Consider the following 71,526-nt stretch of genomic DNA (forward strand, 5'->3'; position numbering starts at 1 on the left):
TTTCTGTCCATCTCCTGCCAGGCAGGCGGTGGAGGGAGGCAGCCAGATGCACCCACAGCTTTGTATGAGAAGGTGGAGCCCTGTTTGCACTTGAATTCTCTGCAAAGGCGAAAGACAATCAGAGACCCAGCCTGCCCTGAGCAGCTGCCAACCCTAGCATGCTGGATGGGACCCATCCAGCTGGCCAGGCTTCCCCAGGAGAAACTTCCCTGCAGTTGAAGTGGGGAAGCCCCGCTTCCTCTTCCTATCCCACTGGCTGTGGAGAAGCATTGTAGTGCTGGTTGCCATGGATACCAAACCATAATAAATGCACATAGTCACTGGGCTGGTATTGCCGGGAAACTGCAATGACAGCTTGAGACCCAAACAGGGAAATCCCTTGTCTGAGTGACTCACCCACTGACTGAGGGATGGTGCAGACCCGGGAGATAAGGCCAAGCCCCCGGGAGAGTAGCACAGGCTGCAGTGTCACTAACAGCGTGCAGAGGGGATGCAGAGAGCCCGAAACGACTTGGGAATCCTTTCCACAGAGTAAAGGTAGTCTCGTGGTGGTCAAGACTTCTGGTTCCATTCTCAACTCCCTTTGTGATGTTAGACAAGTCCTGTCCTGTCCCTGCACCTCCCCTGTTGAGTGTCATGGTTGTGCAGGCATTGTGCTGTGCCCCAGCCTCTTGGCAGTCTCCTGGCAGTGATGCTGGTTGGGTGCCAGAGCCTAGGGGTCTTTTTACCAGGGTGAGCGCTGCAGCTTTCCAGCACCAAGATTGAGCCTGGGGACTCTAGTAACTCCATTTCTCATCATGAGCTCCTGCAATGAGTCCACCTTCTTTCAAAGGCTTGTAGAGACTCTGTACTTTTGAGGAGCAATGCAAAGAGTGAATATCTTTAGCGATACAGGGAAGCCTTTTCAAAACGAGGTGCCATTGATTAGTCCTCTGGAATCCAGCATTGGGAAGTCCTTCGTTTAGCATGGAAAAGTCAGGCTCAAGTCAGAGTCCATATTGGTACAAGCAGTGGCCCCCAACAGGCCAAATTTCTCTGAGGTCCATCTTGGCTCCTCATTTCTCTGACTGTTAGAAGCGGTGTGTCTGTGAGCCCAGTTTTTAGCATGGGCCTGCTCTACAATACAAAATTAGGTTGGTACAAGGTGCCTGATGCTGGTCTATCTGTGAATATGTCTATGCTCAGATTTGTCTCTGGCCAATATAAGTGCCCCATTACAGCAACGCAGTAAAGCCATGTCCCCGATTGGCATGGAGTCGTGGTTGACCTACTTAGGGCAATGCAATGTGAGTGTAGACACTGCATGACCTGTCTTCACCCTAACAGTCCTCCAGCAGCTGTCCCACAATGCCCTATTCTCAGTGATGGTGACTGCTCTGGTCACAATTTTAAATTCCATTGCCCAGGGGTCACAGAGACCGGACATCACCTTCCATCACCTCCCCTTTAAGCCCCTACTTGTGTGTTTTTAAAATGCCTTTTGCTGATTGCCCGCCTTGGGAAGCATACCTGGCAGGTCTCCCTAGTTGTGTGCAAATGCCCAACTGCCCATGCCAGCTCCACACACACGGAAAGGTACTAAATGCAGTCTGCCTGGGGCAGACAGGATGAATTGGATCCCCTGGGCCTGTGGAGAGAAGAGGCTGTGCAAGCACAGCTATGGATCAGCAGTAGAAATGTGAACATCTACAAGCAGATTGCATGGGAGATACAGGTGAAGGGGTCTGACAGGGAAGAGCAGCAGTGCTGTGTGAAAATGAGTGAATTTTACCAGGGATACCGCAGGGCCAGGGACCACACAATAGATCTGTCCTGGGTACAATGAACTGCATGGCATATGTGTTGGACACTCCACCAGCACCTTGCAGACCACTTGATAACTTGTAGGAACCTGAGATAGGGAGGCCAAAATTGGACACTTCTTGTTTTGTCTGGTTTGTCTCCTGTCTGGTACGACAAAATCAGATATGCTTTTGTCTGGTATCACATGGGATGCCATTTTGAAGAGCATGCCACTTCACCCCACCAGCCTGATCTTGCAGGCACACTGCATGCAAGCTCAGACTGGTGGGGGGCAGAGTAGGCTGACCAGACAACAAGTGAAAAATCGGGATGGGGTGGAGGGTAATAGGAACCTATATAAGAAAAAGACCCCAAAATCAGGACTGTCCCTATAAAATTGGGTCACCCTAGGGCAGAGTGGAGGTATCTTAAAATGGCTTCCCCCACGTGGCACCATCATGCAGGCAGGAGAGAGCCCATGCTGTTCTCGGAAGTGCCAGAATGTCTGGTATTCCAGGAATGCGTAAGGGGCCACCTAGTCTGAGACAGGGAACCCTGTCATGAACAGTGAGGAGGAAGAGGAGGAAGAAGAGGAGGAGGAGGGCAGATGCAGTGAGGGACTCCAGCCATGCTGTGAGCCAGGACCTGTTTGAGACTTGGTCCCACCACGTGAGCACGGATGAGCCTGATGAAGGAGAAGGGAAGTCAGGTAAGCATGTCCATCCATTTTTCCTTACAATGTTTACATTTAAAGGCGGTACGTGGCTCATCTCCAGGTTAATAAGACAAAAATATTGACTTTTAATTGTTTTACTCGCATGAGAGGAGAGAGAGGTACAACAAACAGAGGCAGAGTTGCAATCTGCTTTTCATTCACCTCTTGAGTTAGGTGTGTGAGGGGGTATGTGGAGCACTTTGTTGATGTACATAGGGGTGTCCCGTTTATCCTCCTGAGAGATCTTGAAACTTTCATGGAGATACTCTGCAGTCCTCTCCCAAGGGTTTCCAGGGATGGCTGCCTTATGTCTTCCTCCGTGGTAGGACACTCCCCCATGCCATTCTGCAAAGACCTCAGCTGGAACCATTGCAGTTAACAGGCTAGCAGCATGCAGACCAGGGCAGCTTGGGGATGCCAGTAGCAGCTGTATTCTCTGTGCCTCTGTGACCCTCAGGAGTGAGATCTCAGCAAAAATCACCACCGTCTGTGGAAACAGTGCCAATATTCACTGCCATTGCCCTACACTCATAGGGACCAACATTGATAGCTTCATGCAACAGATTAGCCTTTTTCCTTTCACCCCTGGCAGGGTATATTCACCATGGCTGCAGCTGGAGAGTGGTGCAGTGCCAAGGTGCAGTGTCAATAAGCATGCCTTAGTCAAAGTGTTCATAGGTCTAAGACAGGGTGACCAGATAGCAAGTATGAAAAATCGGGTCAGAGGGTGGAGAGTAATAGGTGCCTATGTTAGAAAAAGCTCCAAAAATTGGGACTGTCCCTATAAAATCGAGATATCAGGTCACCCTAGTCTAAGAGAAGGGAGTTTTGGAAAGTGTATTTGACTGTAAATCCAGTGGTGCAGCTGACTGTTTTCCTCAGCACATTTCGGCATTGTGGCCTTCAAGAGTGCCCCCTCCACACTCCCAGAGCACACGACCCTGATGAGAAGGAGAAAGAAAACGAGGAAGGACACGTTCAGTGAGATCCTGCAAGCCAGTGCTGGATCAGACTGTAAACAAAGGGACCTGGAGAGCCAATATGACTGACAGCATGGAGAAAGGCAGAGAGGATAGGAAAAAGGCCCAGGAGTCACAGCAGGACAAGGAGTGGGAAATGCACCAGGACTTAGTGAGTCTTCTCGGGCAGCAAATCCAAATGCTTCAGACCCTGGTTGGCCTACAGGTCCAGAATCCTGGACTTTCCACCCTTTGCATCCTTGGAGAACTCCCAGGTCACCACTCCCTACATCCCACAACATACCACTTGGCATCACAATGTGTATGATTACCCTGACACTCATCAAGAAAGAAAACCACAGCTTCGCACACCAACCGTGGGTCTCACAGGTGTATATGTGTAGAGATGACAGACTAAATTTGTGCGCTCAAACAGAAATGTTTACTCCCTTTCTAATTTTGAATTTTCATCCCCATTAAGTTATGTTAAAAATTTGTATAACATTGCATGTGGTTTGTTTTGGGGTTTGCACATTGATTTTCTGCACTGTTTTTTCCTAAATACAAACACTCTATTATCTTTATTACTTCACAATAAATATTGCAGAATGCACAGTGGTACTCAAAGCAAACAGTACTTGTAAGTGCCCACCAAGCACCACAGAATTCATAGCTTCAGGAATACATCCAACCACATTTATAAATGTACAGCAAGCACTTTACAATTCTTAAGTGACACCCAAAGCTCCAGGCCCAGAGAACATTCCAGCAGAGAATGCTACTGTGGCTGACTGTTAAAGCGCTCTTTCAAAGCCTCCATTAACTGCATAGCTTCATTTTTTTTTCTTTCCACATTCTTTGATGGATTCCATAACAATGAACAAGATGGGAGTTTAGAACTGGATCACCTGGCCCTTTCTCTTCCTGTCTCCTCCCACCTCAAAGGTCTTGCACCTCTTAATGGCCAGCATTCATAGATTCATAGATTCTGGGACTGGAACGGACCTTGGGCGGTCATTGAGTCCAGTCCCCTGCCCTCATGGCAGGACCAGATACTGTCTAGACCATCCCTGATAGACATTTATCTAACCTACTCTTAAATATCTCCAGAGATGGAGATTCCACAACCTCCCTAGTCAATTTATTCCAGTGTTTAATCACCCTGACAGTTAGGAACTTTTTCCTAATGTCCAACCTAGGTGAAAGCACTTTGAGCTGGGAGGAGACAAGAAGAGAAAGGGCCAGGTGATCCAGTTCTAAACTCCCATCTTGTTCATTGTTATGGAATCCATTAAAGAATGTGGAAAGAAAAAAAAATGAAGCTATGCAGTTAATGGAGGTTTTGAAAGAGCACTTTAACAGTCAGCCACAGTAGCATTCTCTTGGACCTGCAGTTGGGCTCCACACACTCAAGCCTCAGCACAATTTTGTTTGTGGTCTTGGCCTTCTTATGGAAGATAGGCTTTGTCTGACCACTATAACCACTCTGCTTCTGATCATATCTCCTCTTTCCCTGAGCATAGAGTCCTTGCTCTTCTTGTACTTGGTCACTTTGTGCGGCTGCTGCTTGCCACATTTCTTGCAGTAAGTCCTGTGGTTTTTGGGGATGTTCACCATCCCGCCAGCAGCAGAATTGGGGATCTTGTAATAGCACTTGTGTCTGGGTGTTCAAAGGTGGTAGACAGCCACTCACCCTTCACCCTGGCAGCAACTTTTCCCCCTTTGCCTTAAAGATATTGTGCAAGACACAACAGGCAGCTATAACCAAGGAGATATTTTTTCTCACTGTGTCTCAGTCTAGTGAGTAAACACTGCCAAAGTCCCTTCAATTTATCAAAAGCAGATTCAGCAGGCATTCTGCAGCTGCTGAGCCAGTAGTTGAATTTTTCCTTGATGCTGCTAAGGAGGCCTGTGTATGGCTTCATGAGCCCAAGGAGCAAGGGGTAGGCTGGGTCCCCCAGAATCACAATTGGCATTTGAGCATTTGAGTATTGGTAATCCTCTGGGCTGGAAAGAATGTCCCTGTTTGCAGCTTTCTGAACAGCCCTGTGTTCTTAAAGATGCAAGTGTCATGTACTGTCCCTGAGCAGCCCACACTGATATTGGTGAAGTGTCCCTGGTGAACCATCACTGCTTGCATAGCCATAGAAAAGTAGCTCTTTCGGCTGATGTACTGTGTGGCAAGAAGATTTGTCTGTTGCCCCACCTCAGTGCGGGAACCCCATGGCTGCAAGCTATTCCCTGCACATTGCACAAGAATCAGTCCTGTGTAACAGGAGACAATTAATGGCCCTACACGCTTACACGACAATGGCCCCCACTGTGGTGGGAGGCATGGGCTGTTATAGCAGAAATAAGAGAGAGACAAGACAGAACTGGCAGGGTTGGGAGGAATCAGATCAGTATGGTAGATGTCTGTATTCTAATGCAAGAAGTATGGGGAATAAGCAGGAAGAACTCGAAATGCTAGTAAATAATTACAGCTATGACATAGTTGTCATCACGGAGACTTGGTGGGATAATACACATGACTGGAATATTGGTATAGAAGGATACAGCTTGCCCAGGAAGGACAGGCAGGGAAAAAATGGCGGAGGTCTTGCTTTATGTATTAAAAATGTGTACACTTGAACTGAGGTTGAGATAGAAAAAAAGAGACAGATTTATTGAAAGCCTCTGTGTAAGGATAAAAGGGGTCAAAAACAAGAGTGATATCATGATAGGGGTCTACTACAGACCACCAAACCAGGAAGAAGAGGTGGATGAGGCTTTTTTTAAACAACTAACAAAATCATCCAAAGCACAGGACTTGGTTGTGATGGTGGACTTCAACTACCCAGACATCTGTTGGGAAAACAACACAGCAGGACAGATTATCCAACAAGTTCTTGGAATGTATTGGAGACAATTTTTTTCTTTCAGATGGTGGAGAAAGCTACTAGGAAGGAGACTGTTCTAGATTTTATTTTGACAAATGGGGAAGAACTGGTTGAGAATTTGAAAGTGGAAGGCAACTTGAGTGAAAGTGATCATGAAATGGTAGCGTTCACAATTCCAAGGAATGGTAGGAGGGAGACCAGGACAATAAAGACAATGGATTTCAAGAAGGCAGACTTTAGCAAACTCAGGGAGGTAAAATCCCATGGGAAGAAAGTCTAACTGGAAAAACAATTGAAGACAGTTGGCAGTTTTTCAAAGAGACATTATTAAGGGCACAAGAGCAAACTATCCCACTGCATAGAAAAGACAGGAAGTATGGATAGAGACCACCCTGGCTTAACCAGGAGGGTTTCAATGATCTAAAACTCAAAAAAGAATCCTACAAAAAGTGGAAACTCGGTCAAATTACAAAGGATGAATATAAACAAATAACACAAGTATGTAGGGACAAAATTAGAAAATCCAAGGCACAAAACGAGATCAAAATAACTAGGGACATAAAAGGAAACAAGAAAACATTCTACAATTACATTAGAAGCAAGAGGAAGACCAAGTTCAGGGTAGGCCCATTACTCAATAAGGGCGGGGGGAGGGGGGAGAATAATAACAGAAAATGTGGAAATAGCAGAGATGCTTAATGACTTCTTTGTTTCAGTTTTCACCAAGAAGGTTGCTGGCAATTGGACGTCTAACATAGTGAATGTCAGTGAAAATGAGGTAGGATCAGAGTCTAAAATAGGGAAAGAATGAGTCAAAACTTGCTTAGACAAGTTAGATGTCTTCAAATCACCAGGGCCGGATGAAATGCATCCTAGAGTTCTCAAGGAGCTGACTGAGGAGATATCTGAGCCATTAGCAATTATGTTTGAAAAGTCATGGAATACAGGAGACATTCCAGAAAACTGGAAAAGGGCAAATCTAGTGCACATCTATAAAAAGGGAAATAATGACAACCCGGGGAATTACAGATCAGTTAGCTTAATTTCTGTACCCAGAAAGATAATGGAGCAAATAATCAAGTAATCAATTTGCAAACACCTAGAAGATAATAAGGTGATAAATAACGGTTAGCATGGATTTGTCAAGAACAAATCATGTCGAACCAACCTGATAGCTTTCTTTAACAGGGTAACAAGACTTATGGTTGGGGGGGAAACAGTAGATGTGATATATCTTGACTTTAGTAAGACTTCTGATACTGTCTCACATGACATTCTCATAAACAAACTAGGGAAATACAACCTAGGTGGAGCTACTATAAGGTGGGTGCATAACTGGTTGTAAAATCGTTCCCAGAGAGTAGTTATCAGTGGTTCACGGTCATGCTGGAAGGCCATAACGTGTAGAGTCCTGCAGGGATCAGTTCTGGGTCTGGTTCTGTACAATATCTTGATCAATAATTTAGATAATGGCATAGAGGGTACACTTATAAAGTTTGCAGATTATACCAATCTGGGAGGGGTTGCAAGTGCATTGGAGGATAGGATTAAAATTCAAAATAATCTGGACAAACTGGAGAAATGGTCTGAAGTAAATAGGATGAAATTCAATAAGGAGAAATGCAAAGTACTCCACTTAGGAAGGAACAATTAGTTGCACACATACAAAATGGGAAATGACTGCCTAGGAAGGAGTGCTGCGGAAAGGATCTAAGGGGGTCATAGTGGATCACAAGCTAAATATGAATGAATAGTATAACACTGTTGCAAAAAAAGCAAACATAATTCTGGGATCTATTAGCAGGAGTACTGTAAGCAAGACACGAGAAGTAATTCTTCTGCTCTACTCCGTGCTGATTAGGCCTCAACTGGAGTATTGTGTCCAGTTCTGGGTGCCACATTTCAGGAAAGATGTGGACAAATTGGAGAAAGTCCAGAGAAGAGGAACAAAAATGATTAAAGGTCTAGAAAACATGACCTATGAGGGAAAATTGAAAAAAATGGGTTTGTTTAGTCTGGAGAGGAGAAGACTCAGAGGGGACATAATAACAGTTTTCAAGTAAATAAAAGGTTGTTACAAGGAGGAGGGAGAAAAATTGTTCTTAACCTCTGAGGTTTGCACAAGAAGCAATGGGCTTAAATTGCAGCAAGGGCGGTTTAGGTTGGACATTAGGAAAAACTTTCTAACTGTCAGAGTGGTTATGAACTGGAATAAATTGCCTAGGGAGGTTGTGGAATGTCTATCATTGGGGATTTTTGAGAGCAGGTTGGAAAAACACCAGTCAGGGATGGTCTAGATAATATTTAGTCCTGTCTTGTGTGCAGGGGACTGGACTAGATGACCTCTTGAGGCCCCTTCCAGTTCTATGATTGTATGATTTACCACTAAGCAGTAGCGATCCAGCATTTCAAGCTCTGAGAGCGCGATTGCCCCTTGTTTCTCCACTGTCAGTGCAGCTCTCATTCTGGCATCCCTGCGGTGGAAACAAACTGGGTCAAGCTCTACACACAGATCCAGGAATGTGGCCTTTTGCATCCAAAAGTTCTGCAGCCACTGCTTGTCATTCCAAACCTGCACTACAATGCAGTCCCACCAGTCAATGCTTGTTTTTCAGGCCCAGAAGTGGCGTTTCACCTCGTGCATCTGCTCTGTGAACAGCACCGCCAACCTTGAATTGTTTTTTGCTATGGCCCACAGCACACTGTCCTCAGAGAAACAGTCACGTCCCTTGTTGTTGCTGTACTTCCTGCAGGTGTGCAAATAGAAGAGGATCATGCATCCTATATTTACAGCGTTCATGAGACTAGCATAAAACTCTGCAGGGTCTATGCTTCTGTCAGACAACGGACATGGAAAAGTGCCATGTGGGATTTTAAAAAATGGCATGAAAATGATGAGACATGGATGGCATTATGGGATGGAGAAAGTAGCGTGCTGAGAACTTGACCTCTAGCTCCCAGAGATCCCAGGGTGAGCAGGGCTACCGAGAGTGGGTTTGGGCCCTGGTGAAAATTTTTTTTGGGCCCCCCATCAAGGACGGACAGGCTAAACAGGGCCGACAAAGCTGGGGAAGCCGGTCCCCAGACCCCCTTCCGGACCACTGGGCCCCGGTAATTTTTACCAGCTTCCCCTCCTGTCATCGGCCCTGGAGGTGAATCATTTCTATCTTACAAAACATTGCAAAAGTATCCCAAAAGGCATTGTGCCTGATGGGTGCAAATGGGACACTGGAATGCCTATTTGTGGTGCACCACACTTTACATTGACACAAGCATATCTGGTGAGCACACGCAGCACTGATGCAAGCAGCTAATTATGCATGTGCCCAAGTGACATACAAACTGTAGCAGCTGTACACTGAGGTAACTTGTGTTGACCAAAGTTTGTAGTGTAGACATGGCCACAGCCACCTCATGTCTTTCCCTTTGGTCTTCTGCCTCCAGTGATGTGGTGTTCATATGTCCAGCCTAGTTTGGCTCCCATTCCTTAAGTATCAATGTTCTGATCATTGGCTCTTCCATTGGCTCTTCCAGGCCTTTCATTCATGTATTGAATGCAGCCAGTTCTTGTTAAAGTATCTGGTCCCAACCCAGACAGCATATATGACATTTGGCTGTGCCTCATTTCCCTTTCCTTTACCAGAAGTCAACCCATTTAAACCCAGGGATAGCAATATAAAGTGGGTGGGTAAACTGAAGCATACACATGGCTCATAAAACTATTACCCAAAATTCCCACATTTTTCACACTAAGACTGACCAGTTTCTCATGGAGGCTCCATTCATGTTTGCAGTGGGGTGACTGGAAGCTGTGGGGGTGGGATGGGGGAAGAGTACTAGTTGGATGAGAAGCTGGAAGAGAGGAAACTGGGAATGGCTGGGCAAGGAACCAGGGATTCGAAGGATCAGGGCAGAAGGGATCGACCTTAGGAAGTGAGGAATGGGCAGAAGAGTCTGTGCCCAATAGGACACACTCTCCTCCAAAGGTTGGGATGGATCTTATGATACCTGAGTCTCACCATTGTTTTGCTGTCAGTAAATAACTGTGAAACCCACTGCCAAAGCATGAAACTGATCCCCTTGTAATGCTGGTCCACATAGAGGATGACAACCTACTATTGCTATCTGTTACTCAGTTAGCGGCAGAGATCTATGGTGAAAGGTTCTATCTCTGCTGATGACACATGTGGATGTACATATGTCACGGAGTGTGGGGGAGTCAGGGCCCTGCACCCCCCTTCCTGTGATTCACCATGACTCTCACACAGCCAGTAAAACAGAAGGTTTATTTAGATGACAGGAACACAGTCCAAAACAGGTCTTACAGGTACAGACAACAGGACCCCCTCAGTCAGGTTCATCTTGGGGGGCCCCAGGGAGGTCAAAGCCCAGTCTGGGTTCCCCTCCATTTTCTCAGCCAGCTCCAAACCGAAACTCCCTCCAGCCATCTCACTCAGCCTCCCCCTGGCTCCTCCCCCAGCCTTTGTCCATTTCCTGGGCAGAGGTGTCACTTGGCCTCCAACCCCCCTCCTGCTTCTCATGTTACATGCTCAGGTAAAGTCTCCCATCCCCAGTGCAGACAGTCCCAGCAAAACTCCTCTGCAACCTTCTCAGGTTAATACTCCCCTCTCCCTGCTGCATCACAGGCACCCACATAGAATTCAAAGAACACATTAAGAACGTTCCCAGTTCGTTACAACATATGATGGTATTTCTGTTTTTTTCAATTTACTTTTTTTAAAATCTAGGATATTACACACAAATATCTAAGTTAAAAGAACACTATAAAGGTTGCACATTCAAACACTCAAAAGTTAGGAAATGCCAGAATGAAAATTTGTCTGTGGAACCCTAATTCAGCCCCCTGGGGCATATGCATTATGATACAGGTTTTATCTGATCATGTACAATTGTTCCACCAGACCTCTGCCTTATCCAGTGCACAGGATGGAGCTACTGTGGGATATGTGGCAAAGGGGGCTATTGTCTGTTAGACCCCTTGCTTCATTTGTTGCAGAAGCTGGAAGGTGGGCAGTGAATGAGGCAGGAAGAGAAAGGAGGGTCTTATGGTTCAGCCAGCTGAATGGTGCCTTGGAAAACTGGATTCTCTAGCTGCTTCTGCCACAGAGTTCCTGTGTGACGCTGGGTGTCACAGATCCCAGTTGAGGGCCCCCTCTTGGCCTCTCACTAGATTACTGTGAGGTTAACCTATCTGCTGGGTCCCTGGGTGTTTTAAGCATCCAGAGCCTGAGCAGAAGCCAGCCACTGATCCCTAGGCACATTCTTGGGGCACAGAGCCTCTGACTGGCACCCTTTCATGAGAGCTAGCACTCGCTATCCAAATGCTTACCCCCTGGGCTCAGCTGACCCTCAGTAGCTTAAACACCCCCTCTCCCAGAACTCCACCCAGAAGTGTGAGCCTCTTCTCTCCTACTTTTCAGTCTCATGCCGTTATCCTTTTACTTAACAGATAAAGCATGAGAGAGTTCAGATCATTTAGAAAACAACAAACATCTTAACTGTGGTGCCCCTCACTGGCTCACCCTTCCCGTGGAAGACCAGCTGTATTCAGGTAGGTAAACAGGGGTTCCCTGCCTCATCGGGCTTCTAGATGCTGGGTTGTGTCTCTTTCATCCTGAGCTGGAGTAAAAGTGCCCTAAAGAAGAACAGCAACTCCTGCCCGTTTATAACTTTTAGCTCCCTTTGTCAGGTGATGTCCTGCTCAGCCTCCTAGGTGACTTTATTTTCAAGGTGACCTCTCCCCTGACAAATCAATTCTTCTGGCTGGGAGCCAGACTATTGATTAGAGCTATTCCATTTCAATGGAAGAGCACTTTAAGTCAAGGACCCTCCTTTATCCTTTTGCCACCAGCCTTTGGAATTTTAGCCCCAGAAGGATGCAAACAGCCAATAAAGAAGTCAAAGGGGTGGCACATTCAAAGTGGAGTTCGCATCTTGGTAAAGATTCTTGCAGAGATAATTCCATCATCTCACACTGAATTCATAGCCTATACAGGCAGAGTCCCAAGTCGTCACACTGCACAAATCACTTTTCACAGGTGGTCACTGATTGTGTGTTCCTCATTTCCTGGGTTCCAAATGTCAGACTTGGGGATCTCGCTTGCAGAAGTGCTCAGCCCTCACAGCTGCTACTGAAGTTAATGGAGTGGGGCTTTGCAAATATAACATGGTATATGATGCTAAGTTTTCTGAAAAATCAGGCCCTAGGTGTCTCAAAGTCGGCACCCAAAATTAGTGGCTACTTTTGACCTTAATCGCGCTCTGCCTCAGTTCCCAATCTGTAAAATGGGGATAAACCTCTCTCATCTCCCAAAGATATTGTGAAGCTACTTTAATTAATAGTCAGGAAGCACTCCAATAATTATAGTGATAGTGGGTGCCACAGAAAAGCCCATGTAGAAATGGATAATTTTGTATTAAGAGCAGCATTTGAACAGTGTGCTGTAAACAAGGCCTAGAGCCGCACATTGACCAACGAGGTGAAAGCAAAATATTGACTAATCCTCATTATGTGAGCACTGTCCATCCTGTCCATGAGGCAGGAGTCTTCTGGAAAAAATAGCCTGTGATCATATAATTACAGGCAGTATCATAATCTGTGTGCACAAATGGGTTGAATTAAGGTTATATGGATAATACTGTCATTTCCTCACTTTGGACTGCTTGGCTTTGCCACCTTAACAATGTTCTTTAAACTCAGTTTGTGCATGTGATATATGTCACTGGAAAGGTGACAGCAGCATCACCTCCTTTCACAGATGGAGAAACTGAGGCACTGAGGAAGGTACTTGCGCAAGGTCACCCAGCAGGTCAGTGGGAGAGAGAAGCCCGGAGTGCAGGTTTGCTGACTCCCATGCCAGTACCCCACTACTTGGACCACACAGCCTCCCCTTTAAATTCACCTGCCCCCTCCTGAGAGCACCCTTTACGGTGCGCCCCATTGTCTGGCCCTCTGGGTGCACCAGTAAGTACAACTAGCTGATGTTTCCACTGGCCCTGGAGCTGGATGACAAATACCCACAGTGTCATTTAACTCCTGTGCTAAGGGAGTGGCTTCCCTGTGTTGTGCTTTCAGACCCCCAGGTTGCCTCATCCATCCATAAGGAAGTGACGCTGGCTTGATCACTGGAGTGATCTTTACACCTTAGCCTCCTGAACCTGAGGAACTGCCATAAAGTGAAGTGATTCCACCTTGTCGCCGCAAAGTGCCTGGGTGCCACAAGGAGCTGTGTGGCTGCCCCTCTGAGGTCCCTGTGCTTGGGATGGCGGGGCACAGAGCCCTGTGTCCCTTCGTGACCCACCTGCGTTCTTCAGCTTCTCTCCTGGGTGTGAATTCCAGTGGCTTTCCCAGCTAGGATTCCTGGGATTGCCCTGCAGCAGGTGGGGGCTGACCTCTGGTCTTTTAAAGGCAGCATGTCAGTCACTTAAGCCTCCTTTCTAGTTCAGTGAGATAGATTACAACAAACAACTCCCCCCCCACACACCCTATGGTGCAACAGCCTGCATGGGGTACCTCTCAAACTAGAGTTGCTGGATGGTTTGTAACTGATAAACAAAGCTGAGGGCTGAGGTGTTTATAATGGAGGCTGAGCAAGGCTCATGCAATATTTATAGCATCTAAACAAACCAGACTCACTGGGTCATTATAGCTTGTAAACAAACTTGGTGGTTGCGGGGTAAGAACTGGTGGCTGAAACCACAGGCTACTCCATGCCTGAAGACCACAGGCTCTTGTTGAAAGCCCGGTACAGGATCTCACCCGTGTCAGCAGAAATTTTGACTCCCAGCTTTCTCCTCCAGCCACTCTTTATGGTCCTTTGGCTGAGGCATGAAGCACCAGTGGCCAGCGAATGGAGCTTGGGCTGGGAGCCAGGGGCTCTGAAGTTCTCATCCTTCACTTCTGACCTGCGGCTAGTTCAGTGCCTCACAAGTGGATTGTCAGGGCTTGGGAAATGCAGAGCTCTGTCTAGGTGCGAGATATTGTGGTGTGCTAAGGGAAGGCCTGGTAAAGTCACCAATGCAGCAGTTCCAGGGAGGCAGGGATGGAGACCCTTGCAGGCACTTTCAAAATACCAGGCTTCAGCTGGATATGGGACAGAACAGGAGAAGCCAGATCTATCCTGTGTTATGGAGAAGGAAAGGTCTTGCAGTTAAAGCAATGAATGTGGGTTCAGTAGCTGGTGCTGCTAAGCTACCTGTGTGATTTGGAGCAAGTCATTTCTCTGTCAGTACCATGGAGGGAGCTGGGAGGGGGTCAGGTGCTATGGAGAAGGGGACTGTGTAAGTACCTAGGCTGAACTAAAAGGTTGCTAGTTTCATGCAGTGGATGTAACAGGAATATCTTCTTAATCTGCAGGCATGTGTACTGCACTCTCCAGCAGACGTTGTCTGATTGTTCATTTTGGAAAGGCTCATTAGTAAGTGTTAGCAAACCCTTGACAGCAGAGAGCGGGAGTGGGGAAGGCAGGTGGGAGAAGATGGGAAACAGGAGAGTGGGGGGAGAAATGAACTTCTGAGAAAAGTCAATAAGGAAGCTGCAGCACAGAAGCGCTGTGGTTGGTACATGTCTTGCCCCAGGATACTCACTGGGACATGTAAGGCCATAATTAGGTATTTAACACAAAACGTGATGGGTACGTTGAGTAATGGGAAAGGGCTATTAAAAGCCAGGTCTGGGCCTGAATGACAGAAGATTTCAAAGTCATGTTTCAGATTAAAAAAAAAAAAAATAGCAGGATGGAAGAGATTTAAACACCCGGTGCCCTGTGATATTGAAGGAATAGTCTTTGCCTAGAAACCATGTTATAATACTAAGATGCAGCCACATCTTGGTGTGAGAGGGTCTCTAGACCAGAGGGGCTGCAATCGTATCTGGGGCTGGAGGTGCCGGGTGATGCGCTGGAACAGAGGGGATGGAGTCGTGTTTGGGGCTGGAGGTTCCTGGGTAGGGTGACCAGATGTCCCGATTTTCTAGGGACAGTCTCGATATTTGGGGCTTTTTCTTATATAGACTCCTATTACCCCCCACCCCCTGTCCTGATTTTTCACACTTGCTGTCTGGTCACCCTATTCCTGGGTGATGCGCTGGAGCAGAGGGGACGCAGTTGTGTCTGGGGGCTGATTGTTCCTGGGTCATCTTGTAGTAGGTTTGCAGCCTCTTTTCTCACGCAGTTGTGCCCTCTTTTCACGTGGCTGTGTGGCGATTGGTGCAGGCAGGATGTGTGCGATGGGGTGGAAGATGCTGGGTCTCTGCATTTTTTGTTTTTTTTTTTCTTCTCTGTGAGTTGCTGTGGAGCCCAGAGCAGGGGAGTGGAGCTCAATCTGATGGGTGCCTAGTCAGGGAGAGTCACAGACAGCTTCTTGTTCAGCCCTCTGATCCGAGGGAGCCCACAGGGCAGGAGGGGGTGGCACAAATCTAACCCTCTGGGGCAGCTTGCTCTAGATTGTCTGGGGTTCAGGCTTGGGCCCCCAACGGGGGGTTGGCGGGGTCTTTTCTGGGGAGGTGGATGCATGTCTGGCAGTGGGAGGGGCTCTCACCCCGGGGACCCGAGCAGGGTGCTGCTGGCCTGGAGTATGCCAATGCCAGGGCGCACCTGGGCATGGGAGGGAGAGGGCTGGCCGGGGTGTGCGCCCCCGGCCACGGCTGGGATCCCCAGCGCGGCCCGGCTCAGCGGGGTGACTCGTTCGCTCTGCTCGAAGCTGGCTTGGCTCTTGGTCCCTCCCTCCCAGCAGCGCGGCTCTGGGAAGGGGAGAGACACACCCAGCCCGGGCTGAGTTACAAGAGCCCAGCCCAGCGCCGAGCGGCGTCCACTTCGTGCGCTCCGCCGCCGGGACAGGACCGGACCCTGCGTGCCAGGGAGCAGCCACCGCCGCCAGGAATCCGGGAGCGGGCTCGGGGCTGGGCAGTACCGGGACCCTGCCGGGCATGGCTGTACCGGGGAGCTGAGAGCCACTGACCCGCAGGTAGGGACCAGCGGCCCCGGGCACTCGGCCAGAGGGGACCCGCCCTTGGCACCGAACCTGGGGCTGGGGCCGGACCCGGACCCGGACCGGCGGAACTTTCTGCCTCCCCCCGGGCTGGAGGTTCGCGCTCGTCTGGTGTCCCGGGAGCTGGAGGCTTCGCTGCGCCTAGGGCAGGGACCGGACCGGATCGGGTCTGGCGCTGAGAGCCCTGGAGGGGGGCGACAGGGGGGTAGAAGTCCCCGCAGCTGCAGGGGGCGTGTGTGTGAGAGAGGGAGGGGCTGGGTGTGTACGGGGGGGTTGTATATGGGGGGATTTGTGGGGGGTTGTATATGGTCTGTATATAGCTGGCGTTTGTATGTGGGGTGTATTTAAGAGGTGTATATAGGTGGGGTTGCATAGGAGGTGTGTAGAGGTGTTTTGTGTGTATAGAGCCGGGGGTTGTGTATTGGGCATGCGTATGAGTGTGGGTATATGGGGTGTATATAGGCAGGGGTTGTATGTGGGACGTGCATGCAGGGGGATGTATATGGAATGTGTATAGGCAGAGTTTGTGAACAGGGTGTGTGTGTAGGTGGCGGTTGTATACGGGGCGTGGTGAAGTTTTCTTTTGCTCCAGGCTTGGGCAGGGGGCAATTTGATGGGGGGCTGGAGCCTGCGGAGCCTGGAATCTGCTCTGGGAAGCTTTGCTGAGTGGCCATGCAGCCGCGGTGCTGAAGCTGTCCCGAGCCCCCCTCTGCCGATGGGTGGGGACCCCAGCACTGGACCCGCTCCAGCCGCCTGTGGAATGTGGTGGTTGGAAAGAGTGACTAATTCAAACCAGGCGTCGCCAGTGGCAGGCCTGTGAGAGGCACAGGGTGTGTGTGTGCAGGGGTTGGGGAAGAACTGTGTCCCTGCTCAAGTCTGGGAGCAAAGCTCCCCCCCCCGCCCCAGTCTTGTAATAGGCGTCCACTCCACCCTATGCTGGAGCGCATGGTGCCCTCTGGGGAGGTCTGAGCCGGGCTGGGGAACTCTTGTGGCTGTGGGGTAGGGAAGCCTGCAGGGCGCTGATGAGCCCGAGGTCTGTGGTTTCCTGGCGCTGCGGGCTGGGGGGTAGCTTAGGCGCTGCGCTTAGTTGCGCTCAGGGTGTGGCACCTTCTCTGCCAGTTTGGAGGCAGCAGAGCTGTGTTGCCTTGGCGCAGCCCGTGGGGCTGTCACAACCCCTTTCTGGTCGCTGACCCAACCCTCTATTGAAGGGCAAGTCAGTCCCTTTGTGCCTCACTCACAGGGAAAGAAGGACCCAGCCCAACCCCCCGCCCCCATTCTGCTGCTCTGGGCCTGACAGCTTCTTTCAGGCTCCACTCACTACAAAAGTTTATTTGACTGTTGTTGACACTCAAGATTAACTCCATGTTCCCTGTGGCAAAGGGCCCAGAATGGCTGGTAGCAGGCTCCAAGTTCAATTCATAGGGACTTGGTCTTTGTGCAGAGAGACAGTAGTATTTCGAAGTCGGGGATCAGTTTGTATTTGGGCTGGGAAACTGGAGATGAGTGGGGCCAAAGGCCTGGAGAGATGGCCAGACTGAAGTGGAGGTATCAGACAGACAGAAGGACTGATGTGTGACTGTTAGATGGAGAACTCTACACAGGGCAGCCAGGAGTTCAGGAGTTGGTGCCGTGGTCCCTGTGGGTTGTCAGCTGGGTTGCCTAAGCACCAAGTGATAATTTGCATTTCAGCTGTCACTCGCTATGGGGATTGCTTGTGGGGAGCCTGCTCTTCGCTGGAGGTACCATTCCTTGGAGGGCGAGATTACTGGGTGGAATTCTCTGGCCTGTCCTATTGAGGTCAGATTAGATGAGCAGTACGGCCCCTGCGGGTTTGGAAATCCAGGAGCCTATAAAATGACAAGCTCTTCTTGTAAAAAGCAACAGAGTCCTGTGGCACCTTAAAGACCTTCTTGGGGCTTTTGAAGCTTGGGGAGATGTAACTTCAGTCTTCTGAACACTGATATATTTGGGAGGGGCCCACTGGATGAGAGGCAGGCTGGGAGCCAGGACTCTTGGGTTCTTTCCCCAGCTCTGGGAGGGAAGTGAGGTGTAATGGGTTAGAGCAGGGGGTCTGGGAGCAGGACACCTGGGTTCTAGTCTCCACGTGGAAGGAGAGTGGTATCTAGTGGTTAGTCCATGTGTCTGAGCATCTGAACTCCTGGGTTCTATTCCAAAATATATCAACTGCTCTGTTCCTCAGTTTGGCCATTGTTAAAATGAGTGTGGCAGCTCTGCACTAGCTCACAAGTGTGGCTTGGTTAAGAGTCATAAAGTGCCATTAGCCCTCTGAGTGCCAGGGGCTAGAGAGCTGTTATTTTTATTTTTATGACAGGCACTGGGGATGTTCTTCCAGAGGACACTAATTAGTATGTTGGTGCTGAGCTGGGGTCTAGGGCACAGAAGGGACAAGCAGACAGTCCCCCACCATGGTGGTTGCCTGAGAGAAGAGAGCACTGAGAAAGGTGAAGAGAGAGCAGTGGGGCAGAGTCAGTGACAGAGAGGGGCAGTTGCAGAGAAGCTTTACTTGTGGCCTAGAGGTCCCAAGGCCGTCCTCCGAGCAGCTCAGGGTCCCTCTTCCAGCTGGGTATCCCACCCCCTGTAATAGGAGCTGGACTGTTTGGTGTGGTCTTATGACACTGAGGCAGTTTGCAAAGAGTGTCAGGAGGCCTGCGAGCTGTACAGGGTTTGTGTGTGTGTGCGTGCGGGGGAAGGAGTGGCGAGGCTGTTAGAAGTTACAATATGTTTCCATGATCCCCTTGCAGCTCTTTTGTGCCTAGGCCCATCATTAGGCAATACACTTATTTACAGAGGGACTTGGGTAGCTACGTGTATAATCTGGTGCTTGGTGTTTGGAAGAGTCAAGGCAGCTTAGCTGTCCCTGCACCCTCTGGAAGCATGTGGCAAACTGATCGGGGCGGGGGGCAGTGTGTGTTCCCCCAGCTGGCATGAGACCATCTCTCGACCGTTCGGAGAGCGCTGCAGTTCTATCCACTCTGACTTCCTTCTTACCCTCCTGCAAAGAGCAGCGATTCCTTCAGGGGAAGATGCAGAGCACAAGGGGAAGCGTATGTAGTCAGAGAATGGACCGCTACCAAGGGACCATTCCTCAGCTGCTTTCTGTGTGAGGGGAGCACTGCTCCTGCCTATCTGCCTTGTGCACCCCAGTGCATGGAGCTACAATGAGGAGACTAGACTGGATGCCCCAGCGAAAGTTCAGGACCATGTCCTGCCTGTGTTTGGAATGGAAGCGTGTCTGTAAATCCTCTCTCCTTGTGACAAAAAGCCCATGCATTGTCTAGATCAGGGGTGGGCAAATGACGGCCCGCAGACCGGATCCGGCCCGCCAGCCATTTTAAGCTGGCCCTTGAGCTCCCGCTGGAAAGTGGGGTCTGGGATTTTCCCCACTCTGGCATTCCAGTTGGGGAGCAGGGTCGGGGGCGGAGCCGTGTGGCTCCCGGAAGTTGTGGCATGGCCTTACTCCAGCTCCTATGTGTACGGGCAGCCAGGGGGTTCCACTCTGCATGCTGCCCCCTGCCCCAAGTGCCACCCTGCAGCTCCCATTGGCCAGGAACTGCAGCCATTGGGAGCTGCAGGGGTGGCACCTGAGAATGGAGCAGCACGCAGAGCCGTCTGGCTGCAGCTCTGCATAGGAGCCAGAGGGGGGACATGACCACTGCTTCTGGGAGCTGCTTGAGGTAAGTGCCGCCCAGAGCCTGCACCCCATAGCCCCTCCCTGCCCCCTCCCTGCGCCCCAAGCCCCTGTCCCAGCCCTGATTCCCCTCCTGCCTTCCGAACCGCTTGATCTCAGCCTGGAGTGCCCTCCTGCACCTCAAACCTTTCATCCCCAGCCCCACCCCAGAGCCTGCACCCCTTCCCGCACCCCAACCCCCTGCCCCAGCTCTGATCCCCTTCCTGCCCGCCGAATCCTTCGGTCCCAGCTGGGAGCACCCTCCTGCACCCCAAACCACTCATCCTCAGCCCCACCCCAGAGCCTGCCCTCCCAGCCAGAGCCTGCACCCCTTCCCACACCCCAACCCCCTGCCCTAGCCCTGAGCCCCCTTCCACCGTCCAAACCCCTTGGTCCCAGCCAGGAGCCCTTCTACACCCCAAGCTCCTCATTCCCAGCCCCACCCCAGAGCCCACCTCACCAGCTGGACCTCTCACACCCCCTCTGCACCCTAGTCCCCCACCCCAGCCCAGAGCCCCCTCCCACACCCTGAACTCCTCATTTCTGGCCCCACTCCTGGAGCCCGCACCCCTGGTCTAGATGCATGTTGGAACCGTCTGGATGACACAACTGGCCTTTTTGGTTCATTCACAGGGATCTTCCCCACCTCTCCACGTGAGGCCGTGGTGGTGGAGGTTGTGTGTTAGGGGGAGATGTGCTAGATTGGGGTGGGCAAAATTTTTGGCCAAAGGGCCACATTTGGGTATGGAAATTGTATCACAGGCCATGAATGCTCACAAAATTGGGGTTGGAGTGTGGGAGTGTGTGTGAGGGCTCTGGCTGGAGGTGCGGGCTCTGGGGTGGGGCTGAGAGTGAGGGATTTGGGTTGTAGGAGGGTGCTGCAGGCTGGGATCAAGGGGTTTGGAAGGCGGGAGGGGGATCAGGGCTGGGGCAGTGGTATGGGGGAGGCGGGTGAGAGCTGTGGCTGGGGGTTCAGATTCTGGGGTCCCTGGGAGCACTGAGGGTTCAGATTCCAGGGTCCCTGGGAGCACTGGGGTCCCCCCCGACCACTGGGATCCCTGAGAGCACTGGGGGTTCAGAGACCGGGGTCCCTGGAAGTGCTGGGGGTTCAGATTCTGGGGTGGGGCCAGAAATGAGGAGATCAGGGTGCGGGTGGGAGCTCTGGGCTGGGGTAGGGTGTGGGGAAGGTGAGGGCTCTGGCTGCGGGTGCGGACTCTGGGATGGGGCTGGGATGAGGGGCTGGGGTGTAGGAGCGTGCTCAGGGCTGGGACTGAGGGGTTTGGAGGGTGGTAGGGGGATCAGGGCTGGGGTAGGGGGTTGGGGCATGGGAGCGGGTCAGGGATGCAGGCTTCAGGTGGCACTTACTTCAAGCAGCTCCTGGAAGCAGCGGCCATGTTCCCCCTCCAGCTCCTATGTGGAGGCATGACCAGGCGGTCCTTCGCGCTGCTCCGTCCGCAGGCGCCGCCGCTCCAGCTCCCATTGGCCACGGTTCCTGGTCAGTGGGAGCTGCGGGGGCAGCGCCTGCAGATGAGGCAACGTGTGGAATCCCCTGGCTGCCCCTAAACGTAGGAGCCGGAGGGGGACATGCCACTGCTTCCAGAAGCTGCAGCACATGCGTGCAGAGTGGCCCCCGACCCCGCTCCCCAGCTGGAGCATAGGAGTGGGGCAAGCTCCAGACCCTGCTCCCCAGCGGGAACTCGAGGGCTGGATTAAATTGGCTGGTGGGCCAGATGTGGCCTGTGGGCCGTAGTTTGCTCACCCCTGTGCTAGACAATGGCATAGGTGCTTGAACTATGTGGGCTCCCCCTGGCTTGAAGTGGTTTCCATCATAAACAGGGTTTAGTAGGTCTCAGCACCCCCACTATACAAATTGTTCCAGTGCTCCTGGACGATGGACTCTTTGTTCTGAGGGCAGCGGTCTGGGTGCCCAGGCTGCTATATGGTGGGTAAGAAATACCAGGGAGCTGCCCAGTGGGCACAAAGGCAGCACGATATGGAAGCTGCCTGGCTTTCACAGCTCATGGAAATGGGGGACAGGGCTCGGTGAGAGGTAATTCAGGGGCCCTTCCAAGCAGACTTACCAGTGTGAGAGAGAGATGAGACATGGTGGAGCACACGAGGAGGCACAGGAGGAGCCAAGTGTCCTCTCTCATCACCTCCTGCTTCCTCTCTGGTTCGAGTTTCTCTGGTGTGACAGGCAGAGGCTGCAGCTTCCTTGCTGCTTCATGTTCGTATTGTCCTGCTCTCTCTGCGTGGGCTTGCCCCAGTGTTGTAACATGGTTAGGTAAATAGCTAGGTGCTGTGGGAAGTGCCAGCCACAGGAGCAATTACTATGGTTTCTGCAGCACCCATAAACTCACAGGGTGTTACACAAACAAATGAAATAAAGGCCCGTTCCCTGCCCTGGAGAGCTTGCCATAAAAACATGAGACAAGCTGCAACAAGAGACAGCAGCAGAGTGTGTATGTACGTGTGTGTATATGGGTCTAGCCAGGTTCTTACCTAGGCACCTATCACCACAGCATGGGTGTGTGTCAGTCTGTCTAAGTTCTTATATAAATGACTATCACAGTTGTGTGTGTGCGAGGAGTGACGAGTTGTGGGTAGGGAGTTGGCAGTGGTGTTGAGGTGGGAGTGGGTTTGGAGATGTGTGCATTTGTGGAGCCTAGTGGTGGTGGTGTGCGTAAGGATTTATAGTGTGTGTTACTAAGGATTCAGGGTGTGTGCAGGGATTTTGGGGGTGTGTGCGTGGGGGTTTTGGGTGTGTGTGTGGGAGGGTTGGGATGTGTGTATGTGGGTGTGTGGGGTTTTTTTGGGGTGTGTGTGGGAGGGTTGGGGTGTGTGTGTATGTGGGTGTGTGGGTTTTTTTGGGGGGGATGTGTGTGTAGGGGTTTGGGGTGTGTGTGTGTAGGGGTTGGGGGTGTGCATGGGGGATTTGGGGTGGGGTGGGAGGTGTATCAGGGCTCGCATGGAAACTCTTTCTCATTTGTATGCTTGGGGAGCCAGTCGTGTGTTAACCCTTGGGCTGGCTCAGAGCCCTCTCCATTCCCAGCTGTCTCTGGCTCCTGGTTCCTATGTCAGGAGGAAAGTAACCAAGAGGCAAAGGGTAGCTGAGGCCCAGAAAGGCCTTGGCCAGTAGTCACTCTCTATGGTCAGCAAAGAGTAGGAATTCTGGATAGTGCATCCTCCCTTGATTCCCACCCTGCCAGCTGTTTAAAGTGACTCTGCCCTGCTTGCAGGCACCAGAACCGTTAGCCTGCCCCAGCAACCTGTGCTCTGGGCCCCTCTGTGAAACAAGAAGCTGGGTGCATTGGCACAGGCCTGCTGGCATGATGCACTCGATGTTTGTGCACAGAGTGGACTCTCCTGCTGAGTCTTTGCTGCTGCCAGGGGGATCCCTTCTCTTTGGACAGCCAGCGGCTGGTCTCCTGTTGCAACCCTTCCATTGTGCCCTCACTTCCCCATTCTCTTTGGATGCAGAAAAATCCACCAACACTAGGTAGAATATCCCCCCTCCCCCCAAAGAGAGAAGTGCTCTTAGAGACTTACCTGTCCCCTGTCCCTGTAGCATCTGGGCTACACTCTATTTATCCTCTCACATCCTTGCTGTTATCCCCATTGGGCAGGTGGGAACCAAGGCCCAGAGAGAGCCACTTGGCCAAGATCCCACAGCAAGTCTGTTGTGGTGCAGAGATTTGAGCCCACTTCTTCCAAGGCCCAGGCTCTGCACCCTTCTCCACTGACTCCATGAAGCCCACTATTGATTTTACATGGCAGGTACTCAGATACGAGGGTGATGGGCAGCAGACTAAAACCCACAGAGCGTGATATGTGTGGATGCCTGGATGGATGGATAGATGGAGGGGGCTAATGGGGATAGAGAGCTCTATGGGCACGTAAGGAGGCTGGATGGATGGGCCACTATGGTGACAGAAAATCAGAGGTTGCCTTGTGATCCAGATGCTGATGTGGTTGGAGCCAACGTGCTGGGCTGGGTCAGTAACTGGATTTCAAAGGCAGTCATGTGACTTTCTGGTGTTATTTAAGTCACCAGGGATGTGGCGCTGTTCTAAGGGCTCTGGTGAGGACTGCTGCTCTGCCTCCCACACAACCCACCCCCCTTTCACTCTCGGCACTAATTGGAAAGAGCAGCGTGTCCCTGGGGAACACAAGCGCCCACTTGTTCACAGAGGCCAGTCCCAAGTCGAGAGCAAAGCGGCACATTGTTCTCGGCCCAGTGCCCCTCGCAGTCACACCCAAGGATGGATGTGTGAAATCTGCAGGGTGCTGGGCAAAGAGCACAGAAGGACTTTTGCATTCACTGTGGAGCGGTTGGGCAGGAGCGGACCCCACAATAGCCTGCCAACCTCGGTGGGCAGCAGAGCTAGAAATGTGTCACTCGTGGGCAATGGTGGGTGCTCCCACCTCTGTTTGCTGCCATATGGGCAGGGCCGCCCAGAGGTGGGGGCAAGTGGGGCAGTTTGCCCTCGGCCCCATAGGGGCCCTGCGAGCCCTGGCAGAGAATCTCTTCCCTGGCTACTCACCCGGTGGTGGTCCGGGTCTTTCGGCGCCACTTCGGTGGCGGGCCCTTCACTTGCTCCTTCGGTGGCACTTCAGCGGCAGGTCCTTCAGTGCTGCTGAAGACGTGGAGCGAGTGAAGGACCCATTGCCGCAGACTTGGAGCGCCACCCGGTGAGTACAAGCGCTGCAGTGGGTGGCGCCTTTTTTTTTATGTTCGCTCCCCCTCTTTGCCCCAGGCCTTCTGAATCCTCTGGGCGGCCCTGCATATGGGGCATGTCATCCCTGGCTCCTTCCTTGACACCAGAACAGCGTTTTCAATGCCCTCCAGCACCCCCGTTTGCCCTTCTTGTCCTGTCTGTCTCCTCATTCCTGGACTTGTTCTTTGTTTTCCTTCTTGTGCCCATCTCTGTTTGTGCATCGGTCTGGTTGTGCACAAGTGGGTTTGTGTGCATGTGCATATCTATGTGTGTGGGTGGGCACATTCATCTGTCTCTGTGTGTGTGCGCACACGTGTACATCTGTGTGTGTGCATGTGTGTACACCTCACTGTATATGTCTCTGTGCATCTGTGGGTGGGTGCATACTTCTGTCTCTGGGGGTGTGCATGCACGTATATCTGTGTGTGCACGTGTACAGCTATTTCTCGGTGTGTATGCACGCGTCCCTCAATCTGTGTGGGTGTGCACACGTACATCTGTCTGTGCGTGTGCATGCACCTGTCTGGGGATGAGTGTGTGCGTGCATGTGTTAGTGTGTGCCCACATGTGCACCCCAGTGCATGGGTGTGATGGGATGTGACCACTCATGATGTAGCTGGAGGAACACTCTGGGGAGGAGATGGATGGAGAATCTCCTGAGAACTGGCTGCAGCGGCTGCAGGAGCCATTTATCTGTGTTTGCTGCCATGTACAATTAAGCTGGTATGAAGCAGAGCGGCTGTGCCAGAGGGAGTGGCATCCTGAGCTAGGCTAACGCCAGTCCCCACAGATCAAACAGACTGTGGGGGAAGGGTGTCTAGAACAGGACCTTGGGTGTCTGGGCTGGCGGTGCCGCGGGGCAGCGTTCTAGCACAGGCTGTGTTACTGCAGCCGACCTTGCTCACAGGAGCCTGGGAGGGTCACTGGCCACCTGCCGCCACCACAGCATGAGTTTCCTTGCTTAGGGTGGCCATGTTGTGTCGCACCCCTTGCCCTGCAGAGCCTGTAGGTTCAGTTGGCTGAGGGACCAGCAATTCCCCCTGAGCCATGGCAGCGCTGGCAGAGACTGAGCCTGAAGGGGCTGCATGAGAGGACGTGGGGGAGCAGGAATCTCCCCAAGTGAGTTTTTAAGCCTTTATTTTTCCCCAGCCGAGAGGCTGCAGAGTGGGAGCTACCGGGGTGGGTGGTTGGATGCTGGGTGTGCGCAGTGGCCCAGTGTTTGGTTGTTAGCTGCCTGGCACTTATGTGGATAGCCCAACACATATCCTCCTGCCACAGGAAGGTAGCATGGAAGCTTTGGCATTCAAGGCATGAGCACAGGAAGAGTGAAAACCACATAGTCTTGTTCTAAAGATCTCAAACTGTATAGAACATGGTTTAACAATGTGTGTGCACCATGACGGAGGGGATGCTGCCATATGTGTGTGCGCCACGACAGAAGGGATGGTGCCATGGCTTGGCACAGGAGGTTCTCGGGTGCTGTGCTGGAGCAGAGGGGATGCATTTGTGGCTTGGTGCTGAACTTGGAGTCTGCCTCATTCACCCTGTGAAATCTCTGCTCGGTCTCCACTGAGGCTGGCAAAGGTCACCTGGCTGATTGTGTGCTGGCCATGGATTTTCCGAGATTAGCTGCCACTGCAGCCCCAGCTTCGCTCAGCAGATCTTCCCTTTGTGTCCTGAGTGGAAGTTTGGGATTGCGTCAGCCCATCATCTCTGTGCACACAACAGTAACTGACAGTGTCCAGTGGGCCTAAGGGGATTAGTGCTCTTGCTGCCATGTGTCTTCCCCATGCTCTGTGTGTGCTAGACACCTAACTGTCTCTGGTCTGCCTCCGGTCTCAGTCCTCCCTCTCCTGGAGATGGTTTGGATGGTGATGGCAGCTGGAGCTCTGGTGGTGGCTGCCCGGGACCCTTACCAAGTGCAGATTGGAGGCTGGAGGTGCTGACCGGTGGCCTGGGATCATAGATTATCCCCTGGTCTGGGAGCAGTGTGCAGCTCTCCTCTTTCTTGAGGCCTGGGGATGATTATCTCAGTATGTTTTGAGCGAATTGGTGTAACGACTTGGCTATGCAGCAAACAGGGTTTCAGCCCATGGAGGTGCTGAGAAGAGGACGTTAAGGATCACTGAAGATTGGAGGAAACCCCCAAAGCAGGGATTACTTGGGCCTGGCAGCAGCCTCTCTGGTTTGCCATCAGGCAGCTGTGATACCAGCTCTTTGCACATGTAGCAAACCGATGCAGAGGGATCATGTCACCCAGCTGGGAAATGCAGCTGCCTCTGAGGAAGGGTGGGGCAGCTGTCTGGGCGCGCACAGCCTTGCTGCACAGCAGCTCAGCCACAAGCTGCTCCCTCTTTCCAAATGCCTGGAAGTGGGGGAGGAGTGAAGGCGGCTGTGACCTGGAGTGGAACTGGCCCTTGAGCAGACACCTGAGTGCAAGAACAGAGAAGTGATGAGGCCGGGCTGGGCTGAGTCTCGTGTGCGGGACCATGCAGTCTGCACACTCTGAGCCATCTCAGACCCAGCTCTGCAATATGGAGAGGAATAATATCCTGGGTTGGGGGTGCCACCCATCCCAACTTGGGGCTATCTGGGCCATCAAGTCCTGCAGGAAGGCTCCCAGCTTCTTCCATGGTCTGGGCTGTGATGCCACAGCAGGGATGACAGGTTAGTCTCCCTAGGCCCAGAGCTTCCTAGATTTCCTCCCTGCCTCTGCTTCTCCCTCTTGGAATCGATACCAGGAGACACCAGGATAAGTCCCCTGCTCCTGCCTTTCAAATTCTGTTCTGGCCATTTTAGAATCTAGAGGCGAGGAGCCCTGTGCTTCAGGCCTGTCCTTTGGCATACAGAAGGAATCCTCAGGGACCTTCCTGGCCCTACCTGGGAGCCACCAAGGACTCCAGCTGTCCTGCTGTCCCTGCGCCTGGCTGCTGGGGCAGAGACCGTTTCCTTGGGGACAAGGGATCACAATCCCTTTCCAGCCAGTTTTCTCTCTGCTTGAAGTTGGAGGCTAAAACAAACACTGTAGTTGCTGAAGCATTTTCCTGCCTTTAGCCTCCTGTTGCTGGAGGTTTCTTCTGTACGATGTGTATTGTGGAGGCACCTTGGAGCCAGGGCCCCACTGTGCTAGCTGCTGGACAAACACAGACCAAAAGAACGGCCCCTGCCCCTGAGAGCTCACATCCTAAGTATAAGACCCGGGCCGAGTGGTGGATGCAGACAGACCAAGAGGGGAACACAAGGAAACGGGGTGGATCAGCATGATAGGCAATGGGCTCAGCACCCCAGCTGCCTGGCTGCTGCCTGTCCCCAGAGGATGGGACACTGGGGGTTTCTTTGGAATCTGAACATTCACAGCCTGTGTGGAAATAAAGACAGTCACTTGCGAGGTTCTCCAGGGGTTGGACTTGTGGAAGGAGAAGCTGAAATGTCTGACATGCGCACAGGGAGGCAGGGCTGGAGGCCAGGGTTAGGAGCTGAGCCTTTGTCACCTTTTCTGTGAGGCAGAGGGGCTGCAGCATGCCCAGGTGTGTCCGCGTGCCTAGGGGAGCTGCAGCTGGAGGGATAGAGACTGTACCTTTCCAAAGCCCCAGCAAGACTCGGGAGGGAGGTTTTGTTTCACAGCTGCTGTGCATACCGTTAACCTAGGGGAGGAATAATGCTCTCCTCATGGAGTATGAGTGTGCCCAGCGAAAGGCCTATGTGCAGGGCAGATGCATCTAAAAATATCGAGAGCTGAAGCACGTGGTGAACCTGAGAATAGCACCAGCAGCTTGGTGACTACATGGCTGGCATTGCTGTGCAGGATGCCTGCAGGGTTTTCCCTTGCTAGGCTGGAGGGGCAAGCGCTCTTGCGCTCACTGGAAACCTTCCCCTCTTGCAGCTTGGCCTTTGCCAGGTCTGTGGTGGAGCTGACATATAGTGGGAGTTGGATACTCCTCCACTGCTTGTTTCATGGTGAATAGGTGCTCAGGTGTTGGTGCAACAAGTATTACCATGGCTTAAGGCCTTCTTCACGCCAGGCTCCCTGGGGAAATCTCCTGTGGGCCTTGCTGGGGGCACAGGAACCCCAACCTTTCCCCTGCCATTTTGTCTATAGCTGCCATGGGCAGGATAGGATGCCATGATGTGGAGGTGCCCTGCCCCCCAAGAGCTCCCAGTGCTGCAGCACCAGGCTTAGCGTAATGCTGGGAGATCACCTCGCAGAGTGGAGTGCAGGGGCATGGCCTACAGGGAGAGGAAGACAGCAGCTGTGGGGTGGGGCTGGGAGGTAGCGTGTGGTGGGGGAGAGAGGAGGGTTAGGCACACAGACTTTTGGGGCCTTTCCTCCAAGTGGGCAGAACAAGCCAGCTGTGCGATTCTTTCCCTGCTTTGATCCCAGATGGGCTGGACTTTGGGCCCTGTGCTGGCTGGCATGTGGGACCGAAAGGCCCAAGAGGGCTGGCTGAGACTTCTGGCCTCTCCCTCCGTTCATAGCAGTCCTGGTGCACACTGAGTCACTTCGGAGGCTTCCACACCCACCCCACAGGCCTCTCTTCTGAGGCACCTGAGAGGAACAAACCAGTTTGTTCTCCATTTCATTGCAATTTTCCAAATTACTCAGAAACCAAACAAGTTGCGTGGTTCCAGCCTGTGTGACTCTGTGCGACGCAGACGTCACCTCTTGGGTCCGGGCACCCTGCATGAACCTGCAGGACAGCAGAGCCACCAGGCTGCTTAGTGAGAGCCTTTCTGGGGCTCTAGCCCAGTGCTTCTCAAAGCTGGTCCACTGCTTGTTCAGGAAAAGCCCCTGGCGAGGCGGGGCAGGCCCCGGTTTGTTTACCTGCCACGTCCACAGGTTTGGCTGATTGTGGCTCCCACTGACCGTGGTTCGCTGCTCCAGGCCAATGGGGGCTGCGGGAAGGGCGGCCAGCACATCCCTCAGCCCATGCCGCTTCCCGCAGCCCCCATTAGCTTGGAGCAGCGAACCATGGCCAGTGGGAGCTGCAATCGGCTGAACCTGCGGATGCGGCAGGTAAACAAACCGGCCTGGCCCACCAGGGGCTTTCCCTGAACAAGCAGTGGCCTGGCTTTGAGAAGCACTGGGCTAGAGCACCATCTCATGCATGGGCCAGGGACCAGCCAATGTGCCAGGCCTGGCCAGCCATAGTTTTTTCCTGTCACCTTTGGGCTCTGAGGGAAGGGGGAATGGTGCAGGTGACTCCAATTTACAGCATGATCCTGAGAACAGACAGACACTGGCTCCATGGCTCCTCCCAGAGCAGACTGGTTTGCATTTCAGCAGGGCTCCTGGGCGGGTGCTTTGCTGCGTGGTCAGAACTCCAGTAGAAAGCTTGTACCAGATCTGAGCACCTTACGGTGCAGAGCAGCGTAGCCTGTGAACAGTCGTGCAGCTGCCCCGGAGTAAGGTGCTGCACAGCGGAAGGGTGACAGAATGGGATGACGTATAGCGATGGAGGCACGGGTGGGTGTGCACACACCTTGCCAGTGCACAAGTGTGTGTGGGTGAGTGCGTGTGCACATGCCATTCTTGTTACAAAGGGAGCCTGACACATAAATTGTGTGTGACCCACTAAATTTTTTTTTATTTACTATTTTCCTGCAACAAGGCTATGGATTTGCAAAGACAACCCACCTCCCCAGGTGTTTGAGATGGTGGAGGACTCACCTGGTTTGAGTTTTAAGCCAGGGAGGCTTAACCTGCTTGATAACATCTCATTAACTTTTCTTTAAATTATTGTTTTACAAATGTGTAAATGCTGGAATGGCGAGTGGTGCCACTGTTCCCCCTGCTCTGGGCTGCCCTTCTCCTGGCTTGGGGAATGCATTGACAGTATATCTGGACTGGAGACCTAGGGACTGGTCTGGGGAGCTGGGAGGGGCTCAGGTTTAAGCAGTTGCCTTTAGAAAGCTGTCCAGTGGCTCTGAATATTACCTGTGATGCTCCCAGACTCAGCTGGCCAGTGCCCCTGGCTGGCAAGGGTGGTGTGGCAGATAAAGGAGAGGGGCAATCAGGGTTACATCTGACAATGTGTTGCACAGCTGCTGCTATTCCTTTCCCTAGTGATGTTTTTGAACACTCCATGTTCAGATCTGTGGTCTTCAGGATGGTGGGTTATGTTTTAAGCACAAATGCAGGTTAATCTCCAGACAGCTCTGTGCCTTGGTGACACAGACTGACTGCCATTGGTGGTCATTTAGGAGCTGTGGACTTACAAGGAAACACTTTGGACTCACTTCTTTGCAGCTTGGGCAGTGGTTTCCACCAATGCAGAGTTCTACCAGCCCTGCAGATAGCAACAGGGGACTGGCGCATCCAGCCTGTGGTATCGAGGGCTCTGAGCTGGAGAGATGCTGACCCTTGGCCTCTCCAGCGGAGTTCCAGGGGAGGGAGGAGTGCAGTGTCCCAGAGGGCTGAACACTGGGACAGGTGGTTGGGGGCAGGACATAGCAGCGCCCAACATCATGGATCTGAGAGCAGGTTCTGTGGTAGCCGATCTCCCTTCACATTGTTATTAACATTCTTGCCTCTCTTCGGATTCTAAGCAAAACGTCTGGGCTGCCTTTGGCTTACTGAATTCCACAATCTCTTTTAGATTTGCATCTTGGCAGCTCTCCTGGTGGAAAGTCCCCACTTTAGCCTTGCATGCTCCCCAGGCAGCCCTGAGCACCAGATCTCCGGCTTCATGGTTGCTTCCATTGATTTCTGAGCTCTGCAGGAACTGTTCATAGATTTTAAAGCCAGAAGGGGCTGTGGTCTGTAGGTTGCACCCCACTCCGGGGCACATTCCCTTCATTGTATTGTGCTTCTGGTTGCAATTTTGGCTCCTGAATTCAGACACCTTTGATTCTGCAAGAGCTGATGCAGCATTGAGTGCTCAGTCCCTCAGGCCAGGGGTGGCTCCAGGCCCCAGCGCGCCAAGCACGTGCTTGGGGCGGCAAGCTGGGGGGGCACCCTGCGGGTACCGCGAGGGCAGCAGGCAGGATGCCTTCTGCTCTTGCCTGCGGAGGGTCCGCTGGTCCCGGGGCTTCAGAGGACCTCTCGCAGGCGTGCCTGCGGAGGGTCCACTGGTCCTGCAGGAGGTCCGCCGAAGCCACGGGACCAGCGGACCCTCTGCAGGCAAACGCGGAAGGCAGCCTGCCTGCCATGCTTGGGGCGGCAAAATTCCTAGAGCCGCCCCTGCCTCAGGCTTGGGTCCCCTGCAGTGCTTCCAGCCTGGGACCTGTGCTTGCTGGAAACGGGAACGTTTCTTTGCCTTGCTAGCTGGGGAAGAGGAAAGGTGGGGCAGCTGGCGTGGGTGTTGCCGACAAACACCAGTCAGGCAGAATTAGCAAAGGCACAGCGCCCCCTGGTGGTGAGAATCCCATGGGCAGCCAGGCCCAAGCAACCCGCCCCCGCCCCCAACTTGGTACATCAGGTCTCTTTCCTTGCCCCTAGTTAACCTCTTCTTGCTCAGCAAAGCTCTGACCAAAGAGTGGTTTTGCAGACCATGGTGGTGGAGGTGTCCAGCTATTCCCATTGCCCTGATTAGGAACAATTCATTCGAAGAAACCTTTTCTTTTACTGAGCTCCTTGGTGCTGGCCATGCACCACAATCCCTGCTCCCCGCCTGGGCTCTCATGTTCTCTGGCATGTGCCATTCTTCACATACTGCACTCTGTGCTGGGAAGCTCTGGCTGCAGCGTGGTGCACAGATGCATGGCATGCAGGCAGGGGCTGGTCTCAGGAATTTGGAGTGAGGTTCTGTGGGCAGAGTTAGAGCCTCTAGAAAACCTTAACTTTGCATTTCCTGCCTGTCCACGTGTTGGGGTTTGTTTAAAGTTTCACCCTGATGCATATCTCCTGGCTTTGCATCTCTCTTTTTCTTTTTTTTTCTTTTTTTTTTTGAAAAACACCTCAGTGTTCTTTTAGGGTAAAATCCATTAAAGTCAAAGGCAAAACTCCCATTGATTTCAGTGGGGCCAGGATTTCCCTCTCAAAGTTTATTTTCACTTTATGAACATTACCAATTTTAAACAATGCTATTTAGCTCTTATGTACAGCTTTTCAAATTGTTCCCCATTGAAGCAATTAAACCTCAGTGTCTTCTGCGTTGGATTGTTTTCTGTAACAGCACGAGTAGTTCAGATACCAGTGTCTTTTTTTGTTAGATCCTACAACTGTCTTACTGGCTCATCCCAGAATGGACCAGAAAAAGCTAAATGTAAAAAACATACAAACAGGTGGTTTATTAAGAACTCTTTGAATTTTCTGCTAGGCTGGGAAGTTGATACCGAAGGTCAGCAAGTGAAGAGAGGAATTCCTGGGGCGGTTCCAGCCAGGACCAAAGTCCCAACAAGGTCAGTCAAACAGGATCGGTCCAGTCATCCCTGAAACAATAAAACATGCTTGTTTCTTGCTTTCTCTGCTATACCTTCCACAATATCCGTGCGAGGTGAAATCCAGCCGGTGCAGAAGGCCAGCACTAAGCTTGTGCAAGCACTTACATCCCCATCGTCCAAGCTCTCTGCATAGGGATGACTCGCCTCTGCAATTTATGCTTTGTGGTTTAGGGGCATTGAGCCTGTGCCCAGCCCATGTCCATCCAGACTGTCAGCTTTCAAAGCTAAACTATAGAGATAAACACAAAGGCCTGAGACTGCTCTGGTCTAGCCCCCTTGCTTTGACTCCTGGAGTTCAGTGGGGCTGCACTCCAGTAACTGAAGACAGAACTGGGCCCAAAGATTATACCTTTGGCCTGTAAACTTTTCTGTCCATGTTGTTTTAAGAATGTAAGAATGGCCATTCTGGGTCAGACCAATGGTCCATCTAGTCCCGTTTCCTGTCTTCTGGTAGTGGCCAGTGCCAGATGTTTCAAAGGGAATGAACAGAACAGGGCAATTATCAAGTAATCCATCCCCTGTTGTCCAGTCCTAGCATTTGGCAGTCAGAGGGTTAGGGATACCCAGAGCATGGGGTTGCACCCCTGATCCTGGCTATTAGCCATTGATGGGCCTATCCTCCATAAACTTAACTTGTTCTTTTTTGAACTCAGTTCTAGTTTTGTTTCATTTAGATGGAGAAGGAAGAGGAGGAAACACGGGAGATCCTGCTCCCCAACTGGAAAGGAAGCGGCTCTCACGGAATCACCATTGATCAGACGGAAGATGGGGTCTTTGTGAAGCAGGTGGTGCAGACTTCCCCTGCTGCCAGAACTGTGAAGGAAGGTGAGTGCAGCGCACCAGCCTGGAAACAACACGTGTTGTTGCGGGAGGCTGGTGGTGGGGTTGTGCTGGTTTATCACTTTGGGGAGAGAAGGAGGATTATGGGAAATTCTGGCTCCGCTTTCCTTGTTCCTTTTCAACCCTTTTATCATAATTCTCTCTGCTGCTGCTTCTGTGGCTTTAAGGCCCCTGGCCCCCGTGCTTGGGGCTCCTTGTCCTGATTCTTTGCTGATAGAGATGCCTCTCTCCATCTTGCCCTGTCTGTTTGCCTCTTCCCTGGGGTGGGGCTTTTCCTGCCACTCAGCTTCTCTCTCCTTCCTATGCTGTGCTGGCAGCACAGCCCATATATTATGTGCATTAGGGTAGCACCTAGAGGCCCCTGTGTGCTGCACAGATACACAGTGGGAGACAGGCCCTGCCCCAGTGAACTCACAGTCTAAACAGACACAGGGTTAGCGTGACCAGATAGCAAGTGTGAAAAATTGGGACGGGGTGGAGGGTAATAGGAGCCCATATAAAAAAAAGCCCCAAATATTGGGACTGTCCCTATAAAATCAGAACATCTGGTCATCCTATACAGGGTAGAAGGGGAAACAGAGGTACCGAGGGTGGGAAGGGACTGCCCAAGGTCAGTGCCAGAGCTGGGAATAGAACCTAGGAGTCCTGGTTCCCAGTACTCCTTGCTCTAACCCACCAGACCCCACAGTCCTCCTAGAGCCAGGGATAGAACCCAGGAGTCCTGACTTCCTGCAGCCCCTGCTCAAACTGACTAGATCCTACTGCTCTCCCAGAGCTGGGAATAGAAGCGAGGAGTCCTGGCTCCCAATGCCCCTTGCTCTAACCCACTAGACCCCACTGTTCTCTCCCAGGGGTCCTGTCTAGTGCTTTACTCATTGGACAGTGCTGCCTCCACAGCGTGTTTGGGGCCTGCTCCAAGATGCTAACATTCTCCTTTCTTGCTGCAGAATTGTCTCACTGACTCTCTATGCCTGGAGGTGGGGTTCAGTCACTGATGGCTCCATGTGGTGCTGTGGGGGGCAAGGGGGGAGCCCACAGAGACATGTATGGTAACAGGGGTATATGTCTTTCCTCCAGCCACCCTGGGAATGAAACGGGAGATCAGCAATATGGGGGCAGCAAGACCTTCCAGATTAACCCCTCTAGGTTCCTGCCAGCAGATCACAGCCATGAGCTGAGTGCTGGAAAGCATTTGGCAAAGTTGCCCCTTCTTAGGCTGCAATGCTATCGAAGAGGCTTTTGATTACTTTAATCAGCCCTGTGTGTAACTGAGCGAGATTTGTTTATTGCTTGGGCCCTGGATTGCCAGTGCCATCAGCTTGGCTTCACTCCCTTCTCTCTGCACTTGTAGGGGATCAGATTGTGAGTGCCACCATCTATTTCGACAACCTGCAGTCCGGAGAGGTCACGCAGCTGCTGAACAGCATGGGCCACCACACGGTGGGGCTGCGGCTGCAGCGAAAGGGGGACAAGTCTCCATTGCCGGGACAGTCATGGTCACACGATGTGTTTTCACCCAGGAGCCCAGAAGTTGTTCTGGTGAGTGAGGGAGTGATGCAAGCTCCTAGGGGAGTAGGGTGACCACACAGCAAGTATGAAAAATCAGGATGGGGATGGGGGGTAATAGGAGCCTATATAAGAAAAAGACCCCAAAATTGGGACTGTCCCTATAAAATCAGGACATCTGGTCACCCTATGGGGGAGGGAAAGCATTTCTGCAAACGGCTCCATGTGGAGACTGGAGCAGGTTTGTTTCACTTCAGAACTCTGGCTGCCATCCCTTATGTCAGGAAATCTTCCAGGCCAGAGAGAGTATTGCAGAAAGATGAGAGCCTGGAGTCAGACACTGCAGAGATAGTCAGGGATGGGGACAGGCCAGGTATGCTGAGTCAGCATCTCTGTCGGGCAGCAGCTCCTATGAATGTACAGCTGCTCATAGAAAAGAGCAGCAGGGCCCAAGGTGACTTGACCTTCTGTCATAGCAGCCTCCCTGAAGGAAGGAGATGCAAATTGCAGCCCTTCAGGAGGGAGCCAAGGGCAGTGATTATTACACACGTTACTTTACTGCCGCACTAGCCAATCTCCCTCTTCTTCTTCAAATCTCTCCTTATGGCACTCTGGTGTTAACCAATGTCTCTTATTTCCAGAGTGGGGATGATGAAGAGTACAGGAGAATATACACAACGAAAATTAAACCACGTCTGAAGTCGGAAGATGCAGCAGAAGCTGAACACACAGAAAGCAGAACCATTACCGTCACCAAAAAGGTCACAGCTTATACCGTAGATGTCACTGGACACGAGGGAGCAAGAGAGATTGACATCAGCAGCCCAGAATTTAAAGTTAAGATTCCAAGCCATCAAGTCACCCATATAACAACATCAGAAATTGAAAAAGGACCTGGAAAAACTGTGATCAAAATACCACAGGTGGATTTGTCTGGGAAAACAGACTTTAGTATGGGGATCAGAGGTAGACCTAGTGGCATCTCATATTCTGGACCAACAGTCGAATCATCCACCAAAAGGTTGGACTTTGGTGCCCCTGACGTGCACATGAAAGAGCCCAAGGTGGGCACTGAGATAAATGTCTCAGGACCTCAAGTCACAGGCATTCACTCGAGAACCCAAACAGACTTTAAGCCAGCAGAAATTCAAGTTCCAGGTGTGGACGTTGTCAAATCGGTTAATGTTTCTGGCACTAGAGTCACAAGCCCAGAGGGCAACTTGCCCAGAATCGATGCAAATGGACAGAGGGGAAACCTGGATGCAAATATTCATATTACTGGCCCTAAACTAAATGGAAAAATGGGTGTTTCAGGCATTGAGGTTAAAACTGAAGTTCCAGGAGGCAAACTGCCGCAATTTGATATTTCAGGCTCCAAGATAAGAAGTGATACAGAAGGTCCCAAAGTTGATATATCATTTTCAAAAATCAAGGCTCCTTCAGTTGATATTTCTGGCCCTAAGATTCAAGGTGATATCAAAGCTCCAAGGGTGGACTTTCCTCTTTCGAGCATCGAATGTGATATGCAGGACATTAAAGCTCCAGAAATTAACATTGAAAGCCCAGGAAAAATAAAAATGCCTGTAATGAAGATGCCTAAATTTGGTTTCTCACCTTCAGCTTCTGATACTGATGTTCGAGCACCACAGGCAGGTGTAGACATTTCTGTGCCAAAGATACAGGCTCCTCACCTGGATATCACAACTCCATCTGTTCATATGGAAGGTCCAAAGGAAAAACTGAAATGTACAGTGCCTTCAGGGGAAGGTGCTAACATTGCAAAGCCACATGTGGGTGTGGCTCTCAAAGGACCTCAGTTGAAGGGAGTGGTTGAAGTGTCCTCTCCAACACTAGAAGGTCCCAGAGTTGGTGTGAAGGGTCCCAAGGTTGATCTTGTGGCTCCTGATGTTGATATTCAAAGTGATGAAGGAAAAATAAAATTGCCCTCAATGAAATTTCCTAAATTTACTGCATCAGGTTTCAAAGGGGAAGGCCCTGGTGTGGGTGTGACACTTCCTAAGGGGGAGATTACTATTGCAAGCCCCAAGGTAGACATCAGCACACCAGATATAGACACTGGAGAAGAATGGAAGGTCCCCAAATTTAGGAAGCCTGAATTAATTAGTCAGACACCAAAAATTTCTATGTCGGATGTGGACCTGAGTCTGAAAAGCCCCAGCCTGAAGGCAGATGTGGGTATTTCAGGGCCAAGGATCGAAGGGGATCTGAAAGGACCCACTGTGGACATTAAAGGCCCCAAACTAGATATTGAAGCTCCTGGCATTGACCTTGAAAGTCCTGAAGGTCAGTTGAAAGGGCCCAAGTTCTCAATGCCTTCTTGGAAAATGTCACCATCAAAAGTATCCATGCCGGATGTGGATGTGAATCTGAAAGGGCCTAAAGTGAAGGGAGACATGGATGTTTCCGTCCCACAAATAGGAGGTGACCTGAAGGGACCTCAGATTGACATAAAAGGCCCCAAGCTAGATATAGATGCTCCTGACATTGACATCAAAGTGCCAGAAGGACACCTGACAGGTCCCAAATTTAAGATGCCTGAAATGCACATCAAGACCCCTAAAATCTCCATGCCAGAAATCGACCTGAACCTGAAGGGTCCTAAGCTGAAGGGAGATGTGGATGTTTCAGTGCCAAAGCTGGAAGGGGAGTTGAAAGCTCCTGGAATTGACATTAAAGGCCCCAAAGTTGACATTGATCCACCAGATGTGGATATTCATGGCCCAGATGGTAAACTCAAAATGCCTAAACTGAAAATGCCTAAATTTGGTGTACCTGGGCTGAAAGGGGAGGGACCAGATGTGGATATAGCACTTCCAAAGGGAGAGGTGGATATTTCTGGTCCCAAGATAGATATAGATGCTCCAGGTTTGAACATTGAAGGGCCTGAAGGACACCTGAAAGGTCCCAAATTTAAGATGCCTGAAATGCACATCAAGACCCCTAAAATCTCCATGCCAGACATTGACCTGAATCTTGCAAGGGGCCCTAAGCTGAAGGAGAATGTGGATGATTTCATGTGCCAAAGCTGGTAAGGGGATTGATAAGCTCTGGATTGAATTAAAGGTTCTAAAGTGGACTATTGAATTGCACAGATGTGTATTCATGCCAGATGGCTAAACTGAAAATGCCTAAACTGAAAATGCCAAAATTCAGCGGTGCCTGGTGGTTGAAAGTGGGACCAAGTGGTGTAGTAACACTTCCAAAGGGGGAGCTGGATTTTCCGTCCGAAGGTACAAACTGATTGCTCCTAGTATTGGACGTTGAGGACCCAAGGGAACTAAAGTCCAAATTTAAGTGCCTGAAATGCACATCAAACACCAAAATTCCATGCCAGATGTGGACATGAATCTAAAAGCCCCCAAGCTGGAAGGGAGATGTGGTATTTCAGGGCCAAGGATTGAAGGGGATCTGAAAGACCCACTGTGGATATTAAAGGCCCCAGAATAGACATTGACGCTCCTGGCATTTGACCTTGAAAGTCGCTGAAGGTCAGCTGAAAGGCCCAAGTTCTCAATGCCTTCTTGGAAAATGTCACCATCAAAAAGTATCCATGCCGGATGTGGATGTGAATCTGAAAGGGCCTAAAGTGAAGGGAGACATGGATGTTTCCGTCCCACAAATAGGAGGTGACTTGAAGGGACTCAGATTGACATAAAAGGCCCCAAGCTAGATATAGAATGCTCCTGACATTGACATCAGTGCCAGAAGGACACCTGACAGATCCCAAATTTAATGATGCCTGAAATGCACATCAAGACCCCTAAAATCTCCATGCCAGAATCGACCTGAATCTTAGAGGTCCTAAGCTGAAGGAGATGTGGATGTTTCAGTGCCAAAGCTGGAAGGGAGTTGAAAGCTCCTGGAAATGACATTAAAGGCCCTAAGTGGATATTGATGCACCAGATGTGGATATTCATGGCCCAGATGTAAATACTGAAATGCCCTAAACTGAAAATGCCAAAATTCAGCGTGCCTGGGTGAAAGGGAGGGACCAAGACTGGATGTAACACTCCAAAGGGGGAGCTGGATTTTCCGGTCCGAGGTACACAATTGATGCTCCTGGTTGGATGTTGTAAGACCCAAGGGAGTACTAAAAGGTCCAAATTTAAGATGCCTGAAATGCACATCAAGACCCCTAAATTCCATGCCAGACATTGACTTGAATCTGAAGGCCCAAGCTGAAAGGAGATGTGGGATTTTCAGTGCCAAAGCTGGAAGGGGAAGTTGAAAGCTCTGGAATTGACATTAAAGGTCCGAAAGTGGACATGAATGAGCCAGATGTGGATATTCATGGCCCAGAAGGTAATTCAAAATGCCCAAATTCAAAATGCCCAAGTTTGGAATGCCTGGGTTCAAAGGGGAGGGACCAGACGTGGATGTAAGCCTTCCGAAAGGGGAGATTGATGCTCCTGATTTGGATTTTGGAGGGCCAGAGGGAAACTGAAAGGTCCCAATTTAAGATGCCTGAAATGCACTTAAGACCCTAAAATCTCCATGCCAGATGTTGATTACACTTGAAAGGTCCTAACCGAAGGGAGATGTGGATGTTGCTGTTCCGAAGATACAAGGTGATTTGAAAGGTCCTGAATTTGATCTTAAAAGTCCCAAAGTTGACATTGATGCACCAGTAGTGGATATTCATGGCCCAGATGGCAAACTGAAATGCCTACTGAAAATGCTAATTTGGTTGTACCAGGCTGAAAGGGGAGGGACCAGATGTGGATATAGCACTTCCAAAGGGAGAGGTGGATATTTCTGGTCCCAGGATAGATATAGATGCTCCAGGTTTGAACATTGAAGGGCCTGAAGGACACCTGAAAGGTCCCAAATTTAAGATGCCTGAAATGCACATCAAGACCCCTAAAATCTCCATGCCAGACATTGACCTGAATCTGAAGGGCCCTAAGCTGAAGGGAGATGTAGATGTTTCTGTTCCAAAGCTGGAAAGGGAATTGAAAGCTCCTGGAATTGACATTAAAGGCCCCAAAGTGGATATTGATGCACCCGATGTGGATATTCACGGCCCAGACAGTAAACTGAAAATGCCTAAACTGAAAATGCCTAAATTTGGTGTACCTGGGCTGAAAGGGGAGGGACCAGACATGGATATAACATTTCCAAAAGGGGATGTGGATATTTCCGGTCCCAAAGTGAACATTGATACCCCAAGTTTAGACACTGAAGGGCCAGAAGGTAAAGTGAAAGGTCCAAAGTTTAAACTGCCTGAGCTAAATATTCAGACACCCAAAGTCTCCATGCCAGATGTGGACCTAGGTTTGAAGGCATCTAAACTCAAAGGAGATGTGGATATCTCTGTTCCAAAGATAGAAGGTGATTTGAAAGGACCCAGCATTGACGTTAAGGGGCCTCAAATTGATATTGAAGGTCCCCAAATGGATATTGATGTGCCTGATATGGACTTGGAATGTCCAGAAGGCAAACTGAAAGGCCCCAAATTTAGGATGCCTAAAATGAATATCAAGGCCCCTAAAATCTCCATGCCAGATGTTGATCTGAATCTAAAGGCACCTAAACTGAAAGGAGAAATGGATGTTTCTGTTCCAAAGATGGGAGGTGATTTTAAAGGACCCAGCATTGACATTAAGGGGCCCAAAGTTGACACTGATGTTCCTGATGTTGACCTTGAATGTCCAGAAGCCAAATTGAAAATGCCAAAAATGAAGTTTCCAAAGTTTGGCATGCCTGGCTTCAAGGGAGAGGGTCCTGACATGGATGTGAAACTCCCTAAGGGACAGGTGGATATTTGTGGTCCCAAAATGGATATTGATGCTCCAGGTTTGGACATTGAAGGACCAGAAGGAAAAATAAAAGGTCCCAAATTTAAGATGCCTGAAATGCACATCAAGACCCCTAAAATCTCCATGCCAGACATTGACCTAAATTTGAAAGGTCCCAATCTAAAAGGAGACGTGGATGTTTCTATTCCAAAGCTAGAAGGTGATTTGAAAGGTCCTGATGTTGACATCAATGCCCCCTCAATAGATATTAATGCACCAGATATTGAGCTGCAGGGTTCAGGTGGAAAACTGAAAATGCCCAAAATGAAGATGCCTCAATTTAATGTGTCAGGCACTAAACTTGAAGGACCTGATATAGATGTAAAAGTGCCAAAGGGAGAGGTTGATATTTCAGCTCCCAAGGTAGATATAGAGGCTCCAGAGCTGGACCTTGAAGGCCCAGAAGGCAAATGGAAAGGACCTAAATTTAAAATGCCTAAATTAAATATTAAAGCACCTAAAATCTCCATGCCGGATGTAGACTTGAATCTCAAGGCACCGAAAATGAAGGGGGAGATGGATGTTACTGTTCCAAAGATAGAAGGTGATTTGACAGGACCTGAAATTGATATTAAAGGGCCAAAATTAGACATTGAGGCACCTGATATGGATCTTGAGTGTCCTGAAGGAAAACTGAAAGGGCCGAAATTCTCAATGCCTTCTTGGAAAATGTCACCATCAAAAATATCCATGCCAGATGTGGACTTAAATTTGAAAGGGCCCAAACTGAAGGGAGACTTGGATGTTTCTGTCCCAAAGATAGAAGGTGACTTGAAAGGACCTGAGATTGACATGAAAGGCCCCAAACTGGATGTTGATGCACCGGACATCGGCATTGATGGGCCAGAAGGAAAAATGAAAGGTCCCAAATTTAAAATGCCTGAAATGCACATCAAGGCCCCAAAAATCTCTGTTCCTGATGTAGATCTGAATTTAAAAGCCCCTAAAATAAAAGGGGAAGTTGATATCTCAGCTCCTAAATTTGAAGGAAATTTGAAAGGTCCTGATTTTGATATCAAAGGTCCCAAGGTTGATATTGATGCACCAGATGTGGATATTCATGGCCCAGATGGTAAATTCAGAATGCCCAAATTCAAAATGCCCAAATTCAGCATGCCTGGGTTCAAAGGAGAGGGACCAGAGGTGGATGTGAAGATTCCAAAAGGGGAGATGGATATTTCTGGTCCCAAGATAGACATTGATGCTCCGCAGTTGGACGTTGAAGGTCCTGAAGGAAGGCTGAAAGGTCCTAAATTTAAGATGCCTGAAATGCACATCAAGGCGCCTAAAATCTCCATGCCAGACATTGATTTGAATGTGAAAGGTCCTAAACTGAAGGGGGATGTGGATGTTTCTGTTCCAAACCTGGAAGGTGACTTGAGGGGGCCTGAATTTCATCTCCAAGGCCCCAAAGTTGACATTGATGCACCAGATATGGATATTCACGGCCCAGAGGGTAAACTCAAGATGCCTAAATTCAAAATGCCCAAATTTGGCATGCCTGGGTTCAAAGGCGAAGGCCCTGATGTGGATGTAAAACTTCCGAAGGGGGATGTGGATATTTCTGGGCCCACGGTAGACATAGATGCCCCAGATTTGAACATTGAAGGTCCAGAGGGAAAGCTGAAAGGACCCAAATTTAAGATGCCTGACATGCATGTCAAGGCACCTAAAATCTCCATGCCAGATTTTGATTTGAACCTGAAAGGATCTAAAGTGAAGGGGGATGTGGATGTTTCTGTACCAAAGCTAGAAGGGGATTTGAAAGGGCCTGAGTTTGAAATCAAAGGTCCCAAAGTGGACATTGATGCTCCAGATCTTGATATTGAAGGTCCTGAAGGAAAATGGAAAGGCCCCAAATTTAAGATGCCTGAAATGCACATCAAGGCACCTAAAATCTCCATGCCAGACATCGACTTTAATTTGAAAGGCCCTAAAGTGAAGGGGGATGTGGATGTTTCTGTTCCGAAACTAGAAGGGGATTTGAAAGGCCCTGAGGTTGATATTAAAGGGCCTAAATTGGATATAGATGCCCCGGATGTGGAGATTGAAGGCCCTGATGGGAAATGGAAAGGTCCTAAATTCAAAATGCCTGAGATGCACATCAAGGCACCTAAAATCTCCATGCCAGATGTTGATTTACACTTGAAAGGTCCTAAACTGAAGGGAGATGTGGATGTGTCTGTTCCAAAGATTGAGGGTGATTTGAAGGGGCCTGAGTTTGACATCAAAGGCCCTAAAATTGACCTTGATGCACCAGATGTGGATCTTCATGGCCCAGAGGGTAAACTCAAAATGCCTAAATTCAAAATGCCCAAATTTGGAATGCCTGGATTCAAAGGGGAGGGACCAGACATGGATGTAAGTCTTCCGAAAGGGGAGATTGATCTCTCAGGTCCAAAAGTAGACATTGATGCTCCTGATTTGGAAATTGAGGGGCCAGAAGGAAAACTGAAAGGTCCTAAATTTAAGAAGCCTGAAATGCATTTTAATGTTCCTAAAATTTCCATGCCAGATATCGATTTAAATTTGAAAGGCCCTAAACTGAAGGGAGATGTGGATGTTTCTCTTCCTAAAGTAGGTGGTGATTTGAAAGGTCCCAAAGTTGAAGTCAAAGGACCAGATATTGATCTTGAGGCTCCAAAACTTGATATAGAAGGAAAGACAAAAAAATCAAGATTTAAACTTCCTAAATTTAGTTTTTCTGGCCCTAAAGTTCAAAGCCCTGATGTGGATGTGAAACTTAAGAAATCTGATATTGATATTTCTGGACCAAAGGTGGATGTGAGTGCTCCAGATGTGGACATTCAGGGGAAAGCAAAAGGATCTAAATTTAAAATGCCTTTCCTAAGTATTTCATCACCTAAAGTGTCAATGCCAGATGTGGAGTTAAATCTGAAAGGGCCTAAACTGAAAGGAGACCTAGATGTTTCTGGCCCAAAGCTAGAAGGGGATTTAAAAGGGCCTGAAGTTGACCTCAAAAGTCCCCAAATAGACATCAGTGCACCAGACGTTGATATTCATGGCCCAGAGGGTAAACTCAAAATGCCCAAATTGAAAATGCCTAAATTTGGAACACCTGGGTTGAAAGGAGAGGGACCAGATATGGATGTAAAACTTCCAAAAGGGGAGGTGAATGTTTCAGGTCCCAAGATAGACATTGATACTCCAGATTTGGAAATTGAAGCTCCTGATGGAAAAGTGAAAGGCCCCAAATTTAAGATGCCTGAAATGCATTTCAATGTTCCTAAAATCTCAATGCCAGACATTGATTTAAATTTGAAAGGCCCTAAATTGAAGGGAGATGTGGATGTTTCTGTACCAAAACTAGAAGGGGATTTGAAAGGCCCTGAAGTCGATATCAAAGGCCCTAAAGTGGATATAGATGTCCCTGATGTGGAGATTGAAGGCCCAGAAGGCAAATGGAAAGGTCCCAAATTTAAGATGCCTGATATGCATTTTAAAGCACCTAAAATCTCCATGCCAGATTTTGATTTGAACTTGAAAGGACCTAAAGTGAAGGGGGATGTGGATGTTTCTGTACCAAAGCTAGAAGGGGATTTGAAAGGGCCTGAGTTTGATATCAAAGGTCCCAAAGTGGACATTGATGCTCCAGATCTTGATATTGAAGGTCCTGAAGGAAAATGGAAAGGCCCCAAATTTAAGATGCCTGAAATGCACATCAAGGCACCTAAAATCTCCATGCCAGACATCGACTTTAATTTGAAAGGCCCTAAAGTGAAGGGGGATGTGGATGTTTCTGTTCCGAAACTAGAAGGGGATTTGAAAGGCCCTGAGGTTGATATTAAAGGGCCTAAATTGGATATAGATGCCCCGGATGTGGAGATTGAAGGCCCTGATGGGAAATGGAAAGGTCCTAAATTCAAAATGCCTGAGATGCACATCAAGGCACCTAAAATCTCCATGCCAGATGTTGATTTACACTTGAAAGGTCCTAAACTGAAGGGAGATGTGGATGTGTCTGTTCCAAAGATTGAGGGTGATTTGAAGGGGCCTGAGTTTGACATCAAAGGCCCTAAAATTGACCTTGATGCACCAGATGTGGATCTTCATGGCCCAGAGGGTAAACTCAAAATGCCTAAATTCAAAATGCCCAAATTTGGAATGCCTGGATTCAAAGGGGAGGGACCAGACATGGATGTAAGTCTTCCGAAAGGGGAGATTGATCTCTCAGGTCCAAAAGTAGACATTGATGCTCCTGATTTGGAAATTGAGGGGCCAGAAGGAAAACTGAAAGGTCCTAAATTTAAGAAGCCTGAAATGCATTTTAATGTTCCTAAAATTTCCATGCCAGATATCGATTTAAATTTGAAAGGCCCTAAACTGAAGGGAGATGTGGATGTTTCTCTTCCTAAAGTAGGTGGTGATTTGAAAGGTCCCAAAGTTGAAGTCAAAGGACCAGATATTGATCTTGAGGCTCCAAAACTTGATATAGAAGGAAAGACAAAAAAATCAAGATTTAAACTTCCTAAATTTAGTTTTTCTGGCCCTAAAGTTCAAAGCCCTGATGTGGATGTGAAACTTAAGAAATCTGATATTGATATTTCTGGACCAAAGGTGGATGTGAGTGCTCCAGATGTGGACATTCAGGGGAAAGCAAAAGGATCTAAATTTAAAATGCCTTTCCTAAGTATTTCATCACCTAAAGTGTCAATGCCAGATGTGGAGTTAAATCTGAAAGGGCCTAAACTGAAAGGAGACCTAGATGTTTCTGGCCCAAAGCTAGAAGGGGATTTAAAAGGGCCTGAAGTTGACCTCAAAAGTCCCCAAATAGACATCAGTGCACCAGACGTTGATATTCATGGCCCAGAGGGTAAACTCAAAATGCCCAAATTGAAAATGCCTAAATTTGGAACACCTGGGTTGAAAGGAGAGGGACCAGATATGGATGTAAAACTTCCAAAAGGGGAGGTGAATGTTTCAGGTCCCAAGATAGACATTGATACTCCAGATTTGGAAATTGAAGCTCCTGATGGAAAAGTGAAAGGCCCCAAATTTAAGATGCCTGAAATGCATTTCAATGTTCCTAAAATCTCAATGCCAGACATTGATTTAAATTTGAAAGGCCCTAAATTGAAGGGAGATGTGGATGTTTCTGTACCAAAACTAGAAGGGGATTTGAAAGGCCCTGAAGTCGATATCAAAGGCCCTAAAGTGGATATAGATGTCCCTGATGTGGAGATTGAAGGCCCAGAAGGCAAATGGAAAGGTCCCAAATTTAAGATGCCTGATATGCATTTTAAAGCACCTAAAATCTCCATGCCAGATTTTGATTTGAACTTGAAAGGACCTAAAGTGAAGGGGGATGTGGATGTTTCTGTACCAAAGCTAGAAGGGGATTTGAAAGGGCCTGAGTTTGATATCAAAGGTCCCAAAGTGGACATTGATGCTCCAGATCTTGATATTGAAGGTCCTGAAGGAAAATGGAAAGGCCCCAAATTTAAGATGCCTGAAATGCACATCAAGGCACCTAAAATCTCCATGCCAGACATCGACTTTAATTTGAAAGGCCCTAAAGTGAAGGGGGATGTGGATGTTTCTGTACCAAAGCTAGAAGGGGATTTGAAAGGGCCTGAGTTTGATATCAAAGGTCCCAAAGTGGACATTGATGCTCCAGATCTTGATATTGAAGGTCCTGAAGGAAAATGGAAAGGCCCCAAATTTAAGATGCCTGAAATGCACATCAAGGCACCTAAAATCTCCATGCCTGACGTTGACTTTAATTTGAAAGGACCTAAAGTGAAGGGGGATGTGGATGTTTCTGTACCAAAGCTAGAAGGGGATTTGAAAGGGCCTGAGTTTGATATCAAAGGTCCCAAAGTGGACATTGATGCTCCTGATTTTGATATTGAAGGTCCTGATGGTAAATGGAAAGGCCCTAAATTTAAGATGCCTGATATGCATTTTAATGCACCTAAAATCTCCATGCCAGATTTTGATTTTAATTTGAATGGTCCTAAATTTAAGGGGGATGTGGATGTTTCTGGCCCTAAACTGGAAGGGGATTTGAAAGGTCCTGATTTTGATATCAAAGCCCCCAAAGTTGACATTGATGCACCAGATGTGGATCTTCATGGCCCAGAGGGTAAACTCAAAATGCCTAAATTCAAAATGCCCAAATTTGGAATGCCTGGGTTCAAAGGGGAGGGTCCAGACGTGGATGTAAGCCTTCCAAAAGGGGAGATTGATGCTCCTGATTTGGATTTTGAAGGGCCAGAAGGAAAACTGAAAGGTCCCAAATTTAAGATGCCTGAAATGCATTTCAATGTTCCTAAAATCTCAATGCCAGACATTGATTTAAATTTGAAAGGCCCTAAAGTGAAGGGGGATGTGGATGTTTCTGTACCAAAGCTAGAAGGGGATTTGAAAGGTCCTGATTTTGATATCAAAGTCCCCAAAGTTGACATTGATGCACCAGATGTGGATATTCATGGCCCAGAGGGTAAACTCAAAATGCCCAAATTCAAAATGCCCAAGTTTGGCATGCCTGGATTCAAAGGGGAGGGACCAGACGTGGATGTAAGCCTTCCGAAAGGGGAGATTGATCTCTCAGGTCCAAAAGTAGACATTGATGCTCCTGATTTGGATTTTGAAGGGCCAGAAGGAAAACTGAAAGGTCCCAAATTTAAGATGCCTGACATGCATTTCAATGTTCCTAAAATCTCCATGCCAGACATTGATTTGAATTTGAAAGGTCCTAAACTGAAGGGAGATGTGGATGTTTCTGTACCAAAATTAGAAGGGGATTTGAAAGGCCCAGAAGTTGATATCAAAGGTCCCAAAGTGGACATAGACGTCCCTGATGTGGAGATTGAAGGTCCAGATGGGAAATGGAAAGGCCCCAAATTCAAGATGCCTGAAATGAATATCAAGGCACCTAAAATCTCCATGCCAGACTTTGATTTAAACTTAAAAGGTCCTAAAATTAAAGGAGACATGGATGTTTCTGTCCCTAAGATAGAAGGTGATTTAAAAGGTCCAGACATAGACATTAAATCCCCCAAAATGTCTGTTGATGTTCCTGATCTTGACTTTGACGGTCCAGAAGGAAAACTGAAAGGTCCTAAATTTAAGATGCCAGAAATGCATATTAAAGCACCCAAAATCTCCATGCCAGATTTTGACTTGAGTTTAAAGGGGCCTAAACTGAAGGGAGACATGGATGTTTCTGTTCCAAAGTTAGAAGGTGATTTGAAAGGTCCTGAAATTGATATTAAAGGCCCCAAATTGGACATAGATGCACCTAATATCAACATTGAAGGGCCAGAAGGAAAACTGAAAACTCCCAAATTTAAGATGCCTGAAATGCACATCAAGGCCCCTAAAATCTCCATGCCAGATGTAGACCTGAATCTAAAGGCACCTAAACTGAAAGGAGACATAGATCTTTCTGGTCCAAAAATAGAGGGTGATTTGAAAGGTCCTGAATTTGATATCAAAGGTCCCAAAGTGGACATTGATGCACCAGACATCAATATTCATGGCCCTGAAGGAAAACTGAAATTACCCAAAATGAAGCTGCCTAAATTCAGTACTCCTGGGTTCAAAGGGGAAGGCCCGGATGTGGATGTAAGTCTTCCAAAGGGAGAGGTTGATATTTCAGGTCCTAAGATAGATATTGGCACTCCTGATTTGAACATTGAAGGTCCAGAAGGAAAACTGAAAGGGCCAAAATTTAAGATGCCTGAGATGCACTTTAAGACACCCAAAATCTCAATGCCAGACATTGATTTAAATTTGAAAGGTCATAAAATGAAGGGGGACTTCGATGTTTCTGTTCCCAAGATTGAGGGTAATCTTAAAGGTCCTGAAGTTGATATCAAAGGCCCAGAATTTGGGATTAGAAGTCCTGAGCTTGATGTTGAGTGTCCAGATGTGGCCACTGAGGGCCTTGAGGGAAATGTTAAACTTCCCAAATTTAAGAAACCAAAATTTGGGTTTGGAATTAAAAGTCCTAAGGCAGAAATCAAATCTCCTGACGTGGATATTGCTGTCCCGGAAGGTGAACTGAATGTGGAGTCTCCTGATATTGGCATTTCTGGCAAAGGAAAAAAAAGCAAATTTAAAATGCCTAAACTTCATATGAGTGGCCCTAAAATTAAAGGAAAGAAGGGTGGATTTGATATGAATCTACCCAGTGGTGAGATAGATGCAAATTTGAAATCTCCTGATTTAGATCTCAATGTAACTGGTCCAGAGGCAACAATAAAAGGAGATATTAATGTCAAATCCCCGAAAGGAAAGAAGCCAATGTTTGGGAAAATCTCTTTTCCAGATGTTGAGTTTGATATTAAATCACCAAAGTTCAAAGCTGATGCTTCTGTGACAGTTCCTAAAATGGAAGGAGAATTTAAAGCACCCGATTTGGAGGTTTCCACACCAGGTATCAAAGGTGATATAAAGTCACCAGGCCTTGACATTACAACCCCCAGTATCAGCGCAAATCTTCCTGATGTTAACATTGGAGGTCCTGATATCAATCTTAAGAAACCTAAGGTCAGACTTCCAAGTGGAAATATTGATATAGCTGGTCCAAAAATGGAAGGTGATCTGAGACTCCCAGGTATTGACACAAACATTAATGCCCCTGATATCAAACTTAAAGGACCTACAGTGAATCTGCCTTCAGTGGACATTTCTGCTCCTTCATTCTCTGCATCTGATCTTGATATTAACTTGAAAGGACCAAAAGTAAAAGGTGATGTCAGTCTTCCTACAGCAGACCTGGAAGGTCCAGAAGGAAAACTAAAATTTCCCAAGTTCTCACTGCCCAAGATAGGGAAACCAAGTCTGAATTTAGAAGGAGCTGATGTGCAGCTGCCCTCAGCAAGCGTGGATGTATCAGCTCCAAGTATTGAAGGAGGTATGAGTGTTCCTGCAACTGAAGGAGTAGATGCAAAACTGAAGGGACCTCAGGTGACTATGCCATCAGTAAACCTTTCAATGCCCCAAGTCTCTGGACCTGATTTTGACGTAAACTTGAAAGGACCAAAACTAAAAGGAGACCTGGATGTTTCTAGTGACCCTAAAGGTCCAAAGGTGGACATACATGCACCAGATGTTGATATGAAAGGCTTTGGAGGAAAGCTTAAAATGCCCAAATTTAAATCTCCAACTTTGGAGGGACCTCAAGCAGATCTGAACATGAAAGGGGACATTGGATTTTCTGCCCCACAAATTGAGGGGGGCATGAAAGCACCAGGTATGGATGTACATCTCAGTGCCCCAGACCTTGATATCAAAGGGCCTACAGTGAAAACGCCATCGGTAGGTATTTCTGCCCCAGATTTTGATGTAAATTTGAAAGGACCAAAGTTAAAAGGAGATCTTGATCTTTCTGGTGGCATTAAATCCCCAAAAGTGGCTATAGATGCACCAGATGTTAACTTGGAAGGTCCAGGAGGTACGATTAAACTTCCTTCACTGAAGCTTCCCCAATTTGGCATTTCTAGTCCTCATGTTGAGGGGTCTAACATGGGTGTGAGTATTGAAGGACCACAAATTAAAGGAGACCTTGCTGGCTCAGGGATTGATGGAGAATTGAAAGGGCCTGCATTTAAAATGCAACCACTTCAAGTTTCAGCTCCAAAAATCTCTGCACCCGACATTGACTTAAACTTAAAAGGACCAAATCTAAAGGGTGATGTTAATAGTGCTGGTGATGTTAAAGGCCCAAAAGTTGGAGTGGAAGCACCAGATATCAGCATCAAAAGTTCAGGTGGAAATATTCAAATACCGTCAGTAAAACTGCCCAAATGTGACATTTCAGGTTCCCAAGGCATGAAGGTTTCTGGGATGGGTATTGCAACTAATGCTCCTGATATCAGTTTAACAGGTCCTGCCTTCAGTATATCAACACCAAAAGTTTCTGGGTCAGATTTTGACGTAAATTTGAAAGAACCTAAAATCAAAGGAAGTTTCGGCATTTCTGGAGACATGAAAGCTCCTGATGTAAATGTTGGGGCACCACACTTGGGCATTCAGCATTCAGGTGGTGAATTCAAAGGGCCACAGCTTTCATCTTCTGGTTTTGATGTAGAAATGAATGTGCCAGATGTTGCAGGGGGTCTTTATGTTTCTGGACCAAAGATAGAGGGTGGTCTGAAAGGTCCCAAGGTAGGAATCAAAGGTCCTGGCACAGATATGAATTTTCCACAAAGTAACTTAGATAGTGCATCAGGAAAAGTGACATTCCCCAGGATGAAATTGCCTAAATTTGTGTCTTCAGGGCATGAGGTAACTGGAAGAGAAGTAGGGGTTGATGTTAACTTCCCTCCGCCAGATGCCAGTCTCCAGGCTGGTGTGGTGGAGGCTGAGTTTGAAGAGCCAGATGTCAAACTTAAGAAATCTAAAATTAAGATGCCAAAGTTTAATTTTTCAAAACCTAAAGGCAAAGGCACCATTGTTGGCTCACCGGAAGCCTCAGTGTCCATTTCAGGATCTAAAGGAGATTTAAAAAGTTCCAAGGCAAGTCTAGGTTCTATGGAGGGTGAACTCGGGGGAGGGGAAGCTGCTGCCACTTCACCTAAAGGGAAGTTTTCGTTTTTTAAAAGCAAAAAGCCACGTCATCGGTCATCTTCCTTTAGCGATGAACATTCCTCCCAGTCAACCCCCACTGGCACCTTGGAGTTTGAGTGCAGCTCAGGAGCAGAGAAAGAAAAGCAGGCCAAGATGAAATTTGGAACATTTGGAGGGATAGGGTCAAAAACTAAAGGTTCTTATGAGGTAACTGGAAGTGATGATGAAGCAGGAAAGATGCCAGGGAGTGGGGTCTCATTAACGTCCCAGAAACCCCGCCTGTCTTCCTCTTCGAGTAATGACAGCGGGACAAAGGCGGGGTTCCGAGTGCCAGTGGTAGAACTGACCGTTGCCAAAAAGAAAGAGTAAAGCGTCCGTGTATATATGTCTGTGTATGTATATATATCTCTTCTGTGTTTGTATATAAATTTCATAGCTTGAAATATTTTCAGCCTCAGCAATAAAATGAATGGTGCCTAGTGAAATGTTAGATGTCATGTTGCCTACTCAAAAGAGAGGAGAGTTTAAAAGCAAGTGACCCTGGAGCTGTACCACAGTTCATCTGATGTATTTGAAAGTTTCTTTGTGTTCATGATATTTGGTTTGTGCATTAAATGCTGAGAGCTTAAGTTTACTAGCAAGCTATTTTGATATCCTTTTCATTTTACTGGATATTTTCAGTGTCGGTTTATGGAAATAATGTTTCCATTTTAATTACCTTTTGGCTTTTATTTGCAGGGCTTACATTTCTATAATGAGAATGGATATATTGAAAACACTGTAAAATATATAGATACAACTGAAATATGTCACTTTCCCTTGTAATGTGGGGTTTAAAATGACACGGAGTGTTTATCACAGAAAACTGTGGTTTCTATTAGCTTTGGTAGTTGTGGTGGTAAGAAAAGTACCCCACTTTAATTTAAGACTAGAGAATCCGGGTTGCTTTTGATAAATGTCATGAAGAAAAACAGAATTTACCAATAAACGACTAACCTGTTTTGGGTTGGAGTCGACTGACACCATCTTAGTTGTCTCCGTATATTTGTTTCATTATTTGTATTATAAGAGAGGACTTTTCTTAGTTATGGTGCAAAAATCTGTGACTGCCACTTTTCTGATATTTGTTATAATTTCTGTTAACAAATGTATCTTGATTTAAAAAAAATCTTTCAGCACTTTAATGGCAAATGAATTGAGAATGTAAGAAGATTGATCTTGTAAAATGCAAATAAACTGTTTATTAACCTTGCTCCTCTGTTGCTTCGCTGTTGTAGGGGGTGGAGGTTAAAATGCTCCAGCTGTGCCTCTCCCCTATCCCCCAGGACAAGTGCAAAAGCTTCCCAATGCCCAGCTATCTGTTCCTATCCCCTGGATGCAGCTGGAACTGACCCTAACTGGACTCCTTTCCCTCCTCTGCCTCACCTCCTTTGGACACAGGTGCTCTAGCTGATGCACCTGGCTCCCCTGCTTTTGCCCTCTTTTGCTCCTATAGCCCCTTTACCCCTCTGCCAGACACAGCCACTATAGCTGTCCCATCCTGCAGACACAAGTGGAACAGGGCCTGATGCCATGCTCCCTTCCCTTTTGATCCTCAGCCTCCTGGACACAACTGGAATCACTCCTCCTACACAGGGAGGAGAGGATAACAACACCCAGTGACTGCTCCCAACCAAGGATGGGCAAATCCTCCAGCAAATCCACATCAGACACTGGAAGGGTCAGGTGGCAGGAGACCCAAAGCAAATTCTCTGAATAGGGAGTACAAGCGGAGGGTGAAAATCCCCGTGAATCCCTCCCCTATCTGCTGAGGGGAGAGCATGGGCTAAAGCCCCTAATGAAGGCACAGGGAAGGAACTACACATGGGTGTATTTTAGGTGGTGGGGTGCACACTACTAATTTATGAAGTTCATCTCCCCTAATTACATCCTGGAGAGACCCTCCCCCCGTCAATTCTTGATAGGACAGAATATCGGCCTCCCAACTTAAACCTGAATAGAACAACCAGCATCCCCTGTTCCAACCTCAATGCACCTCAGTCATGTCCTACAATCCCCCAGACATCCCAAGCCTGGGCTCATCAACCACACAGATTTACCGATGCCCCTGAATCCTGACCCAGTGTTACTTGCTCACCCAGCCCTGGACTCAGCTGCTTGCCACATAGAGCAACCTCTGCTGATGCCCCTCAATACTGATCTGCATTTTCCCTGGTTATCCCAGCCCTGGGGTCCCCCAAGACACAACTTAGCTTATGGCCCTCAATAGCGGCTCGCACCCCCTTCACTAGTTCAGCCCTGGGCTCCCCCCACCAACTCTGCCAATGCCCCTCTATCTCAACCCACAGCCCCCCCCGCCCCCTTAGCCCTGAGCTCCTTACCACCCCCAAACGCCTCTGTCGATGCTCCTCAATCCTGACCCTCAGCCTCTCTGCAAGCCCAACTCTAGGCTCTCCATGGACATATATAAATCTGGATAGGACTTTAGAGAAAAGAAGCCCTCTTCACCATCTATTGGTGAACTAGAGGAAGAGAGAGAGTGAGCAGAGACCTCATTTGCATGGGTGATTCCCACTTCGCCAATGTGATAATTTTTGGCCATTTTGGATTAAAATGAATGCAAATCTTGGCTGTAGGGGTGATGAAATGTTATTTGCCTAATTGCATGACTAAAGGGAAGAAGCATTGTAGTGAATATGCCCAAAATAAGGGGTTACCCTTTCCTATACCTCAGTCTCTAATCACTGGGTAGTGCTCTGCAAGCCCAATGAAAAAAAAAGATCGGGGTTTTGTTATGGGATTATAGGAATTGCTTGAGTCTTTCTCTGCCAAGGTTGGATAGTATAATAATATAGCTGAGTGTGCTCCATAGTGAGTCATCTTCTACCTCACAGCTACCGGACCTGGAATCACTGAGAGCTGGGTTATGTAATAGAGCCTCAGAACTCAACCTTTATATTGTGACTGAAGACAGCAGTGGCTGTGAGAGATGCTGTCCTGGGAACAGTACTAACTTCTGACTGGAAACCATGAGTGGAGGACAGCAGGAGGGAAAAGACGGAAGTAGTATGCAAAAGGAATATTTGTTCATTGGACTGCCAGATCTGCAGGAGGGGAAACTGAGGTAAACGACATTGCCCAACGTACTGTGGCAGCAGGGGTTTTCCTTAGTATTCATTCACCATGCAGTTGATTTATGGTTTCCCATATTAATGCTGTTCCTTTTTCTCTTATAAGTTTTCTTTGTTTCATACACAGTTACTGAGGTCTGCTGAGAGAAAATTTGCCTGTTAAGGGTGCCTAAGGAGGAGGAGGATTTAGTTTTCCCCAGGCTTCTTGGTGCGAACTTGAGCTAGTGTGTTTGTTAATTTCAAGAGGAACCTCTAGATATTTCAACCAGGTCCTTGCTGCTACTGACAACACCTGGCAGAAGCGGTCCCTTAGTAATTGGTCTCTATGGAACAATCACAGTGAAGGACTTCAAGGGAGTATGTATGACTGTTTTCTATCATTTAATTAAAACTAGAGCTTTCATTTGGGCCTAATTCTGTTAAATAGATTGAATAAATATATAGTTAACTTTCTGTCTGCCACTAAGGCTCTCATTAAAGCCCTGGGGAGTCTGAAGTGCAAAAGTATCATGGGCCTGAATGCCCTGTGACTTCAAAGGTAGTTTTATGCCGAGGGGCTCTTGCAGGTGAAAACGCAAAATTGCTGTCAAGTAGAATTATTTGTCTGGTTTTGTGTTTCTAGACAGAACTGTAAAAAAATGGTGACTATTTACAGGACCAAATTGATTTGATTTATTTTTAAATTGCTACTTTGGCTTTTTTTATAGAAATAGCAGCAAACTGCTCTTCTACTAACTCTTGTGAAAGGTTCTAGTTTTGCTTGATCAGGTTAGTTCAGTTCAGTGGTGACTGTGTGGTTTTGTCCTGGTATAACTCCAGTGTCCAATTTAATGAATTTGTCCAGTTGATTCTTTCCTGGAGTGTACATCATCCCAGACTCTTAAACAAGAAAGTTAAATATTGAAATGCAGCCTGGATATAATGTCCAGATACACCTTGAATGGAGTCGCTTGTAATATCTGCTGGCTTGGAACCTTTGGGCTTGCAGTCACTTAATGATACCAACAGAAGTGATGAACAGTGTAGAAGGAGAGAGCTCAGGAAATGTGCCTGTCTTCCCAAACATCAGTGCCACTATCTTATTACTTCCAAAGCACCTGTAGATTTATGATCCCAGCTGTGGGCTCTGCACCATTGTGCACAGAAGCCCAGTTCCCTCCCTGCCTAGATGGTTAGTCTCTGGCTGCATTAATTGTGTTCCAGTGGGGTGTTGAGCTCTGTGGGGCAGTGACCACAGTTCCCCCAGACAGGGCACAGCCCAGGTGGCAGTGCTGGCCCAAGAAAGAGAAACCCTCCTGCATGGTGCAGAAAGTAGCCAGGATGTTCTGAGTCCCTTGGCTGAAGGCTGGATAGTGCAGGAAATGATGCTGCATGGCAGCAGAGGGAGACTGGACTCTGGGTGAGAGATAGATTTGGGGGAAATAAACAGTGAATCGAGGCCTCTTGTCGTATGCAAGGATCTCTTATGTTGACCCTAGGGAGAGGTACCTCCGCCCATCCCCTAGAAGGATTCCCAGCCACCCCAGTCCCACCATCTCTGTGCACTTGCAGATGACCCTGCTCAGAATCCTATCTGGCAGTATAGGTGAGCCTGAAGCAGTAGTGCAAGTAGGGTGGTACTCTCCAGTATGCAGTACCGGCAAGAGATTTTTAGTGGGTATGGGGTACCGGAAAGACTTGGGGCTAGCCCCACCCATCACTCCTGAGTTAGCAGGATTTTTATTTTTCCCCACACACATAATTTACAACTTCCTGCTGTGATTTCACCAAATCAGCACCTATTCTTGAAAGACAGATACTGGTGTGTTTTAGTTTGGAAGTATAAGTCTACATAGAATAGGTCAATCTGAAAAGATTGGTTCAAGTGGGGAACTAAGGACAAAAAGCAAGTGTGAATGCGTGTATTGGAGATTTGTGCCTGATGAGGTATCTGGTTTCAACTCTTTTTTATTTAAAGAATATCAGCGATGTTGTAATGTCTGAGACCCTTTTTTGCAGCCATAGTAGGAGAGCAGCAGCCATGAGCCAAGAAGCAGAAAGTCACATCCTCATGTTCCATCCAAATTATATCAAAACAATGTAATATCAGGCTGTTAAAGTTCTCTTCCCAATAGTATTCACCATCACTCGATAAGCAAGGAATCTCTTAAGATGTTTAAAGAAAGCGTTGTTTGATGGCATTCTGTCTGGCAAGGAATCACTTCACGGTTGTGAGCGTGAAATCAATTTTATTGTTTTACTTTATGGTCCCTAACTTCTCTATTGTTTATTTGTATGGTTCCTTTTTGGTTCTTTGGTTAATTATGCAACAGACAGAAACAATTTTACAAGATTTAAATCAATTAAGGTGGGGGTATGATTAAAGAATTGTTTCATAATGGGCTAAGATTGGTGAAAAATACAGTTTCAAGTACTTTAGTTTAAAATGATTGGTTAAGGTACAGCTAAGCAGGACTCAAGTTTCATTATATAAATAAACTGGGGTCCAAAAGGTAGTTCTTTGGGACCAACTCCAGGACACAACCCAAGATCAGAACTGCCAGACCTCAACATGCTGCCAATCATACCATGCAGTAGCTGAAGTCCCCCGATGAACAGATCCTGACAGACCATCAGGAAAAATTCATCTACTTTATTGGGAGTGGTGAGCATTGTATGCTTAGAGTGTGGATTCTGTTTTGGTAACTGTTAATAAACAGAGGCTAAGGATATTACTATGTAAGGTTTTTTCACTGGTAAAAGATCCTGCAAACCGCAGAAGAGTATGCCCTGAGCCGAGGATGGGTAAGAATAGATACTTAAATTGACCAGGTTTTGCCCTGAGCCCACAAAAGGGTAAAGGTGGGGTGTCCTACAGTATGCAGATAACAAAGTCACAGGATTCTCTGCTTTTGGGAATGGATCCTTTGGCTCTCAAAACAAAACATTAATTTTTAAACTATATCAATATATAGGATCTCAGTATGGTGGGTTTTAAAAGCAGTGATGCAGAAAAAGTGCCACTAAAAAATATCATGAATCAGGTGTGCTGGGTTTGGTCACAGGGACCCCGTTGGGACTATCACCTGATGTGCTAAGATTACCTCTGAGCCTGTTTTCCCTGCCAGCTTGGGACTCCAGAACCCTGCCTTGTTCAGCCAGATACACTAGCCTGCTGCAACACAGACCCAGGTCTGGTCCACACCCCCAAAGCTGCAGACTTTAACCAAAAACCACTCAGCAGGTTTCCTATCTCCAGCACTCAGACACCCAGCCCCCAGTGGGATCCAAACCCCAAATAAATCCATTTTACTCTCTATAAAGCTTATAACAGGGTAAACTCATAAATTGTCCTCCCTCTATAACACTGATAGAGAGATGTGCACAGCTGTTTGCTCCCCCAGGTATTAATCACTTACGCTGGGTTCATTAATAAACAAAAGTGATTTTATTAAGTATAAAAAGTAGGATGTAAGTTGTTTCAAGTAATAACAGACAGAACAAAGTAAGTCACCAAGAAAATAAAGCAAAAACACATAAGTCTAAGCTTAATACACCTCTACCCCGATATAATGTGACCTAATATAACATGAATTCGGATATAATGTAGTAAAGCAGCACTCCGGGACGGTGCCGGGGGTGGGGGTGGGGGGTTGGCTGCGCACTCTGGCCGATCAAAGCAAGTTCGATATAACGCAGTTTCACCTATGATGCAGTAAGATTTTTTGGCTCCTGAGGACAGCATTATATTGGGGTAGAGATGTACATTAAGAAACTGTTTACAAGTAAAATCTCACCCTCAGAGATGTTCCGATAAACTTCTTTCACAGACTAGACGCCTTCCTAGTCTGGGCCCAATCCTTTCCCCTGGTACAGTCCTTGTTAGTTCCTGCAGACATCTCATGTGGTAAGCAGAGGTTTTCTCATGACTGGCAGCCCCCTTTGTCCTGCTCCACCTCTTTGTGTAGCTTTGGCACAAGGCAGGAATCTTTTGTCTCTCTGGGTTCCCACCCTTCCTTCTAAATGGAAAAGTACCAGATTTAAGATGGATTCCAGTATCAGGGGACATGATCACATGTCCTATGAGACCTCAGCTTCAATTCTTCCTGGGCTGGCCCACACCTACACAGGAAAGTTTGCAAGTAAACAGAGCCATTTACAACCAATTATCCTAGTCAATGGGAGACATCAAGATTCTAAACCACCATTAATGGCCCGCACTTTGCATAATTACAATAGGACCTCAGAGTTTTACTTCATATTTCTAGTTTCAGATGCAAGAATGATACATGCATACATATAGGATGAACACACTCAGTAGATTATAAGCTTTGTACTGATACCTTACAAGAGACCTTTTGTAAAAAGCATATTCCAGTTACATCATATTCATAAGCATATTTCCATACAGTATATGGAATGCAACATCATACCAGGATTCTTTCAACTTTTTTTACACTGATATTTTTGCCCAAATGATTAATGTAAACTGAAAAGCAAAAACAACAAACAATAATAATAATCACATGAACAAAGGACATGTGTCTAAAACAGGATAAATTTTCAAAATTGTTATTTAAGCTCATATTTTAAGATTCTCAAAGTGGTGTTTTCAAGGAAATTACAGTCTTCTAAGTAACTGACAACTGATGTACTGCTTACATACTTCACTCCAATCTACAGTTTGTGGTACTGTCACAACAAGCAATAGACTACATAACACTACTGGAAGTCACTAGATGACACTATTGCAAAGTCTTTCTAGCTTTTATCTGATGAATTAGAATTTGGAGAAATGCTTATTGTCAGCTGTGATCCAGATACTGAGAAAAATCACTGGTGAAGTCAGGTTCTACCTTGGTGTGTCTCTCTATGAAATCACTTTGAGGCATAGCTTTTTCTTACTGGTTATACCCATTGTGATAGACCCAGGCCAACTGGGTAAAGCAGAATAGCAGAAGGCAGATATACTGGCCACTGGATTAACAGTTTTCTGTTCCCTGGCTGACCAGAGCAGGGGCCACTCTGGTAATGAGAACAATTGACTCTAATTAACCTGCAAAGAGTCAGGTGAGGCCATTAAGTTAATGTGACCACCTGACTCTAATTAAGGCCCTGCTGATACTATAAAAAGGGCTCACTCCAGTCAGGCCGAAGAGAGCCAGGGAGTCAGAGTGAGAAGTGTGGCTGAAGGGCTGGTTTAATGAAGACACCCCAAACCATCATTAAGGGAGCCCTAAGGTAAAGGTGAAGAAGGAGGAGCAGGAGAGCTGTGGGAAGTGGCCCTGGGAAATGTTAGCTACTCTGGCATGAAAAGTTGGCTGCCAACAGCTGCTATCATTAGGGTCCCTGGGCCGGAACCCGGAGTAGAGGGTGGGGCTCAGGTTCCCCCTAACCCACCACTACAGGGAATCTCCTGGGAGGAAGTCAGGCCCTGAAGGACCAGGAGGCTAAACTGTTCTGAAATAAGCTCCGAGGGACACAGAGGACGTGGGGCGTCTCTCACCAATGTCCTTGCTGGCCTATGATGAAAAGGGCTCAGTAGACTGTAATCCTGGCCCTAGAGAGAGAAGGGCTATGTGGAGGGTCACAGTGAGCCACTGAGGCTAGCATAAACCGCCTAGAAGTGCAGGACCCACAGAAGCAAGGTCAGAGCTCTGCCACGCCATGCAGCTGGACATATTATCTGGTGCCCCAAAAATACACACACATACAGCCTCTATCTTATAAAAGTCACAACAGATCCATGTTAACATTTTGGGATTTCTCTACCGTCTTTGTTGTGCAACTTAAAACAAAATGACAAAATTAACATGCTATGAAGTAAGGCTGCCTTCCAGCTACTGCATCTTTTTCTTTGCAGAGAAGGTTAACTGTAAACTACTTTTCAATTACCTTTGTGTGACTTTCCAACCATACTGAATGAAGATTAAAGATATTTACTAAAATCATGTCTTTTAAAGACAATCTCAGAAGTTTTCAGCAGATTATTAGAACAGCTGCCTCATCATCCAAGTGTGGTATCACAGCCTGGGCCTTCAAAACAGTACAAGTGATGCTGGATTTACTAATTTCAGTAAAACTGAATTTTAAGTCTCTCCACCCACTTAATTCATAAAATTCATCCTGATCTGAAATTCTTGTCCAAACAAAGATAGTTGGAATAGCTATATTGGGATCAAAGTTAGGGCTGTAATCAAGATCAGCTGGCTATTTCATTCAGCCTGAGGATCAGATGGGTATTTAATTAGGTCTTTCTGATGTTCAGGTAGGTATTTCAATTGAAGCACACTTGAAGAATTGTGCCAGACTCAAGACATAGCAAAGCACTGCTGGAATTTTATCAGATAAGCCCTGCCCTTCTCTCTCTTCCCCCGCCTCCCCTTCCCAGTAAACTGTAAAAATACACCAAATAGTTCCAAATAAGGATTGAAGCATCCTGTAATTTACAGTCCAGCTGTTGATTTCAGGAATAAATTCACAGCTGAGGCTGAATTATGTCACTATTTCACTTTCACCTCAATACCCTGCTGACAGAATGAGTTGTTTTTGATCATTAGACGCTTGCTAGACCAGATGTCCTAGTCTGTTGGCTAACTTCTTGTCAGCTTTGCTGACAGCCATGTCCATTAGGGAAAATTCCTCATTTGGCATGAAGTTCTGGTACAGGCTCACTTTACCATATCCCAGTAACTTCTGGATATGGAGCACTCACCAATTATGAGTGTGATACACAGTTCCTTTTGTTTTAGCAATAATGGGGAGTCTGTTTCAACTCCAATAGCTTTTCCTGATATCAGAATATGCAACACACACCTTTAAAGTATTCTCCACATACATGTCAAGGGTGGCCCTGACATCCACTCCCACCAGCTGGAGAACTGGAAAGACACACAAAGTCCTCACCGGGACTCATTGTTCAGGTGAGGTGCCCCCCCCCCACACCTACACAGGCATCCAGGCAGCCCCGGCCCCCACAAACCATATAAACACATGCACACAACCCTCCATCGGCATGCAGCTCTACTGTAGGAATCAGAGGCTGTCTTGAAGGCTGCTGGTCTTGAAGGCCAAACGGTACAACACCAGAACCCTGACTCAGATGTTTGTGTGTAGAAACCACAACAGTCTTTATTAAACAATGTGAAGACATGTCTTCCAGCCCCTTAATAATGCTTCTGAAAAAGCTACATTCTCTGGGAGGATAAAGGAGGAAGCAGAACTGTCTTTACTTGCCAGTTGATCTTATACACTGTAACAACACTACAAGTGATCAGTGGTATGGAATCACATGGCTTATCCAATTTTGAATTACTTTACATAATTCAAAGTGTTTGCATATTAGCTTCCTTTTAGGTTTCTGCTATTTCTTTTAAACATTTTATTTATGAAGCTAGTCAGGGCATACATATTCTGGATAAACACACAGGCCTCACCATGAATGGTTGTGTTGCACAATTGCACCTAAAGTCACATGGTGTACAAAGAACTTGCCTGTTAGAGAACTTTCATGAAGTTTTAGACATGCTAAAACTATTTTATGAATAAAATAGAGAGAAGGAGGTGATCAAGTTACTTTGCTTCCTTCCTTCTCTTCTCCATTAATAATCATTCCTCATCACACACACTATACTTCCCATTTTAAGCACATTCCTAACCACACAAGCAACACATAATTACATATTAGGAGAAGCCTTTTAATGAAGTCAACATCAGTTACATTTATATACAGTATATAAAGCTACCTCATCTACAGGAGCTGAAGTAAATGTGGAACAAACCTTACTGCCATGACCAATGCAACCAAATTACAGAGAACAGGGTTGGCTGTGGGGGGACCTACATTAAGGCTCACCTTCAAATTTAACCTATTCTGCCAGAACATTTCCTGCTATGGTTCTCTCTTATATGGATGAATGGAAGCTCCTCCTCTCCTGCTTCCCCCGCCACTCAATTGTAATCCATTCAAAATGCTATAGCTAAACTGATCTTCCTTCCCCAGTATGCTGACTACACCATCACCCCCTACTCTAATCGCTTAAATCATTTCCTGTCTAGCTACACCTCAAGCCTATGTACAGCTCCACCCTGCCCACATCTCAACTCTTCTTTGCACACACCCTCCCTTTGTGACCTGTGCTTTGCAAATTCCTTTTACCTTAGTAAACCTCTGGTCTCTCCCATGTCTCTTCATGCTACCCCTTAGACCTGGAACAACCTTCACCCTCCTGCACACCAGATCATCTCCCTCCCTTCAGATCCTTCCTTATAACTGCTGGTTTGGCTAGCTTTTTACTGCTAACCTCTTCCTTCTCCACTGCCTTCTCCTGTGCCTGGGATACTCCTACATGTTAACTGAACACATAAGTACATACAAATAAAACAAGCAAAATGGGGACAAGCTACTGTAAGTATGAAGCAGCAGGTGTCTGTTCTGTAGAATCCTCTCTCCACGTCATTTGCCTTTTCTTTCAGTGCTAGCTCTACAATACCAGTCACACCTACGGTTCTGTATGAAGATACTGCCTCTGAAAGATGGATGGCTAGAAACAATTTAAGTCGCTTTTGTGTTAGCCATGATTGGTATTGTCGGTTCAAACATTTAGGCTCTCGGTCATTTTTTCTTCAATCAAATCTTGGAGGCGCAAGGGTCATCTTTGTCTAGTATAACCACCATCAAAACCCCTCATCTTCTGAATAACACAATATGGTTGGTGCTGGCTGCTAACTGAGTAGAACTGGGACATTACTACACACAGTCATGCATTACCTCTTTCCTCCTGCTGTTGGACAAGCGATGTCTCCTAATACTGTGTGGTTTATAAGAGCAAGAGCCTGCATCATATGGTCCCACCAATGCCCACCTACTTAGCATCTATACAAGTCAGTTGTAGGGAAAACAAGACAGACAGTCAGAGCGGGGAAGATAATGAATAGTGGATTCTCTTGATGCACAAATCCCTTCACAGTTTCATTATTCCTTCAATCCAATGGACATAGACATCACTTCTCACAGCACTTTGGAGAGCTCCCATCCAGGGACTGACCAAGAACAAGTTTGCCCAGCTTGTGATAACTGACAGGATCAACAGGCAGATATTGTATTATATTGTGAAAAAATGTCTTCACCTATTATGTGTTTGTACAACAGAACTGCACCCATTGGTCACATGATTGCTATACAGAGGGATTATTACTATGAACACTGAATTGAAAATAGTCATTTTAACTGCTTAACAGTATTGTAGGTATCTTTTCACTATTAAGTCAGCTTTCATGCTGCAGTGTTACACATTTTCATGTAAGGAAGTCAGCAGGTTCTGTACATCTTTGTTCACTGCCTAGCTCCATGGCTCTGAATGTGTTTGGCTTCTAGACACTACTGCAATGCATTTTTTTTAAACAAGGTGTTTTGTTTTAAAAGGAGAAATGTTATCCCACCAAGGTCTAGTTATTTCTGTTAAACAGTACAGTTTCCACAATTTTTTTTCCTCTTTCATCTTCCTTGCTGTCTAGTTTTTCTCCTAGACTCAATTTTTAATCTTTTAAAAAGCGACCAAGGGGAACTAGCAAACAGGGGCATTTGAGAGGGAGAGACGGACGTCCCCCTGCTGAATGAACAAGGTGTGAGTACTAATCCTGGGGTGAGTGAATTTGTTTGGCTGTTTGTGCTTTTCTTTCTCCTTCAGGTTTTTTAAAGTTACAGGGTGTCATAGAGAAATGAGTAGCATAAAATCCCTCCTTGGCAGCTGTACTGAATCGTTTTATCTGTAAGGGGTTAAGAAGCTCAAATAACCTAGTTGGCACCTGACCAGAAGGACCAATGAAGAAAGAATATACTTTCAAATCTGGGGAGGAGGGGAGGTTTTGTTTGCGCTCTCTTTGTTGTTCTCTCTCCGGAGGGAGGGAGAGACCAAGCAGGTATAACATCTCCTGAAAATATCCCTGGAATTATCCAGCTAAAATTACAAAAAAATGTAAGTAGGGCAAGGAAATGCATTAGGTTATCTTTGGGTTTGGCTTGTGAATTTTCCTATGCCACAAAGGTAGTTTTATTCCTGTTTTTGTAACTGTGAACCTGAGCCTAGGGGTGGAATCCTCTGTGTTTTAAATCTTTTTATTACCCTGTAAAGTTACCTTCCATCCTGATTTTGCAAGTGCGATTCTTTTACTTTTTTTCTTTATAATAAAGTTCTTTTTTTAAGAACCGGATTGATTTTCAGTGTCCTGAGACAGAGTCTGGTCTGTGCTCACATTGCTAACCAATTGAGTATATTATTGTCAAGCTTCCCCAGGAAAGGGGGTGAACGGGCTTGGGGGGATATTTTGGGGGGACAGGGATTCCAAGTGACCTTTTCCTGAATTTTTGTGTAAATCACTTGGTGGTGGTAGCAATACTGTCCAAAGACAAGGAAAGGAATTTGTGCCTTGGGGAAGTTTTAACCTAAGCTGGTAGAATATAAGCTTAGGGGGTCTTTCATGTGGGTCCCCACATCTATACCCCAGAGTTCAGAGTAGGGAGGGAACCTTGACACAGGGTCAGTTGGATGTGTGTGTTTCGGGACTGTTTGAGCCTTTGTTTCCTGGATCATCCTTGATCATCTTTGATCTGCCTCAGTCAATCAGGCTTGTTATCACCCTCTCCCTGTGTGATTAATGAGGGGGTAGTTTTCACCTATATAGTGTCAAATTTAAGCGTCAGCCTCAATTGACTTAGAGGTGAGGAATTCTGGCATAAAGGACTGGCAATTTATGTACGGACTTACCAGGATCCCATGAGGCTGATGAATAATACCTGGTAACGCTAGCATGTGTGCACTGTTTATTGTTTTATGGAATGTTTTCTCCGTAATGTTTTTGTCCTAAATGCTCTGTGTTTTCTGAAAGATGGCTAGGTGATGGATTTGGTCACAGAGATCCCCTTCGGGCTGTCACCTGGTGTGCTGAAATTACCTCTGAGCCCATTTTCCCTGCTGGCTTGGGACTCCAGAACCCTGCCTTGTTGAGCCAGACACACTAGCCTGCTGCAACACAGACTCAGGGTCTGGTCCACGTTCCAAAGCTGCAGACTTAACTGAAAACAGCTCAGCAGGTTACCTGGCTCCAGCACCCAATGGGATCCAATTGGATCCAATCAGTTCCCAAAGCGATCCAAACGTCAAATAAATCCGTTTTACTCCGTATAAAGCTTATACAGGGTAAATCCATAAACTGTCCGCCCTCTATAACACTGATAGAGAGATGGGCACATCTGTTTGCTCCCCCAGGTATTAATCACTTACTCTGACTTTATTAATAAACAAAAGTGATTTTATTAAGTACAAAAAGTAGGATTTCATGGTTTCAAGTAATAACAGCCAGAACAAAGTAAGCCACAAAGCAAAATAAAACACGCAAGTCTAAGCCTAATACACTAAGACACTGATTACAGGCAATAGCTCACCCTCAGATATGTTCCGATAAACTTCTTTCACAGACTAGACGCCTTCCTAGTCTAGGCCCAATCCTTTCCCCTGGTACAGTCCTTGTTAGTTCCTGCAGACCTCTCAGGTGGTAAGCAGGGGTTTTCTCATGACTGGCAGCCCCCTTTGTCCTGCTCCACCCCTTTCTGTAGCTTTGGCACAAGGTGGGAATCTTTTGTCTCTCTGGGTTCCCACCCTTCCTTCTAAATGGAAAAGTACCAGATTTAAGATGGATTCTATTATCAGCTGACATGGTCACATGTCACTGTAAGACACTCCCCCCACCCCCGCTCTCCATTCCCCATGGGCTGGCCCACACCTACACAGGAAGGCTTTCAAGTAACTAAGGCCATTTACAACTGATTGTCTCTGGAGCACCCTTAAGGCCTCCACTTAATGTGTTTACATCAGTGATACAAGTTTATATCTTATTCTTCTAACTCCAGATATAGAAAGAATACATGCAAACAAATAGGATGAACACACTTAGTAGATTACAAGCTTTCTAATGACACCATACAAGGGGTATTTAGCATAAGCATATTCCAGTTATGTCATATTCATTCGCATACTTCCATAAAGCATATGGAATGCAATGTCACAGGCTGGTCCTGGGTAAACCCTGTCACAGCCCCTCGGAGACAGCAGAACTGTAGATGCTGGACTGCGGATGCACAGTTGTGCCCAACAGAAGAAGAGGAACCCAGTAGAGATAGAGCAGCTCTTGGTGCAGCATGGCTGAGTGTCTAGTGATGATCTTAATGCTCTTGACCTTATCTTTTGCAGAGAGAAGCTCCTGTTTTACGTGGAAGGTGCTAGGTCTTGGAAAGAAGGCTCCAGCTCATGGTTCGGGGTGGGGAAGTCCTCAAATTAGGATGCCAGCAGAGCTGGGGAGGAAGAGAGTGTTCCCAGGAAGAGGAACTGCCTGCATGGAGGGATGTTCAATTTCTGAGCTTTCTTTCCAACTGCCTCTTCAAGCATTAGTGAGACAAGGTGCGGGAGGTAATATCTTTTATTGAACCAACCTTGGTTGGTGAGAGAGACAAGCTTTTGAGCGTGCGTACACAGGCCCCCCGAGGGCCCAAACACACACTCTCTCTCCCTAGCAGAGCCTGGTTGCAGGCTCCCCTCCCTCAGTCCAAACACCCTCACCAGCAGAGCTCAGCTGCAGGCCCGCCCCAGCCAAGACACCCGCATCGCCCTTCCCACCAGAGCCAGCCGTGCCCCCAGCCCAGACACTCACACCCCCTTGTCACGGAGTCCCCGGGCAATGCTCTGGAACTGCTCCCTATGAAGCCAGTCAGGCCTCTGGTGAAGTCTCCTCTCTGTGAGCAGACTGCCTCCAGGGCAAGAAGTTCACATAGCTTCCACTTTCCTGGGTCTGACCTTGGAGCATTCAGCATCCTCTCCCCCTCCATGCGCTTCCCACGGCGAATCCACCCAGGGGGGTCCTGAGGAAGCCAGAGGGTCCTGCACCCCCGCTTTGCAGTCAGATGTAACTCTTCGCCAGCGAGTAAAACAGAAGGTTTATTTACACAACAGGAATGAAGCCCAAGACAGGTCTTGCAGGTACAGACAACAAGACCCTCTCAGTTAGGTCCATCTGAGGAGGGGGAGAGGGGAGGCAAGGAGGCCAGAGCCCCATCTGGGCTCCCCTCCATTTTCCCAACCAGCTCCAAACTGAAACTCCCTCCAGCTGTCTCACTCAGCCTCCCCCAGCCTTTGTCCAGTTTCCCGGGCACAGGTGTCACCGGGCCAACAACCCCCTTCCTAGTTTCTTATGTTACGTGCTCAGGTATTCTCCCTCAAGGAAAGTCTCCCGTCCCCCATGCAGACAGTCCCAGCAAAACTCCCCTGCAACCTTCCCAGGTCAATACTCCCCACTCAGTATTCAAAGAACACATTAAGAACATTCCCACTTTGTCACACCTTTACCTCCAGAACCCAGGGATCCAGAGGGAGAAACAGCCTGATTCTGGATCTCAGGCTTGTAAGGTGTTTCTTGCACACCACCTCCTTCTTTCAGGGCATGCTAGGAACTGCAGCTGCTCAGAACCCTGCAGTTCCCTCCCCGGCACTGACTTCTATTTCCAAGTTGGGCTCTGCACCATTTCTGTGGGGAGGAAAGGGAAGGAAATTCTGCACATAATATTAATTTCTGAGCAAATTCTGCATCGCACTGTGGGTGCAGAATTCCCGTAGGAGTAAAAGTTAACAGACCAAAATCAGTCTGGGAAGGACATCGAGGATGTGTTCAAGCTTTGTGTGTCATCCAAAAATAAGTGGACACTTGGCAGAAGGGCCCAGCTGCCCTGAAATATTATTGGCCAACAGTTGAACTCAAATTGCAGAGTCAAGGCCAATTAGAATTTAACTCCTCATTCTTTGAATTCAGCGGTTGGCAATTCTGCCAAGAGTCCACCTATTTTTGGGTGCCTTCATTTTTTCGGATCCCCAACTTCTGAGAATTTTGTCCAGATTTCCCTTTTTTTGAGGTTTTGCTTTCATATATAAAGTGCTTGGATTGAAGTTCAACAGCTGTAGACATTACCTGAAGGCATTTTTGAAAACAAAATCTGATGACGGATTGTCAGTGCTCTGCTCCAGACACGATCTCAGTCGAGATTTGCGGTCCTATAATTCTGTTAACCTTATAATTCTATGAATGTTTCCCATCTTCCAAGCAATATTCTGTTAAAAACAAACAAAAAAACAAACAAACCCAGGGCATATTTTTGGTGGTTCACTTTTCTAATGTTGGTGTTTAAATATCCCTTTTTCTTGTAGACGTTTAGGCATGTGAGTAACTTTAAAACTCAATGGCCTAGATACTCATATGTCTAAGTGTTTATTGTGCTGTCGCCCTAAAGTTGACATGGTCCACAAGCTTGCGTTTTTGTTTAAGGTGTTCTTTTTAAAAAAAAAAACCTAGTGCATCTGTGCATATGCAGTAAACAGCTGCTGACTTTATTTTTTTCCCCACACAATAAAACAAAAGTTCTCTTTATTGTACACGTCGGCTGACATCAGCTAATTTGACACAGTGTCAAGCACTACTGTTTTTGCAAAGTGCTGAAGCAAGTTAATATAAAGACAACTTGATTAGAGTACCACTGAGACATTTCCAATGAGAGTTTGCAGTTGGGAAAGGGTAGGGTAAAGCATGTCAGCGGGGGTTTGAGAGCCAAAGGGAGAAACTCAGGCTACATCTACATGACAGACTTTACAGTGGCAGAGCCGTGCCACAGCGTAGCTTTCTCCTGTCGGCATAGTTAAACCGCCCCCAATGAGTGGCGGGAGCTATGATGGGGGGAGAGCGTCTCCCACCAACACAGCACTGTCCACACCGGTGCTTCCGTCAGTGCAACGTATGTCTGTCGGGGTGGGGGATGGTATTTTTTTCGCACTCCTGACCAACAAAAAAGTTTTACTCACCAAAGTGCTAGCGTAGACACAGCCTTGTTAAAATGCAACTCAAACCTCTGTTTCAATGCACAACAAAAAGACAGTCCCTGTTAGGGTGACCAGATGTCCTGATTTTCTAGGGACAGTCCTGATATTTGGGGCTTTGTCTTATATAAGTGCCTATTACCCCCCGTCCTGATTTTTCACATTTGCTGTCTGGTCACCTAGTCCCTGCACAGAGGGCTTACATACAAATCAGGTTTGACAACCCCTCAGTAATATCCTACTAATTATCTGCAGAATGAACATCATCTCTCAGGTGAGTGTAGAGCGAAGAAAAATATTCGTTCAGAGACTCCCATCCTCCCTTGTGCTGCTTACACCAAAACACAAACATTTCTTTCGCTTTCCTCATGCTCTAACTTATCTGTCTTCTGTGTTGGGCCTACAGACTTGTTTGGGTCAGGTGTACAGGCTCAGGCACTTGAGTAGGGTAAATATCAGTGCTTAATTTGTGCCAGGGCTGAGCCCCAGGACCTCTAGACTTGGCAGTTCATAGTTCTGGCACTTCTGGGCTTGCTGCATCAGTTATGAATGTAAAAAAAATTGCTTGAGCCCCGGCACCTCTTTCATTACAAATTAAGTACTGTTTAAGATCTTCCTTCCTTGATAAAGGGAAGACAATCATGTGTGCTGTAGGGGAAGCGAGCAGGGCAGCAAGTCTAAAGTTGCAACGATAGGGTTAGCAACCCGATGTCGTCAGCATGTTGCAGCCAAGCGGCTGGCTTCATGCAAATAGAAAGTATCTTTCAGGCAGAGAAAGGAGCGACTGAGGCGACAGCTAACAAGCCTGAACAATAGTTTTGAAGCTGAATTTTCAGGCAGGAGGCAGTTTGTTTTGAATGGTAAAAATGGAGCGATTAGGTGAAGGAAGTATGATTAGATTAGAGTTGTCAAAGAATTGCTATGGCGTTAGTGGCTCTCGCTGGCATGTGTCCCTGTCACATAGAGAGCTGTACGAATGGGAGGGCTGCAAAATATTTCAATGTAAAATATCGCTTCTCGGCTCTATGAGCTAAGATCAAGTGTCGTCACGGATGAGGAGTGGAAAAAGATCATCCTCGTCGACGTGACGATCCCGTTCGAGAACAGGACCCCGGCGTTTCGCGAAGCCCGAGCCCGCAAACTCGAGAAATACGCCCCCTTGACTGACACCCTGCGGGCAAAGGGCTACGACGTCTACACCGACGCTCTGATCGTCGGGGCGCTGGGCGCCTGGGACCCCTGGAACGAACGTGTGCTCAGGGCCTGTGGGGTGGGCCGTCGCTATGCGCGACTCATGAGACGCCTGATGGTCTCGGACACTATCCGGTGGTCTAGAGACATTTACATCGAACACATCACCGGCCACCGCCAATACCAGGAGTGAGCCGATGTGGCTCCACGCACCCACGGGGGGGAGGGGGAAACCCTTACAACCCCCCTACCAAACCATATCCCCTGAGTCCTGAACTTACCAATCTGGATCCCACCACGTGAGGGTCACCCTGTCCCCATTACCCGGCCCGCTTACTCATCCATGACTGTGTGTAGCCACTAAATAGGATGTTACCCTCACTGGCCCCCTCACATAAATTGACCCACCGTACCCCCGCATTGGGGAATTACAGGCTGTATGTATTATATGCTGAACCATAACATAATGGCCAGCGTC

The 71,526-nt window shown here is 47.8% G+C and overlaps 1 protein-coding gene across 1 annotated transcript; it reads left to right on the top strand.

The window, feature by feature from the left end:
- The first annotated feature begins 16,158 nt into the window (after window positions 1-16,158).
- On the top strand, window positions 16,159-53,087 carry AHNAK (AHNAK nucleoprotein). Its single transcript, XM_075061331.1, is given in 27 exon segments — window positions 16,159-16,319; window positions 33,008-33,089; window positions 33,806-33,956; window positions 35,323-35,510; window positions 36,119-38,445; window positions 38,822-38,910; window positions 38,913-38,965; window positions 38,967-39,038; window positions 39,040-39,197; window positions 39,199-39,232; window positions 39,234-39,273; window positions 39,276-39,305; window positions 39,308-39,343; window positions 39,346-39,381; window positions 39,384-39,430; window positions 39,432-39,525; window positions 39,528-39,560; window positions 39,563-39,598; window positions 39,601-39,637; window positions 39,639-39,668; window positions 39,670-39,800; window positions 39,803-39,950; window positions 39,952-39,978; window positions 39,980-40,005; window positions 40,008-40,025; window positions 40,028-40,178; window positions 40,180-53,087. Coding segments are annotated over 25 exon segments (16,017 nt in total). The 5' UTR covers window positions 16,159-16,319; window positions 33,008-33,089; the 3' UTR covers window positions 52,205-53,087.
- Window positions 53,088-71,526: the final 18,439 nt, after the last annotated feature.

Source organism: Chelonoidis abingdonii, unplaced genomic scaffold, assembly GCF_003597395.2.
Source record: "Chelonoidis abingdonii isolate Lonesome George unplaced genomic scaffold, CheloAbing_2.0 scaffold0008, whole genome shotgun sequence".
NCBI classification, from domain to species: domain Eukaryota; kingdom Metazoa; phylum Chordata; order Testudines; family Testudinidae; genus Chelonoidis; species Chelonoidis abingdonii.